The 70,609-nt window shown below is 41.8% G+C and overlaps 3 protein-coding genes and 1 long non-coding RNA gene across 4 annotated transcripts; 3 read left to right on the top strand and 1 right to left on the bottom strand.

The window, feature by feature from the left end:
• Positions 1-1,206: 1,206 nt before the first annotated feature.
• CXCL9 (C-X-C motif chemokine ligand 9) lies at positions 1,207-5,801 on the top strand. The gene is made up of 4 exons (XM_045532840.1): positions 1,207-1,340; positions 2,481-2,607; positions 3,437-3,521; positions 4,647-5,801. The coding sequence occupies exons 1-4, from the start codon at positions 1,277-1,279 to the stop codon at positions 4,749-4,751; spliced, it is 381 nt and encodes a 126-aa protein (XP_045388796.1). The 5' UTR covers positions 1,207-1,276; the 3' UTR covers positions 4,752-5,801.
• A 6,337-nt stretch (positions 5,802-12,138) lies between these two features.
• Positions 12,139-36,077, top strand: SDAD1 (SDA1 domain containing 1). Its single transcript, XM_045532839.1, has 22 exons — positions 12,139-12,340; positions 13,680-13,784; positions 14,273-14,371; positions 14,924-15,034; positions 16,521-16,592; positions 16,679-16,779; positions 17,754-17,811; positions 18,363-18,437; positions 20,393-20,494; positions 21,150-21,219; positions 22,136-22,239; positions 24,245-24,302; positions 25,436-25,494; positions 26,079-26,155; positions 27,308-27,405; positions 27,514-27,590; positions 28,540-28,666; positions 30,083-30,180; positions 30,335-30,525; positions 30,625-30,709; positions 31,570-31,731; positions 35,257-36,077. Exons 1-22 carry the CDS (start codon positions 12,251-12,253, stop codon positions 35,302-35,304), a joined length of 2,067 nt encoding a protein of 688 aa, XP_045388795.1. The 5' UTR covers positions 12,139-12,250; the 3' UTR covers positions 35,305-36,077.
• Positions 36,078-42,841: 6,764 nt separating this feature from the next.
• LOC123624736 lies at positions 42,842-43,852 on the bottom strand. Its single transcript, XR_006730193.1, has 3 exons — positions 43,423-43,852; positions 43,073-43,319; positions 42,842-42,978 (listed from the first exon to the last, which is right to left on the bottom strand). It is a non-coding gene; the product is annotated as an uncharacterized LOC123624736 (long non-coding RNA).
• Positions 43,853-44,023: 171 nt separating this feature from the next.
• NAAA (N-acylethanolamine acid amidase) lies at positions 44,024-67,819 on the top strand. Its single transcript, XM_045532838.1, has 11 exons — positions 44,024-44,281; positions 44,844-45,008; positions 47,414-47,540; positions 51,787-51,877; positions 55,476-55,552; positions 60,579-60,751; positions 60,881-60,943; positions 61,695-61,761; positions 62,160-62,188; positions 66,089-66,166; positions 67,149-67,819. The coding sequence occupies exons 1-10, from the start codon at positions 44,076-44,078 to the stop codon at positions 66,162-66,164; spliced, it is 1,074 nt and encodes a 357-aa protein (XP_045388794.1). The 5' UTR covers positions 44,024-44,075; the 3' UTR covers positions 66,165-66,166; positions 67,149-67,819.
• The last annotated feature ends 2,790 nt before the right edge of the window (positions 67,820-70,609 follow it).

Below are 70,609 nucleotides of genomic sequence, written 5' to 3'. Positions count from 1 at the left end.
CTCTTATTCTACAGTATGCATGCTCAATGGAGGGTCGGGGTGGTATTACTCCCCAAGGGAACAAAAATTGGTTCTTGTACAACGATCTTAGTTCAATGATTAGTGGCCCTCCAAAGTTCAACCCTATCCAACAAAATCTTATTTCTTAGTATTTAATTTATCTCCTTAGGGAGAAATTTAATTTAATTTAGATTTCAGTTAATTTAAATTTTTTTTCAGGGCAGTAAGGGGGGAATCCATAAGAAACATTGTTTTATAGTAATGGACTCTCCAGTCTAGCTGGTCAACCAGAATAAAGATCACACTTCTTAACTTCCCCTGCAGCTAGGTATGGCTGTGTGAATAAAAGATCTGCCCCATGGGAGGTTAGGGAAAATGATGGGTCCACCTTCTGGGATGGGTCTTAAAAGGAGGGACATGCCCTTTTTGTGCCTTCTCACCATCCTATACTTGGAAATTAGACATGGCGGGAAGCCACCTTTGGCCATGTGCATGAGGACAGCAAGCTACACATGGTGGCAAATCAACAAGATAGGAGGAACCTGGAAGACCTCATGGGAAAGAGCTACCCTATGAGTACTGATCCAATTAGCTCTGTCAGGGAGAAATAAGCTTCTGTTTTAGTCAGCTGCTGTTAATTTGGGTCTCTTATTTGCAGCTGAACCCTATTCTAACTAATCTAAACACTTTAAAAACAAAAACAAATGGCAGCAGCAGTGACATAAAATGAGTTTACCACTAGCAGAAAATGACCTGGTCCATGAAGAAATTAAGGTGCTTTAAATTTCTGGGTGGGCAATATAAGATCAATGTAGCCATATATGATACAGAAGGATATGCCTTAAATAGTAAGGGAATTTGAAATGTGTATTGCTTTCCTGGATTTTAATATGTCCCATCTGGAAACCGCATCTCTAACCTTTGTTGAATGGCATTAGTATATTCATTATGTAACCTGTTCTTCAGCAAGGTTAGCACCTGTGAGTGTGCTAAAGGATACCAGTGTTGCTGGTTTCACATCCCTTACTATAAACTACCCATTTATGTGAAATGGAAATAAAACATTCAGAAATTCCCTCAGATTTGAGAGTAGGGTTTCCCCCAGCACAATGAAGTTTGTGGTCAGTTTAGCTAGATCAGCTAAGGATGCCAGCCAATCAGAGTTTAGGAGGGAAATGGATTTCCTAAATAAATATTCCCAAAATCATGTTCTCAAGAATTTCTCAGCCTTGAAATTCAATACAGGCATAACTTAGTAGAACTCCATTCTACCACTATGAAGAAAAGTGGTATTCCTTTCCTCTTGGGCATCGTCTTCCTGGTTCTGATTGGAGTTCAAGGTAAGGGATTCTGAGTTATATTAGGTTAGCAAAGTCAAAGAAGTAATCACTTTCTGTAAAAGCCTCTTTATTCGCCATATAAAGGTGAATGTTCTGCATGCATTGGAAAGTAATGTTGGTCACTCATAAAAGCTTCTCAGTGATAAGGTTGATTATCCAAAGTTTATAACTTGGATCTGCCAAGTCAAACACAAGTCTTTATAGTCTAGGTATGTGAATTCCTAGTAAGAGTTCAATAAATGTTTGTTAAACTTCATGATAATGAGATGAAACACTCTGTCTCCTAAATTATTTTCTTCTCCCTGATATCGTTTCTTGATAAGTATGTCTGTAATTGATAAGTATGTCTGTAATTAACCAATTAAAGATCTCATCAGTAATCGGAAAGGTTGTCCCTAATCTGTTTGCTAACTACCTTGTTACTTTGGGCAAATTACCTAACCTTTCTAGATCCCAATTTCCTCATCTGTAAAATGGAAACTCTGTGGTTATGCTTTTCTACCTACTACACAACGTATGGCATATAGTAAGTACTAAGTAAGTATATGTTGTGTGAATGTTAAAGTTAAGGTTTAAAGATAACATTTTAAAGGGTTTTCAAAAGTTTAAAACACTATTGAAAAGCAAGGCAGTGGGGAAGAGGAGGATGAGAATGGAAATGGTAATTGATTATTACAGTAGTGCTTTCTGTCCAACACCAGCACCAATTCTATTCCCTAAAGGCAGATAATAAATGGCAGCTGCTTAAGAAACTGACCAGCATAGCACACATGAATTAAATATCTGTTTGTCTGACCTGTGACAGGCATTTATTAAATATTGTGAAAGTCTCTTTTTCTCCTAAGGTTATAAAGTACGGTAATTCAGAGCAACACCTTTGGATTCAGAGAGACCTGAGCTGAAAACTTGCCCCTGCCCCCTAAAAGCTGTATGACTTTGTTCTTTACTTTGTGTATCTGAACTTTAGCTTCCTTATCTATAAAATGGAGATAATACCAACTTTAAAAGTTTGTGGTGATGATTTACAGGCACTCAGTAAATGATAGCAATAATCCTGATTAAATCAAATATGTATTTTGATGGATTGCCTAAATTGAGACATTGTCCTATACCGATGTGTTCTCTTTTTCTTTCCACTAGGAACCCCAGTAATGAGGAATAGACGCTGTTCCTGCATCAGCACTAGCCCAGGGACCGTCCGTCTACAATCCTTGAAAGACCTTAAAGAATTTGCCCCAAGCCCATCCTGCGAGAAAACTGAAATCATGTAAGTAAAAATCCATCCAACACACATGTGCCATATTGGCAGGGACATTAAATTTAGTATGAATTTTACCCTTAGAGTGCTTGCCCACACATATACTTAAAATGCAGATAGTTAGCTCCTCCATAAATTTGGGCTGCTCCTTTCCTTTTCTTCTCAAAAAAAAAAAAAAAAGGAACAAACAAGGAATTTTTGGTAGATTAGGAGCCAAGACGGATATGTTAGCAAAATAACATGTTTATTTTAGAAAATGATTAATGCGGGTAACAAAAGAAGAAAATAAAAATCATTTATAATCTTATCATCCAGTGACAAATACTGTTAACCCTTTGGTATCTAGTCTTCCAAGTCCCCTCATTTGCTTTGTGTGTACATATAGATACAAAATATATAAACATTTATTTATATACATAATGTATACACACAAAATCATACACTAAATACTGTTTTGTCATCTGCTTTTTCATTAACACTATATCATGGACATTTTCTCATGTCAGTAAATCTTCTCTAATAATGTCATTTGTTGCTAATGTCATTTTTAATGGCCAAATTGTATTCCCTCATATGGATATACTACAATTTATATGAGCAATGCTTATTGTTGGAAATGTAGGTTATTTCCAAATTTTGTCTTTAATTCTTTCCTGTTAACACATTTCTAGAGATTAGAATTGCTCGGTTAAACAATATGCATATTTTAAGTCTTTTGATACCTAAGTAAGTAGCTTCATTAGAAAAATTCAGTGAAATTCATACTGATTTTCATTATTTTTGAAAAAAAAGCATTTATAAACAAGGGGAAAATACCTTGTTGCTATTTCCTTGGCAGTGCTACAATGAAGAATGGATATCAAACATGTCTAAACCCAGATTCAGCAGATGTGAAGGAATTGGTGAAACAGTGGGAGAAACAGGTAGGTTGGTGAAAAGGAAGAACATAGCACATATGGGAAGTAAAAAAAAAAAAAAGAAAAGGAGGAACAAAATTTTCTTTCTTTTAGAAATTAACATTAGAAGACAAGATTCGGTGTAGTTCTTTTAAAGATACATTTTTCATTGATATTCTTGTGCTTCTATTTTGTTCCTAGAACAAAATTATGTTTCTGCATATAGTATCGGTTGTCTGTCCCCCACTGTGTGTGTTCTGTGAGGGTAGGGAGCTTGTCTTTCTTACTCAGTACAATAAATATGTAATAAATTGAATGGTAGACACTGAGTATACAAAGGTAAAGAGATATAGTCCCTTCCTTCTGTAGTACATATGCTAATAATTATGATACAACGTGAGAAATACAAAGGTATGTACAAGAATCTTGAAGATTATAGAGGAAGGAGTACTTAACTTTGCTGTGGGGAAGGAGAGGAAGAACATGTTAAGGATGATTTCCCCGATCAGGTGATATTTGATTTGGGTCGTGAAGGATAAGTAATTGACCAGGAAGGACAAAACAGTAGAATCCGAGGGAGCTTGCTGTGTTCAGGGAGCCCTCAGGAATGTGGCTGGAGTCTGTGTAAAGGGCATGAAGGGGTGGTATTGAGGTAGAAAAGTGGACCAGGACCAAGTGGGAAGAATCTGGCATGACATGCTAAGTGAGCATCTGGGTTTGAAAAGGGCCACAGCATATGTGGTTGGGAGATTGGGTTCTCGAATCTGACAGGCTAGTGGTTCTTCCACATACTAGTTGTCCGACTTTGGGCAAGGCACCCTCTCCAAGCCTTAGCCTCCTCATAGGTAAAAAGTAGATCATAAGAGTAGCAGCCTCTTAGGGTTGTGGTTGGGGCAGACGGATGGGAAGCAAGGTTGGGGAGGTTAGTGACAAGCCAGGAGAATAGACAAAGGGGCCAGTTAGAGGCTGTCACCTCCTGCTCCAAGTCAGCAACGTAAGGAGAGTCAAGCGGATCCCCTCTGAGCATGAAGCACCTCTATACTGGTTTTGGGGATAAAGATAGACCCCAGGCAAGAGAGTCCAAATATAATAAAGCGAAGTAAAAATGGTAAGATTCAGAAACATTGTCCTTTTCTCCCCATCTCCTCACAGGTCAGCCAAAAGAAAAAGCAAAAGAAAGGGAAAAAATATCAAAAAAACAAGAAAATTCTGAAAGTTAAAAAATCTCAACGTCCCCGTCAAAAGAAGACTACATAAGAGACCATTTTACCAACAAGTATTTTGTGTTAAAAATGTTTTGTTATAATACTGAAATAATTTCAAAAGGGGATGGCATCTAATACAAAGGATTGTTAATTTGATTAGAAAATTTAAAGCATTATTATGAAATTGTAACTAAAGCTAGAAAGTTGATTTTAAAAATCCAAATGTTAAGAATTGTTAGAGGCTATGGTTGTCTTTGTTCTCTACCCCCAATCAGCTGAATTTCACTGTGATTAAGACCACAGTCTCAATAACACCCACATCTGGACAGATGCACACACAACCACATCCCACACACAGCAGCTGTCTGGGAACACAGCCTTAGGCTTGCTGGGCCACAGAACTGCAGCCTCCAGAGAGTATTCCGAGGCAGGTGTCGGTAAGCCCCTGGCCTGTTAGCATGCTGGCCAGCCAAGCAGTGTGGAGTTGAGCTGGACCTCACCAAGCTGCCTTGGCATCAGCATCTACATTCGAATCAGCCTGCCCCCCTCACACACAGTGTGTCTGAGAGATCCGTGCTGGTTGTTTGTGGGTGTCACCACTGGTATCACCATTGTTTGGCTTTCAGAGCCTCCTTCCTGGCATTTGAAGCTGTGTGACTCCATCTTGCCTGCCCGGGATGGCCCCTGTATTTCTTATTGTTCCCCTTGGCTTCATTCAAGCCAGCTCTTCCCCACCCTACCACGATTCAGTGCCTGCCTTCGCTCCAGTGCACACGTCATGTTCTCTCGTCCGCCTCGGTCTACCCCTTTCTCACCTTTTCCCCAACACCCCACAGGAATGCTTGCTTCTCCCCACCCGTCTGCACTCAGTCTAGCCTTCAAGGCTCACTTCAAATCCTGCCTCTTGAATAAAACCTTTCTGGACACTCATATTATCTTAAAACTCTTAATTTCACTTGTGTTCAGTACCACATGGCTGAGCACTTAATAGTTATCTAATTAATTTGGGGGTGTTTATCCTAGCTCTCCACCCAGATTGTCAGCTCCTTGAGAGCAGGGGCCACAGCTGATCTCCCTGGATCTGTCACCGTGCCTAATAATACCGTGGAATGAGGTTTTCAATAAGTTCTTGATGGTAGTTGTTCCAGGTGGGAGGCCCTGGCGGTTTCCTGCCCATGATGGGCAAACCCATAACCTCTTTCACTCATTGTCCTCAGGCCACCAGCACCGCAGGGACCGGGGATGATGCAACATCCTGTATTATTAGGACAGGATGTTAACTTGGCTTCTCCAACAAAGAAGCAGCACATGTTTAAAACACTTGTGAGTGTCCTGGGCTGTATATTTATACAGGACACCTAGAATCACCAGAATCTTACAATAAAAAGGGCTTTGGAGATAAGCCAGTGACCAGCCTTTCCCCACCCAATACAAAACTTTCTTCAGTACCACTCCTGACAAGTCTCAATTTTCTATGATCTAACAAGATAGCCACCAAGATCCTTTGAAAACTCATTTTAGGCAAGTATGAATTTTGGTTTAACTTGTTTCGGGGTTTGTATTGTGATTATAAATTACCACACCAGCTCTCATGCAGAAAAGGAGCAGTGAGCTCCCAAGAGCCAGAGGGAGCAGCAATTTCTATCAGTAGAGGGATGATGGGTGTCAAGTTAGCCTCTGCAGGACTTGGAAACCTCCTTAGAGAGGAAGTTCAGTGAATTGTGTAGGAGATCTTTGGCCAGAAATGTAAACCTATACTCACTTTCCTAAATTTTGTCACCCCTCCTACTATTGATGATTTTGAGTGCCGCCCAGTAGTGATCCCACCCAAAAGTCAAATTCTACGTGTTCCATAATTTGAAAGTCTGTAACCCAGCTACCTTGCATCTCACAGTGACAGTGTAGAACTAATAACCAAAGACCACGTTTTCACTAAGTATCTATGGGTAAATATACACACACACACTATAATCATTTATCATTTATATATACATGTATACTCTAAAAGCAAATAATTTTTAAGTTCAAACCAGTATTGGCATATATACCTTGTACTTTGAAATATTTTCTTTTTTAAGAGATAATGGTATCAATAAATAGACCATTGATCAGAAAAAAATTTTGATTTTTTTTGTCTTGAACATGCCCTTCAACTATTGCATGTTTGATAGTCTCACGTGTCCTTATTTACTTTTTAGCTTTCATCTCAAATAGGTGTAACATAAATTGAGATAAACACATGAAAGCCTTTTAAAGGGCTTGTTGGGGACAGGAAAAACCTTCTATGGAAAATGACAACATTGCCTTATAAGAGGTGGAATTCAATGTATTTCCCAGTCCTCAAAGGTAACACTATTCCAATGAGACATACATCCAGGAAACCCAAAATGTCCTAATTCTTTTCTATCGCCTAAAATTGTATATGTTCAAATATTAGAAAGCCTTGCTGGGTGTGGTGGCACAGGCCTGTAATCCCAGCTAAGGCAGGAGGATCGCTTGAGCCCGGGAGTTCAAGGCTGCAGTGAGCTATGATGCACTTCAGCCTGGGCAACAGAACAAGACCCCATCTCTGAAAAAAAATATAAAGCCTCAGGTAGTTATGGTGGTGACTTAAACATAGGATAAGTTATTAAGAGACTAGGAAACTTGGGCTGGAGGCATTATGCAGTGTGGAGTCTCTTAAGAAAGGTTGAGAGTGGACTGAGAATATCGGCGTGTACACTTGAAGTACACTTGAGAGGTCAGACAGCTGTGATGTTTGGACAGGTAACAGCAGCTAATGGTAAACATGAATTCTCACAAATTAACCTGAGAGGCAGCAGGATACTGCAGAAAGAACTAAGATTCTGGATTCTGAGATAGCTGGATTGGGATCAGGGGCCTGCTACTTACTAGCTGAAAGTTGTGGTGAGATGTCCTTAAGAATCCACAACTTCTTTCAAGGAATAAGTGAAAGTGGTCAGAACACCTCTCTCCCCTCCCCCGTAATGTTCTCCTGATTATATCATCAGACTCAGTTACAAATGAAATAGCATTCTCTTTATTGTCTGCACTCTAGTCCTAACTACAAAGCAAGACCAAGTCAAAAAAAAAAAAAAAAAACCAACCCAAACTTGCCTGTGGTGGTTTTAAGATTAAAAAAGATCAAAGAAAGGTGGTAGGACTAGTTCCTGGTAAGCATGAGGTTGATAGATTTGTACATAGGCAGGGTCAAAAGTTCTCACTGTCCACAAGGAGGAAAGAAATACATGGGCTTGGGAGCAAAACTCACAAAAAAGCTGGAAAAAAGGTGGTGGGGGGAGTGGATGGAGAAAGAACAATGAAAAATTAAATTAGCATTGAAAAGGGCTGAAATTTCTCCTGTGTCAGTTTCTTGAGTTTGCATATAGTCATTTTGTCAAAAACCATGATAATTTTCTTATTAAAAGGAAAGGCATGAGCACCCTCTAGTGGCAAATCTAACAATTTTTAAAAACAACATTTTAATTTGAAAAGGACAGACACCCGCCTGGCTTTTCCAACATAGTCGATATCATTGGTTTCTAATGAGAGAGACAACAACAGGAATTCACGTTAGCCACTTATTTTGAGGTAAGTTTTGTCCGTGTATGTCCAAGGTATTTTAAGTTCTTGCTTCAATAAATCATACAGTTGAAGAATTGGAAGAGATATTAGAGATTATTCATCCATCCATCCATTCATTGATGGGCTCGGTGTATTTAAAGCAGTTGGGGGTCTTCTGGGGGAGGTGCCTTAAGGGAAGGGGCAGAGTGGGCAAAGGGGAGGGTGATGGGAGAGGTAGTGTGGGGTCAGATCACATCAGGCCTTTGTCTCAAACAGTTTGAGTTGTTATAACGAATTACCACAGACTTGGTGACTTAAAACAGTGGTCCCTAACCTTTCTGGTACCAAGCAAGGACCGGTTTAATGGAAGACAATTTTTCCACGGACCGTAGGTGGGGTGGCAGGTGAGATGGTTTCGGGATGATTCAAGTGCATTGCATTTATTGCTCAGTCAAACCTCTCTGCGAATGACAATCTGTATTTGCAGCCACTCCCCAGCACTAGCATCACTGCCTGAGCTCCACTTCAGATCATCAGGCATTAGATTCCCTTAAGGAACAGGCAACCTAGATCCCTCGCATGCGCGTGCAGATTCTAGTGCCACCGCTGATCTGACAGGAGGCAGAGCTTATGCGGTGACACGAGTGACACGAAGCAGCTGTAAATGCAGATGAAGCCTCACTCGCCTAGCTTCCTCCTTCATACTACTTGTAATAAAGTCTTAATGGCTAGTACTCAAGTTGCCATCTGGACTATCCTACCCTGTGCCTCAAAAGGTACCCCAAATACATATAAAATTTAAATATCCTTATGCAAATTGAAATTTTAAATAGGCCTCTTATTTAGGCCTCCTCAATAAAAAATTTCTGAAACCATGTGAATCCAGATACTATGATCCATTTTTTATAATTACAACAAGGTCTCTTTTGCTAAAGTATAAATGAGATTTTCTTTCTCTAGAACTTCGGTCCCCAATCCCTGGGCGAGGACCAGCGGTCCACATCCTGTTAGCGACAGGGCTGCAGAACTCCGCCGCCCCGCCTCCCCACCCCTGTCCATGGAAAAATTGTCTTCCATGAAACTCAGGAGCAGTGAGCAAGCAAAGTGTCATCTGTATTTACAGCTGCTCCCCTCGTCATCGCTGGCATCACCGCCTGAGCTTCCCCCCTCCCATCTGCAGAAAAATTGTTTTCCATGAAACGGTCCCTGGTGCCAAAAAGGTTGGGGATTGCTGCTCTAGAACAATTCAATTCTGGCTAAAAATCATTTGGGAATTAGAAAAAGAAGAAAAACTAATTTTCCAATCCAAGAATAAATATAGAAATGGATATGGAATTTTATGATCCAATTTTTTTTATTTTGAAGTTCAGAACCCACTGCTCCAAAATATGCCACTTTAGCATATTGATTATTTTTAATTAAAGACATTTGTAAGACAGAAGATGCAAGAAGGGCACTCAGTCTTTCCATCTTTCCTGAAAGCAGGAATAAAACTCCCATGTAAAAGGGAAACAGTCTTATCACTAGAGATGGGGAACTGAGGCAGAAAAATGTGTACAAACAAACCTTGTTAAACTAAACCTTATCTTCCTAGTCACATCTCCATGATTCACTGCCCTAGCCCAAGCCCCTTCATCTTACCACGGTTTCATAATTTTGTGCAATAAAATTAATAAAAGCACCCAGCTCAAACTGCTTCTTTGGGTCTTCATTTCCTTACGAGGGCTCCCATGTCACATAAAACTTACATTAAATAAATATGTGTACTTTTATTAATCTATCATTTATTGTAGAGCCTCAGCCAAAAACCTAAGATGGGCAGAGGAAAACATTTTCCCCCTCTACCATGTTGATCTGGCTAATACATACATATTACATGTATTATGCATACATACATCATGTGTACACAATGAACATCACATTACATGTAATATAGTCAAATTAACATTTTAAAAATACATATTTAGTTAGCCACTCTCAGCCTTAGTTTTCTCATCTATCAAAAAATCAAATCCTGCCTTTAGGACTGTTGGGGGTAAAATGAATAGTTTATAAGCCCTGCTTAGAGCAGCAGTTAAAGTATTTAATAGTCAGAACTACACAGCCTCCCTGAGCTCATTTTCCTCAGCTCCTATCCCAACCTTTATCACACCAAACTGCTGGCCATTGCTTAAAAGTACCAGACTTTTTCAAGCCTTACTGCCTGTATAAGGGCTATTTTCTTTATGTAAAAAGGCTTCCTTTTTCTCCTCCAGAAAAACTCCTCATCTTTCAGGATTTCAATCAACTGGTACCATAACTGTGAAACTTTCTGACTTCCCCAGGCATTCCATTCTATTACTTCCACTGCTGTATTATAAAAACATTTGTATTCATTTTATATGTGTTTATTAGTCTCCCTTATTCCTCTGTGAGTTTCCTGAGGGTAAATGCTCATGCCTTATTTTTATATTCCTAGCACCTAGCCTAGTGCCTGGCACATAGATTGTGCTGAATAAAAAGCTTGTGACATGGCTGGAATGTTTTACTCACAAATGACATTTTGGTGACTTAAGATAAATATTCAGAGTACATAAGCTTATGATTTTGACAGGAATTATATTAAATAATTTCAATATATTTTGTTTTGAAAATGTTTTTCCCTCGCTAAAACACCTAACCAAAAAAAATTTTAAATTTAAATCCATGAAATTTTTAAAAAGATGTATTGCTTACATTTATTTCTTAATAACTTCATAAGTACTTGATTCAATAATTAATAAATAAAATGCTCATTCTCCAAATGCAGCTGAATAACTAATGGTGGCTTGCGGTATTATTTATTTAGCTTGTGTTCAAATGTGATTACAGAGTTGTCCTGTTTATGGATCCTTCTGTCATGGTCACAGATGACCTCTCCTGAGGTTGGTGTTCTGTTAAATTGGTTTCATTAAGCAGAACACCACTGCCAGCTGTTATGCCAGACCAGCCACCAGCTACCAGCTACCAGCTGTCAGGCTACTTTTTTTTTTTCTCATGTAGTTACAATCAAGACTGCCTGGATTGAAATCCCAGCTTCTTTACCAGCTATGAATTTAGGCAGTCAGTTTCCCTGAGCTTGTTTCCTCTCCTGTAAAAGAGACATAAAAATAGGACCTATTTTAGAGGGCTGTTCTGAGGATTAAATGAACTAATACAAGTGAAGCGCTTGGAATAGTGCCCGGCACAGGGCGGTTGATTAATAGTGTATTTTTGTATTAACACCCTACCTCATTCATTCATTCAACCTTTCCTTATTTTTGTACACCTTCAGATTGTAGAAATGTATTCTCTTCTTCGGATTATCAGGATCCGAATTAAAAACTCTGGTTTAGGAGTGCTTACAAAGGTTATAACAATGTTTCGATTTTCAGTACAGATTCATTTGCAATTTTTAACCGGTCAACGCGATCATATTTTATCCAGTACACACCCTTTCCCCTTGTCTGGGTCACGCTGAGTTGAAACAACCAAAAACAAAATTAAAACAGATATTTAAAATCCTACAGAAAACTAACGCCCCTTGTAAAATGGGATAGTGCTATCTAGCCTCCATTTTTTTCTTTTTAATTTCTAACTTTGGGCTGCAGGGTTAAAAACAATTAATCTTCATTTTCTGCTCCATATGAATGTCTGGATGATGAAATACGCTAATATATGCGAAAAAATACATTTCAGATCGTTTCAGAAACGCTAGGCAGCAGCAGCAGCGGCAGATGCGAGGACAGGGCGGGTGCTAGTAAACCACCGCAGTGCGTTTCGGCAGTGAGAGGAAGTTTGACACTCTGAGGCTCCCGTAGCATAGGTTGCTGTTGCTGCCAATGTAGTGCCATCTGCGCGGCGTCCCCTGTGCTATTTCCGGTCGCACTCGGAAGCACGAGTCTGTGCTGCAGCTGCGACTGGTTCGGTGTCTGTCGGCCGTGTGAGTTTTGTTGGAACTGCTCGCCGGGAAGTGAGTCTGCAGCCAGTATGTCCAGCAGGAACAACAACAAGCTGCCCAACAACCTGCCGCAGTTACAGAATCTGATCAAGCGGGACCCGCCGGCCTACATCGAGGAGGTGGGAGTGCGGCGCGGCACACGTGCGGGGCCCGGGCGGGGATGGCTGACGCCGGCGGGGGGAGAGGTGGCGTGGAGATGGGATCCAGGCTCGCCGTGTGTTCTCACGTTAGGTCCAAGGGTCCTTCTGAAGGAGCAAAGGTGTTGGGGAAGGGATATGCCTTCCAAGAGGGTCCCCCACCTCTTGGAAATGTACTGTCCCTCTGGATTTTCTACCTGCTCTGTAGACTCCGTTGCCACAGAAACACCCTTAGAAACCTCATTTTATTTTAGGGTTTATTAATATCTCCGACCTCACGGAGGTAGAGAGAGTGAGACACATTGTCTGCCCCCAACCTCCAGCTCCATGCACGATTTTCAACCTGTTTTCAAAAATCCGTAACTTCATTTAGTCGATAACACATGGTGAATCATATGTTAGAATGCTTCGATCGAAGTTCGTTCCCGAGAGCCCGCTCTGTGCCCGGGGCTCTGCCGGGAAGGAGTGGGGGATTCTCAAGTGCAAGGGGCAGACTCAGGAGCTTAGCGTATCTAGTTAAGCCTGTATTCAACTTCATTGGAAGCTGGCGTGACCTGAATGTCAGAATTTGTTTTGGGAAAGAGGTTAGAAAGATTAGGCCCTGATTGTGATGGACTTTATATGCTGACCTCATATAAATTGTGAGCATGATGGGTGTCTGAACCAAGAATTGACAAAGTGAAAGTGGTAGTTTTGATATATTCATCTGGCAGGTGCTGCCTACGGACAGGCATTTGACTGGACTAAACAGCTATCTCTGCTAGGCATTTGCTGCATTTACTCGTTTGTGCTTCCTCCTACTAGATTGTGATTTGTTCAGTGGCTGACACAGCTATTCATCCTTTGCCCTTCTCACTTCACTCCTCCCCCAGATTTTCACTTATAAATATTTATGTGAGTGCTTTTTAACACGTGGTGGTCTCAGTGGCTTAGGTCACTAAGTGGAAAGCCTTTCCAAGGATCAAGGCAATGGAAATATAAAGAAAGAATAAGAAACAAGTACAGGCAATTAAAGCAACATAGGCAAGGATTTGAGATGCTTAAAGCACTATATAGCCATTGGCAAATAAAGTGATAAGTTGAGAGTCCATGTAGTTTGTGTATTTAAGAACATTGGTTTCAAAACTAACTCTTGATCCTGGCTCTGTTGACCAATTGGGTTAACCAGAGCAGATTAATCACTGAGCCTATGTGTGTTTTTATATACGTTTGCCATATCTTTTTCTCCATGCACTATCAAAGATTTCTATTAAGCAGTTTTTCATTCTGTATTGAGAAAGTTTTAATAGAATGTGATAAACTTAAATTTTATTTTCCACAGTTTCTACAGCAATATAATCACTACAAATCCAATGTGGAGATTTTCAAATTACAACCAAATAAACCCAGCAAAGAACTAGCAGAGCTGGTGATGTTTATGGCACAGGTAAGAAGATAATTTCTTAATAAAATAAAGAACAGTGTTACACACAATTGGTAGGATATTTTTTCACTAATACTCAACCTTATTCCACTCTGGAGTGGAAACTTAATTAAAATTTTTTTAACTTTCTCTTTGCAAATTCTATTTTCTCCCTATTGCAAGTTAGAGGATTTTGCTAGATCTTTTCGCAGAACAAAACTGTCAAACTTATTTTTTTTCGGAGATAGACTTTGTTTTAAAAAAAAAGCTGCTTATTTTTTTCTTCAGATCATCATAAAAGCGGGTTCTAAATCATGTCACAAATATTTTACTAAGACTAGAGGAAATGTAAGGGTTGGAGAAATTATGTAGAAGAAAAAGAGGTGATTTGGAACGTCTACTTCTATGAAACGTAGCCTTTTACTCTCCTTTTGCAGAACATCCTAAATCTGTGCATCTGAATTATAGGAGAGAAAGGGAGAAACTTCAGAAGAGCCTTTGCTTTGTTACAGATTGGCCACTGCTATCCCGAACATCTGAGTAACTTTCCTCAAGAGCTGAAAGATCTTCTCTCCTATAATCACACTGTCCTGGATCCAGATCTTCGAATGGTAGGACCAGTATTATTTGGAATAATAAATTGTGCTGTGTTCATGTGTGCATGTCATATGTGTTTAAATGAGAACACCCTTTCAGCTAAATATCTTTGAAAAATGTAAATCAGAATGTCACCCCTTCCTTCAAATTCTTCTGTGGCTTCTTATTTATGCTTAGAATAAAACTCAGTAACATGGCCTGTAAGTCCCACCATGATCTGTTCCTGCCTGTGTTTCTGATCTCAGCCTTTTCTGCTACACTCAGATCTTTCTGTCCTTCCTGCATACTAGCCCTGCAGGATGCCCCTTAACCTCTTGAGTAGGTGATTCCTTCTAGTCATTCAAATCTTATTCATGAATAATCCTAATTACAACTTGTAGTGTTTATACTGCCTAGTTTAATAAACTTATCCATTAAATAGCCACAAGGTCAGAGACTGTCCTGAATTCTACAGTAGTAACTAGTTAGTAAAAGACATTAAGCTCTTTGGGATATATATATATTCCATTTTCTCATTTTCTTAACTTTACCATTATCTTATAGTATGCTTTCTTTTCCTTCCTGAGACATTTTGCAAAGCTTTGATGTTGCTGAGAAATAAGAATCTCATCAATCCGTCAAGTTTACTAGAGCTCTTCTTTGAACTTCTGCGTTGCCATGATAAGCTTCTGCGAAAGGTAAAGAGCAAAAACTTTTTTTTCTACAATCTCTTTCTTCCTTGAGATTACATAAACTTGTAGAGTTTGGAGTCCCTTGAATTCCTGATGCTTTACATTATTGGATACAGTTAAGAATGATTTTAACAGGAAAAAATAATTGATTCTATACATGCAGTGTGGTATTAATAGCTAATATTTATTGAGTGCATACTTTGTGCCAGGCATTGCTCTCAGAGCTTTTGTGTATTTACTCATAAAGCCCTATGAAATAGGGATTATTACTATTATTGCTTTATAGATGAAAAAGCTAGGGCACAGAGAGAGAGAGAAACTTGCCCGGGGTCACACTACTTCTGAGTGATGGGGCTGGAGTATAAATCCAGACCACCTGACTCCAAAACCCAAGCCTTTTACTCCTGCACTAAACTGGCTAAGTGAGGGCATTGGTCGTCATAGCTGTAACTGACTCATCCCCCCCAATAACACTAACTTTTTTTTGTTTTTATTAACATTTTCTCATGACATTGTATTTGTTTATATAAGACCAGAAGCTGAAGGTTTATGAAAAAAATTTAAGAAAGAAAAACTTAAGTTTACATTCATTAACTGCCACTATTTTATTTTAGCACTTGCATTTCTTGGTCTAATTTGTGGAATAAAAGTGGTCCATGGGAGCATATTTTGAGTACCAGTGAGATTTGTATTCCCAGTATTATCTCGCATGCAGTTAGGTGCTCAATAAATGAAGCAACTTTCCTTTAAAAAAAAAAAAAACTTTATTGAGATATAATCCACATACAGTTAATTCAGTGGTTTTTAGTGTATTCACAGAGTTGTACAACCAGTACCACAATCAATTTTAGAACATTTTTTATCACTCCCAAAAGAAACTCCATTCCCATTAGCAGTCAGTCCTGTTCCCCCCATCTCTTCCAGCACTGGGCAATCACCAGTCTACTTTTGGTCTCTATAGACTTGCCTATCCTGGATATTTTATATAAGTGAAGTCATACCATATGTGGTCTTTAGTGGCTAGATTCTTTCACTCAGCTTAATATTTTCATGATTGATTCGTGTTGTAGCATGTATTGGTACTGTATTCCTTTTTGTTGCCAAATAATACTTTGTTGTATGGATAGACGATATGTTGTTTATCCATTCATCAATTAATGGACATTTGGGTTATTTCCACTTTTTTGCTATTATGAGTAATGCTGCTATGAATGTTTGTGTGGACATTGATATGGGAATATGTTTTCATTTCTCTTGGGTATATACCTAGTAGAATCATTGGGTCATATGGTAACTCCATGTTTAACCTTTTGAAGGCAACTTTCTTTTGCTTTTTAGCTGCCTTTTTTTGCTTGTTTTTGGTCTCTTTTGTGATAGAAGAAAAATAGATAAAATTAAGTCATTTTACACATTGATACTTTTCTCCAAATTTAGCAAGGTTAGAAATGTTGGGTAGACTTAATCTGTATGTATTTTTATTTCTTTTCCTCAGACTTTATATACACATATTGTGACTGATATCAAGAATATAAATGCAAAACATAAGAACAATAAAGTGAATATAGTAAGTACCCTTTTGTTTTCCATGTTTGCAGCATTGTATAATTGTACCATCAGTGTGTTAAGTTTCTTTCTCTTTCTTTTCTTCAGGTATTGCAGAATTTCATGTATACCATGTTAAGGGATAGCAATGCAACTGCAGCCAAGATATCTTTGGATGTGATGATTGAACTCTATAGGAGGAACATCTGGTAATATATATGTTTGTCTCTTGAGAAGTGGGACCTTTTTTTCATTTGTAATTAATACAGAGCACATACACAACCTTTTTTTATCTTGAGCTCTTTAGTATACCTCTGTTATATAGATTAAGTTGGAAGTGAAAATTGAGGCTTAAGTCTAAATGACTAAATAACATTGGCTACCATTTCTTGAGCATCTACTAAAGTAAGGCACTTTGCATTATCTTGTTTAACCTGAAGAACAACTTGAGAACAAATGCAGCTTATCTGGAATTATCCCCATTTTATAGGTAATGAAATGGAAGTTCAGAGAGTTAGTAAGAGTTTAGCTATTAAGAGGCAGAGCTGAATTTCAAACCCAGGTCTATCTGACTCCAAAATCTGTGCTCTCTGCTCTGCCATTGTGAAAATTTTCAAGTCAGTTCACCCTACATATGTAAAATATGCTTCCTATACTTTGGTTTGTTGGTATAGTGCCCCCAACTCATGTCTTTTGCTTTTCTTAGTAACTAGAAAAGTAACATTCATTGCACCAGAAAATTTGGAGAAACTAGAAAAGATTTTTTAAAGCTTATGTGTAAGTCCCACCATGTAGAGACAGTCACTGTTAGTATTTTATAGTATCTCCTGATGTTTTCTTTAGTGTACATTTTTAAATATGGTTGGGATTTTTCTGTATTACGTTTTTTTTATTCTGGGGTTCCCCCGCTACTTACCTTGAGTAGGTTCCTATGCCATTAAAAATTCTTCAAATGCTCCATCTTAATGGCTGCAAATTTTCTGTCATAAGACTGGGCTAAGATTTAATTGAATGTTCTGCCTGTGGTTAACTAATTTAGCAACCCATGACTTTTTAAAATATTGCAGTTGGGAATTCTGATGTCTCAGAAATATTTATTATATTGTTTATTTTATGCCACTGTCTGTGTATTAAATACAGTAGAATGAAAATTTATTTCAAAGCACTCATTGTCTTCCCCCAGGAATGATGCCAAAACTGTCAACGTTATCACAACTGCATGTTTCTCTAAGGTGACTAAGGTAAGCACCTGTAGGGCTGTGTGAAAACTGTCTGCGGGTGATCTGCTTCTGCGATAGAAGGTGAAGATAGGGTGTGTGAGGAGCAAGTGGTGTGAGGACATGCACCTTATGTTTAGTGATGCTTTCTTTCTTCCTAGAAATGATAGCCATGGTGTTTATTTCATGTTTTCCCCTGTGATTCTTGACTTTTCTTCTATTTGACATACACATGGCTGAAAGAAATTTAAGGGCCAACCTTGGCTTTCTGTTAGAAAGCCCCAAAAGAAGGGCTGTAATGTCACTTTTCATGGGTGAGAATGTAGAAATTCTTGGTAGTCTACTTGAAGGATAACTATGTAGAGCCTAGCAGTTTTAATCTCGTTAAAGGCTTTTAAAAATTACCTACTTATGAGAGAGATAACATAAAACCATTTTTTAAATTAAGAAATCTCACCACCTTTTGAATTTTTTTCTTCAGATCCTAGTTCATATGTATGTATAAAGTTTAGTCAAGACTAGTTAGTCTTTGTTGTAGCTGAGTTAAGTAAATAACTTTTCTGATTGATCTCTAGATATTAGTTGCTGCTTTGACATTCTTCCTTGGAAAGGATGAAGATGAAAAACAGGACAGTGACTCAGAATCTGAGGTTAGTTTAATCATAGCTGGTTCTGAATTTTACATTTCATTATTGCTCTCAGTACAAATTGTAAAATCCATAATTGCCTGAGTTAGAAATTTATGTCACCTTTCTCCTTTATTGAGTTCTGCCATGCTGAGATCTTATTCCACTTAGAATTTGTCACTTGTGGCTGGGTGCAGTGGTCCATGCCTGTACTCTTAGCACTCTGGGAGGCCAAGGTGGGTGTATTGCTTGAGCTCAGGAGTTCGAGACCAGCCTGAGCAAGAGCGAGACTCCAACTCTACTAAAAATAGAAAAAATTAGCCAGGCATGGTGATGCATGCTTCACCATGCTATTTGGGAGGCTGAGGCAGGTGGATCACTTGAGCTCAGGAGTTTGAGGTTGCATTGAGCTATGATGATGCCACTGCTCTCTAGCCCGGGCAACAGAGCAAGACTCTGTCTCAAAAAAGAATTTGTCACTTGTATTCAGTAAGATTGGTTAAATAATTAATAAAACAGATTCATTCAACCTTTGTTTTAATTCTAAAGCTGTATCTGTATCTCACTGTAAATTTAGAATGAAAATTGTCACCAATATACTTGTTGAGGTAATATCAACATCGCAGAAGTTTAGAGTGGAGGAGGGAAGGAGGGAGTAATGGGGCATTTATTTGTTGATTCATTTATTTTTTGGGAGACAGGGTTTTGCTCTGTTTCTGTTAGAGGCTGTCTAACAGAAAATGATATTTATTCAGGAATAAGGCGTTGCAGTGGGAATATGCTTGCCATAGTAAGGTATGTGTGTATTCAGGGAGGTAAAGAAAGGTTTTTAAAGGAAAAATGAAGAGGATCACATAACTGTTTTGAGATAATTATTGGCTAATCCAAGGGTCAGTGGCAAGAAAGGTGCCAGTCCGAGGTTGGACAAGCAGCTGCTGGGAAAATGTCCTTGCAGAAATATTTTTTCTGTAAGGTTGCAATGGTGTTTGTGCAAGGTTGTGGTTATTGCCGTCTTTTGTGGTTGTTTTTAATATCAGGCATTCGTGTATCAAACCCTTTCTTCGTGGGCTTCCCCAGCATTATTTGTCAGGGTATTTTTAACACAAGTAACTCCTTTTTGATTCTTACAACTTTCACGTAAAAATTTCTAGCTACCACAGATAAAAGTTTTCTTGACCCTGTCTTCTACTTCCCAGTTCCTCCTTCACAGATAATCATTTTATTTTCCATGTATTTGTATATGGATATGTGCACATGTAGTCTCATGTGAATAATAGGTTTTTAAAAACTATATGAATAACATATATTATTCTGCAACTTGCTTTCTTTGTGTCAATATATATAGATCTACTAGTGCATTTAGATCTTCTAAGTTATTAATACATACAGATCTACCTTATTCTTTGAACCGCCACATACTTCAGAATATGAATGCATTATAGTTTCTTTAGGCATTTCCTTTTTGATAAATATTTGCTTTCAATTTCTTTTTTTAAATAAAAACAAAGTTGCATTCTATTTATAAAAAGCAAAAACAGGCCAGGCACAGTGGCTCACAGCTACTCAGGAGGCAGGGCAGGGAGGGTCACTAGAGCTCGGAAGTTCGAAGTTGCAGTGAGCTGTGATCCCCCTACTGCACTTCAGCCTGGGTGATAGAGCAAGACCCACCCCCCAAAATATATATAAAAATATATATACACACACACACACACACACACACACACACACATACACAAACATGCACACATATATATGTAGTGAGACAGAGATCAATGCTGTAAGTGAAAATCTTTGTATGTGCCTGATTGTGCACTTGTACACATGTGTATGCCTATTTTTTACTTGATTTTAAAAGTTGTATTCATTTTTAATAGTTGCGTGCAAAGAGCATAAAAACCAAGAAGTGCATCAAAGGACTGCTTTTTGCTTCTATGCAGATTTTCCTTGTTTACAATTTTACAAAGTAGTCTCTTCTTCAGGATGAAGGACCAACAGCAAGAGACCTGCTAGTGCAGTATGCTACAGGGAAAAAAAGTTCCAAAAACAAGAAAAAGTTGGAAAAGGCAATGAAAGTCCTCAAGGTGAGACTTGTATTTGAGAAATGAGATAGGAGTCATTGGAATGCAGAATACGTAGTTTTTAGCCAGAGCTCTTTAAGAATTTAAAATCAAGGAATAGCATTTGCAAAAGACTTAGAAATATGTGATGAATTTTTAAGCACTAGATGAATTTTAAGCACTAGAATTTTTAAACATTAGATGAATAAATGTAATCAGCTCTAGCAAAATCTATGACTTGGATAAATTAATTTGATTAAATTCACTTTTTACTTCTTCTGATTACAGTGGCTTAAATGAGGATGTCTTTGCTAGACATGTCTTCTCAGAAGAGTGCCTGAGTAAAGTACATTGATAATTTGTAATGATTATTCTGAAAATCATTAATTTGGCCCATGTGTGTTTTTTAATGTTTGTATTTCCAAATTCCTCTAAGTCTCACAGGTGCTAATGGCTGGAACATTCCCAAGGTTTAATCTTGGGATTAGCTTTAAAAGGCAAAAACCAGGTTTTGTTCTTCCAGTTGAAAGGAAGGTTTTTGGAACAAGGATTTTTTTTTTTTCTTTTTAAATAGTCTAAAAGACTTTATAAAAGCCTTTAACACATTAGCACTCTGAATGAATTCTAAGGGCATGATCACTGTAATTCAGATTGGAAATGTTTTTCCTCTCCCTTTCAGAAACAAAAGAAGAAAAAAAAGCCAGAAGTGTTTAATTTTTCAGCTATTCACTTGATTCATGACCCCCAAGGTACTGTATTTATGACTTCCCAAGTTCCTTGTTGGCCTTATCCCTGCCTGTTTTGTTCCTGCTTTCAGGGTTGTCAGGGAATATATTAATAAGATCTCTAGCACTTAATAGACAGTTAATAAATGCTTAAGTATTACTAGTTAGTTGTAACCTAGAGAATTATGTTCCAAAGCAATGACTCCCAGTTTACAATAAAATAAGAAAAATGTGGAACAGCAAGCCTTTCTGAGATTCATGTCTTTAACAACATAATATTAGCACATTGTACTTGACCAAATAGAAAATTGATATTCTTTTGTTGTTCCTTTTTTTTAAAAAAGACTAGTCTGTGGAAACCAAAAGTCTGGGAAACCCTATTCTAGAACGCTAATTCTCAAAGTAAGCTTACATTGGCATCACCTGGGGAGTTGGGTCCTATTATCCCCTGAGATTTTTATTTAGCTGATTACAGGATGTGGCTGGGTGTTTAGAACTATTAAGTGCTCTCTGTACTGGAGTATAGGGCAACATTTGGTGACTTCTGCTGTAGATTAGTGTTTGTCAGACTTTAACATGCATACAGATCACCTGGGCAACTTGTTAAAGTGCAGATTCTGATTTCAGTAGGGCTCGGGTGGGGCCTCAGATTCTGCTTTTCTGAGGAGCTCCCAGCTGCTGCTGATCTGTGGACCACCCTTTGAGAAGTAAGGCCCTGGAGAACTATTAACTAGAGCACTTATCAAATACTCTAGTTGTTGATGCTGAAAATCTTGAGACTCCTTAAGACTTTACTTTGGGCATCATTAAAAGTATATTCACCCGTGTATGAATCTTTTCACTGATTTAACTACTCCCTTTTCCTACGCCTGTTATTAATATATAAATTTTATATAGATCGTGGCCTTACAGTATACTTCTTCGATCGTCTCCTTTCCAGATTTTGCAGAAAAACTACTAAAGCAGCTCGAGAACTCTAAGGAGAGGTTTGAAGTGAAGATGATGCTCATGAACCTCATCTCCAGATTAGTAGGAATTCATGAGGTTTGGATTACATTATGCTTCTCTTGGTGACTATTAGAAGTAGAATTAATCTTGGTAAAAAGAAAGCCGTTAGATAGAACAGTAGCATAATTTTATTCCTTAAACATTTAAACACGTACCATTTATAGAAGAATAAAATCTCTGAAAATAGCAGCTTATATTACTTTGTTTTCCTTGAAATAAGTATGTCAGTTTGTACGTATATTCAGTTTATGGACAGACTATTTTGTGTTCTGCTTTTCTGCTTTCTTTTTATTGATTTTGTTTCACATAGACATTTTCCTGAGCCAACATAAGGTACATATTTTTATTGACCGTTATTACGTCTTTCTGTTTCTTTAACCCTTCTTGGCTTTCCTGACTTCCAAATCCCTCCAGTAGGAAATTGTCATGTTTGCAAAGCTGAATTTTCTGGTTCTTTATTTTATATTAACCTATTGACTGCCACACCAGAGAAAAATTTTTTTTCTTGGGGCCATGGTGTTTACTATGAAAACAGAATAAAAACTTCGAAAACAAAACGATCCTTTCTAATTTAATGAAACATTTGTTACTTTTTATTGTTTTTTGTGCATGAGTTATATGCAGCTTGAAAAATAGTTCTCTCGGCTCCCAAGTGAAGAGATATGTGAGTTACATATGCTTCAGGAGGCCCAGGGCTCAAAACTAGCATGAGTTAAATACAACTCACGTGGCAGTTAATGTGTTAACTTAGATTGCAAGAGCTCCTCGATGGCATATATGTGTATACGTATGGGAACTTCACATATACTCTTAGACTAGATGCCATTGTAGAAAAAGAGATGCCCCCAAATTTAGGCCATTAAGAAATAACCACTGAGGTTTTTCTCTTATCATCTTGATCTTATAATGTGCTGCTGTGGACATCAGTGAATATGTTGTTTTCCTTAAAGAATTTTTTCAAATAAAAAGGTAAAACAAGAGGCTGGGCACTGTGACTAATGCCGATAATCCCAGCACTTTGGGAGGCTGAGACAGGAGGGTTGCTTGAGGCCAGGAGTTTGAGACCAGTTTGGGTAACATAGGGAGAGCCCGTCTCTACAGAAAATAAGAAAAATTAGCCAAGCATGGTGACACGTGCTCGCCATACCCTACTCTGGAAGCTAAAGCAGGAGGATCGCTTGAGCCTAGGAGTCCAAGAGGCAGTGAGCCATGATTGCACCATGCACTCCAGCCTGGGCAACAGAGTGAGACCCTGTCTCTGTCAAAAATGACAGCACACACGAATGAAAGTACTTGTTGCCTTTCTCTAAGAAAAACCTGTTAACATTTTACTGACTACATTTCAATTTATTCCCACTTGATGAAAATTGAAAAAAAAAAAAAAACAACAAAACAGTCCATCTCCAAAATTTCTCTTCTTTGAGTTAAAACATTACCTGTTTCTTTAATAACTGGGTCCTGGTCAACTTTATCTAGGTAGTCTCCAGAGTATTAGTGTTTTCTCTTTAAAATATGGAGCACGCACACACAAAAAAATATGGTGCACAGAGTAATTCCTTTATGTGGTTGGACTGGTGTACAATAATAAAACCAGAAGTGGGTTTTTTAGTGAATAAATTGTAGTATGTAGTATGGAGATTTGATTTACTGTTTTGTCCCTTGCTTTGGAGCCTGGATATCAGTGCCATTCCTTCCTATAATCCTGTCTCTCTCTTAGAACACTAAGAAATCAGTTCTGCAGCCACACCAATTTTTAGAGTAGAAGAATGTTATATTTTGTTTACCTCTTCTTCCCTTAGTTAATTCTGCGTACACTTTCTTCCTCCTTAAGGATGGCAGCACAGCCTCATTTGAGAAAGAGTACCTTTCCTTGCTTAATATAGCATATTGAGTCATCCTAGGACATGATTGGTTACTGAGAAAAAACAAAAGTGAAAAATGATTCTCAATTAGTTGATCTGAGTGATACAGTTGCATCGTGGAGCAGTGAAACTCCACAGCGTCGGTTGTGTCAGTATTAAAGTCGGTGTTCTCTCTACAGCTTTTCCTCTTCAACTTCTATCCCTTTGTGCAGAGGTTTCTGCAGCCCCACCAAAGAGGTGAGCCACCCACTTGCCATGATTCTTTGTTGGCTTTCGCAATAGGATAAACATTCAGAGTCTTTTGTTCTGGAATCATCAAAGGCAGAGTTAGGAGTGCAAGTATTCTATATCACAGAAGGGGAGAGAAGCCCTTACGTTTTCTTTCTAGGGTCTGCCGTGGCCATGCCTTAGTTGTTCTGCTCCTCAGCCTTAAGAAACCATTGTTTTTGAAAAAAACAACAACAGATTGGTTTCTCACAGCAAATTTTTTTGTAATACCATAAATACTCATGGAAAATTCTAAAAAAGAAATTTGACCTTTTACTCTATCTTTGTAATAGATAGCAGGATTTTATCATACTGTTCTCATTGACCTCATGTGTATTCTCAATTAAAAACAGCAAAAAAGCCGGTAAGAAGAGATGGTTGTTACTGCCTTTGAACTTGAACCAGAGTAGAAAGGAAACCAGCATTTATTGAGCATCTAACATGAGCCAAGCACTATGCTAAGCGCTTTACATACATCATCCAATCTAGTCCTCACATCGGTCCTGTGAGGCGTAGAAAGAAACGGAAAAAAACCCCACCAGGGTCCCTCAGCAAATAAATGGCAAATCAGGATTCACCTCACTTCTTTCTTTTGCCAAGGACCTGTTCCTTACACTATGCTGCCCCTTTGAAGGGAGAGTGTGTGTCTATGTCTATATTTGTATTTATTCATCTATTCATTCAACAAGTATTTATTTAATTACTTTTATGCCAGGCACAGCATTAGACACTAAGAATTGAACAGTGAACATAAAAGCAAAGTCCTTCCCCTCGTAGAGCTTACATTCTAGAGGGAGACACAATTCTCTCTGTAACATATCCAGGTAAAGATAAGTGTTTTGAAGAAAAAGGATGCAAGGTAAGGATAATAGGGAGTGTTAGGGGGGTTCTCTTGTAGATTGTGTGACCTGTTGATAAGACAGCAATTGAGCAGGGACCTGAAGAAAACAAGGGGGTGAGCCATGCAGATATCTGGGGGTTGGGGGTGCCAGACGGAATAGACAGCAATAGCGTTAAGGGCAGAACGTGCTTGCCATGTTTGCTGTGGTCCTGAGAGGCAGGGCAATAAACTGACTGTGACTTTTCTGCTCTCATGTTTTCAGAAGTAACAAAGATTCTTCTGTTTGCTGCACAAGCATCTCATCACCTAGTACCCCCAGAGGTGAGAACTCTTATCCTGACTTCTGGATCTAGTGCATGGGTAGTAGTGTTACTGTTCGGTGGGTCGGAGTCACTTTTCCCACAGGAGTTTCTTGCCCCCCAACCCCACCTTTAAGTGAGTGGAAGAAACACTAAGTCTTAAGGATATATACACAGAACTTCAGTCGTACGGCTCACTGAAAGTGAAGTTTCTTTTGGACAGGTTGTTGAGAATTCTGATTTTGTTTAATAACCAAATTTTATGATTAGGGGAAGTCAAGAATATTAGTAAGTTTGTAGTGATTATTTTTCAAAGCTTGTAGTTCCTTTCCTTAATTAAAACACCGTTGGACTGTCCTGTGTCAAAGCAGTTTTTTTCATCTATATTTTAAAATAATGTTAAAGGAGAGTAAAATTGAGTCTGAGGATAGCCAAGAACACAAACTCCTAAGTGGAGTATTTTCACCCTTGATTCCTTCCAACTCCCAAACTGCAGGTAGAGGGCTGTTTTTCCACTGTGAATAATCTATTGTCCTTGCATCCTCAGGTGTTTAGCAGGTACAGACATTTTACTAGCACTCATCTCTTCTTTTGCTCCCAATTCAGATCATTCAATCATTGCTCATGACTGTGGCCAACAATTTTGTTACCGACAAGAACTCTGGGGAAGTCATGACAGTAGGGTATGTAGAACACGGTTGGAGGCAGATGTCTTTAACGGATCAGGTTTGCTCTGCGTTACCAAGATATAAGATTTTTAGCTGGCACTATCTCCTCTAGAAAAGCAGTTTTAAATATTCTTCAATCTTCTCAGGAGGCTTGGTAATTTTTTTATTGGTCAGAATTTTGAGGAGGGAGCGAGAGAAAAGACACCTGTCCTTCTAATCAGCATTTTTTTTTTTTTACTAGTTTCACTTTTTCTAGAAATGAATGACTGTATAGCAGTCTAAGTGTTTTTCTTGCATCTCTTGTCTTACCCTGTGTCTTAGTCCACCTTGTGCTGCCATAACAGAATAGCACACTGGGCAATTGATAAAGAAAAGAGATTTATTTGGCTCATAGTTCTGGAGGCTGGGAAATTCAAGGGCATCTGCTTGGCATCTGCTGAGGGCTTCCTTGCTGCAGAAGGCAGAAGGGCAAGAGAGCTTGAGAGCAAGAGAGGGCCAGACTCGTTTTTATAACAACCCACTCTCGAGATAACGAACCCGTTCCTGCAACAATCACCTGCCTAATTGCCTTTTAACAGACTTGCTTCTTAATGCTATTACAGAGTATTACAGTGGCAGTTCAATTTCAAGATGAGTCGTGGAGGGGACATTCAAATTGTATAGCTCCCTGGAACAAATGATTTATTATTGGATCACTCTTGTATTCTAGGGCAGTTCATTTGGCCATTTTAATTAATTCAAAAACACTTAATAAGTGTTAAGTGCAGGTTTAAAGATTGTCTAATCTGTCCTGATAAGTAAGTGATAAGCTGAACAGTTGCTTTTTATATCCTTTGGAAAATATTGCTGGGATAACAGCCTTAAAGACCTTTAACCTTTCTTATTTGACTTAGTCCCTTCTCTCCTTAGAGTTGGCAGGTAAATGCTGTCATGATTAACTGTGCCAGACACTGTTCCGTGTTCCACTAGTAGAGGAAGTGACAGTAACTGTCTGGCATAAAAGCCCTCAAAGGCTGCCCACCCTTACATTTTCTACCATGCCAGACCTAAGCCAAATAAAACTCAATTTATATTCCTTTTGATTTAACTTTTTTAGGAAACTTTCTTAAGATGAACCACACAAAATAGCTGTTTTGGCTTTTTTTTAATTTATTTTTCCTTCTCTAGAATCAATGCTATAAAAGAGATAACAGCTCGATGTCCTCTAGCCATGACTGAAGAACTTCTTCAAGACCTGGCTCAGTATAAAACACACAAAGATAAGAGTAAGTCACATGTCACTCTCTATAGATCAAAGAGTACGATATGACTCATTTTTACCTCCCTATGTACTCTTTGCTCTAGAATATCTAATTAAAGGTATTATTTTACAGATGTACTGATGTCTGCTAGAACTTTGATTCAGCTCTTCAGGACACTGAATCCTCAGATGCTGCAGAAGAAATTCCGGGTAGGTTAAGCATGCGAATTTTGGTCTGAAGGTTATGGTCTCAAAAGGTGAGAGTAATTGCCTACAATTTAAATTTTAGTATTTGTGATGCTTCCGTCATGAGTACTAATGATGTATGTGGTTGTATTGTTTAAGCTTAGAATACAATTCATTGAATACCATGTCCCTAAATATTTTGTAGTTGGCACAATTTCTTTAATGGTGACTTGAGTCTTAAAAGCCTATCAGACTATTTCAATTGAAAGCCTTTGACATTGTTAAAAGATTGGAATCTGAAAGATCAGTTAGTACCTGATGCCAGTATTGTGGACAGGCTACTCCCAAGCCAGATACTACCTCTTTCAAGTTGGTAGGGAGGAAGATGCATGCATGTAACAGAGATTGTATTTTTGAAACTTTAAAAAATTGGAGCAGGCCCTGCATGATGGCTCACGTTTGTAATCCTAGCACTCTGGGATGCTGAAGCGGGAGGATTGCTTGAGGTCAGGAGTTGGAGACCAGCCTAAGAAAGAGCAAGACCCTGCCTCTACAAAAAATACAAAAATTAGGCAAGTGTGCTGGCACATGGCTGTAATCCCATCTAGTTGGGGGGCTGAGGCAGGAGGATCACTTGAGTCCAGGAGTTTGAGGTTGCAGTGAGCTTTGGTGATACCATTACACTCTAGCCTGGGCAACAGTGAAACCCTGTCTCAAAAAAAAAAAAAATTGGAGCAGTTATTCTCTAATAATTGTAAGTTTCTTGATCTGGCTCAAAAGTGAGAAAATATTGGACAGATTACTGGCTGGTGGATTTCACTCTGATCTGAAACGTAAGCAGACTATTTTTGTCTCTTGATCACCTCTGTTTTTTAAGGTGTTCCTTTCTGAATTCAAAATCCTAGAAGATAACTTTCAGGATTAATATTCTGCAATCCAAGCACTTTATTATAAGCCATTTCTTGTCCTTTAGGGTAAGCCTACAGAGGCCTCCATAGAAGCAAGAGTACAAGAATATGGAGAATTGGATGCTAAAGATTATATTCCAGGAGCAGAAGTTCTGGAAGTTGAGAAAGAAGAGAATACTGAAAACGATGAAGGTTCATTTTATTTCACTGTTACTCATGGCACAATCACTCCTGCTATATCTTTGTTGACCTTTAAATCTTTATACTGTTTGAACATTTATTCAGCAGGTATTTACAGAGCAATGGCTAGGTGCTACTAAGCATTGGGGATCAGTTAAGCATGATGCCTGTTCCTATGGAGCTTACGTTCTAGTATGGCAGACGCCTTTTCGAGTCCCCAGGGCATGCTGTTTGGCACTCGAGAAAGATAATCGTTTTGTATTTTTTGCCTAGAAAAAATGATGATGGTTAGTCCTTGGAGCAATCCTTCAAAACTCTCCTTGTTGAAGGAGAATGCTTGCTGAACTGGCTGGAGAATACTTAAGGAAATGCATTCTAGTTTCTCAAGTCCTGTCTTCCTCTGGGGTCATTCATTATTTCAGCACAGCTTTCTCAAGCATTAGCTGTGAGACAGCCACTGTCAGTGCAAGTGTGAATGATACTGTTCCTGCTCTTGAGGGCCTTCCATAAAGAGCTGAGCAATAAAGTATGAACGGGATCTGTGACTGGAGTGGGGCACACGGGCAGGAGAGCAGTCAGGTCCATCACACAAGTTTAAAAAAAAAAAAAAAAGGCTTCCTCAAGCTGGTGACCGATGAGACAGAAGTTTGGCAGGGAATGCTAGAATAATGGACAGTTTCCAGGCAGAGTGTGAGCAACGTCCTGAAGGATTTGGGGGATTATTAGATTATAGGGCATAAGGTGGGACATAGCGAGATGGGAGACCAGAGGTAGAGGTGGAGCCCTTATCGTGAACGGTTGTGTATATGCCAGACCAAAGAGCTGAGACATTGTCTTACACACCATAGGGAGCCACCTAAAGACCACCAGTGTCTGTGATTTAGAAAGCTCACTGTTGTGGCTCCATTAGGAAGCCTAATACCTCATTGAGATGTCTACAAGGTTCTTTCACATCCAAAATCTTCTACCTCAGTTCTCTGAATGACTGTAACTAGTTCGAGGAGTTAGTCAGATGCTTACTGCGTGACCAAGATAAATGTCCAAGTGCAGTTTTGACCGACACGGTTTATTGGAAAGAAAATGGACTGTGGTGTCAGATGTGAGTCTCATGATTTCAGCGTAGGCTTTATTATGTAGCAGCGTGGCTTGGGGCACATCACTTAACTCTGAGAGTCTATTCCTCTTCTGTGTAGTCATGAGGGTTAGAGTGATCATAAGGTTTTGGCTCATGGTGGATACTTAGTGCTTATTCCCCATTCCTTAAATAAACTACATTGATATGGGTTGTTTAACAATAAATGTTGCTCAATTCTTGGTCAGTAGAGTATTCGAGGTTCGTTACCTTTTCTGTTGCTTGATTTATCTCAACCTTTGTATGTACTCACCTTGAAGGAAGTGGCAGTAATAGCAATATGCTCTTCCACACAGATGGATGGGAAAGCACCAGTCTCAGCGAGGAAGAGGAGGATGCCGATGGGGAATGGGTTGATGTGCACCACTCTTCAGATGAAGAACAGCAAGAAATTGTAGGTCTTAAAATTTCCTCTTACACAAGTGTGTCACTCTGATGCTTATTAAGATGTGATTTATGCTGGGCCTTGCTGGGAAACTAAAACTTGAATGGCTCAGCTTTCACCTGAACTGTTAGCCATTTAAGCCTTTGTTTGTGTGCCTTCCAAGTCCAAGAAGCTGAACAGCATGCCCATGGAGGAGCGGAAAGCCAAAGCTGCAGCTGTCAGCACTAGCCGAGTTTTAACTCAGGAAGACTTCCAGAAAATCCGCATGGCCCAGATGAGGAAAGAACTTGACGCTGCCCCTGGGAAATCCCAAAAGAGGAAATATATTGAAATCGACAGTGATGAGGAGCCCAGGTGAAGCAGCACCTCCGCCCAGACAGCTCACAGGGTAATGAAAGCATCAGGGAAAGGAATTCCACTTTTATTTCATCTTGTATTTTTCCCTCACCCCAGGGGCGAGTTACTTTCTCTTCGGGACATTGAACGCCTTCATAAAAAGCCCAAGTCTGACAAGGAGACGAGACTGGCAACTGCTATGGTGAGTGAGGTGTATTGTTCCCAGTTCTTTAAACAGAAAGCACCGAGAATGAAATGTATTCCAGAACATGTATGGCCACAGAATGGCAATATTTTTTTAATGTTTTAAATAAAGGTGTCATTAACATAGAGTAAAATGCAGAGATATTAGGTGTTCATTTAGATGAGTTTTGACGACTCCATATAGCCGTGTGACAAGACACAGAGCATAGAAAGGCAGTGTGGCATGTTCCTGGCGTGGGGAGGCTTAGCACATTCATCAAAGCGAAGAGAGAGGCAGGGGAGTGTTCACAGTCATCAGTGAAAGGCCAGGGAAGTCTGTCTCTGGCTGGTGCTGTGGTTATTCATGATTGTGGTCTGTCTACATTGCCAATTTCATTTTCTGTACCTGCCCTTAGACACCATCCCTTACCGGCCCCACCTCACCCTCTCTGCCTTCTATCCGTACCGAAACCTGTTCAGATAAGTTTAAGAACCCGTATGCTTTCTCCTCCACACCTTTGTGTATAGCATCCTTAGTTCTTGCAACACTCTGCCCTTCCCTTCCTTCCCCTCACCGTGAATGCTTCATCCTGCCAAAAAAACCAGCTTACTTATCTCCCTTTCTGGAAAGCTCCTCCGGCTTCGGCAGGCTGAATTATGACCTTTTCTTCCACTGAGCTCCCCGTGCTCCATTATAATACTTCAGCACCATTTCTTGGCCCCTTTGGACAGAGTCCCAGGGAGCAAGGACAGCGTTCTGTCCGTTTTGTGTCCTCGGCATCCAGTAGAGCACCTGGCACAGAGGAGACGTGTGTGTTGATTAGATGGCCCCTGAAGTGTGTTGTTTAAGAAGAAATGTCAAACTTTTTGTGCTGATAGGCTGGAAAGACAGACCGAAAAGAATTTGTGAGGAAGAAAACAAAAATGAATCCATTTTCCAGTTCCACAAATAAAGAGAAGAAAAAACAGAAGAACTTTATGATGATGCGGTATAGCCAGAATGTCCGGTCAAAAACCAAGCGTTCCTTCCGAGAGAAGCAGGTGAGTTCTCCTTGAAGCTTGGGTGGCAAGAACAGTGCTGTAAAGACTGCTTCACGTTTAAAACAGAACTGTGCTTTCTGAAGACCGGGCACTGTGTGAGTCTCGGGGTTAATGGGAGCATTGTTGGTGAGCAGGGAAACGTGGGAAGTAGGCAGGGCCTGTAATTCCACACCTGACTTGGGTGAGACTCAGCTGAGGGGCCAGAAGGGAGTCCATTTTTCTCTATAAAAGTAGAGGGGTGCAAGCTGGATCATCTCTGAGGTCCCTTCCCGTGTTAAAATTCTCTGATATTTGGCCAGACGTGCTGGCTTACACCTGTAATCCTAGCACTCTGGGAGGTTGAGGCAGGAGGATCACTTGAGGTCAGGAGTTCAAGACCAGCTGAGCAAGAGCTAGATGCCATCTTTACCAGAAATAGGAAAAATTAGCCAGGCATGGTGGCGAGTACCTGTAGTCCCAGCTGCTCAGGAGGCTGAGGCAGGAAGGAAGATTGCTTGAGCCCAGGAGTTTGAGGTTGCACTGAGCTATGATGACGCCACTGCACTCTACCCAGAGTGACAGAGTGAGACTGTCTCAAAGAAAAAATTAAATCCTCTGACATTTAATCTGTGAAATATTCTATCAAAATTAATTGAATAATTTTTTAGTGCCTATTTTGTGGCTGGTACTTTTCAGAAAGCTAATAACAGTTCTGTTGTTATTATCTTTCCTATATATGCCCTTTTACAAAGCCTTATGTTTATAGGCCTTTGGGATTTCATTTTATCCATTTGTGGCCTTTAAATGGTAATCCCGTGCTGCACTGGGAGCTTGATTATTTCAGTAGTTCATTGTATTAAGACAAATTTATGCTTTTGTATCTTCCTCTGTTGGGAGTGTACCAGAGTGTATCTAAATGTCGTTCTGAAGAATCTCCAGGAAATCAGCTTCAGGCAAAGTAGTCCCACATTCTGAACTAGTTGTTTCTAAATAGCTAGCCAAGGACAAGCCCGCCAGGACCGAATGTACGGCCTTCCAGGGCAGTGCTGTGTTTGTGTGTGGGTACCACAACAGTCAGTATTAACTGAATTGAGGTGCCCTTTAAACTCTACCTATCTATTTAGTCTTTCTGGTTCTAAACTATGTTCAACAACATCATGCAAATAATAAAGTGACAGCATTTTTAGATAGAAGTTATTGAAATTGGGGTGACAGGAAAGGTGCCATTTAAGTTCTTTTCTTCTTTTTTTTTTTCTTTTTGTTTTTTAAAGAGACTGGGTCTTGCTCTGTCACCTAGACTGGTCTGCAGTGGGGTGATCATAGCTCACTGTAGCCTTGAACTCCTGGGCTCAAGCGATCCTCCTCCCTCAGCCTCTAGAGTAGCTGGAACTACAGGCGCCACCACTACACCCAGCTAATTTTTTTTTAAGCGATGGGGTCTTGCTGTAATTGTCGAGGCTTATCTCAAACTCCTGGCCTCGAGCGATGCTCCTACCTCAGCCTCCCCAGTGGCTGTGATTACAGGTACAAGCCACCTCGCCTGGCTCCCATTTAAGATTTTAAGTACTCTAAATTTTGCTACATTCACCTAAATTTCTAGTTTAATTGACTTTAAATCCATTTGTCTATCCTTTACTGGTCCTTAATAACATTTCAGGGTTAAGGAAATAGTAATCACCCAGTTGGGGGGCTGTGCTTCATTATGAGATTTAGGCAACTTTTAGTTAATGGCATTCCCCCTCCCCCACTTCCTGTTTTGGCACGATGGAGAAGCCCAGCTTTGTTCCTTGTCTGGTGCCTCTGAGTCAAAATATCTCTCTTAAAGATTGAAGAGTTTTTTATTTAAGAGTGAATGAAGGGCCAGGCGTGGTGGCTCACGCCTGTAATCCTAGGCCCCTGGGAGGCCGAGGTGGGTGGATCGCTCGAGGTTCGAGACCAGGCTGAGCGAGACCCCGTTTCTACTAAAAATAGAAAGAAATTATCTGGACAACTAAAAATATATATAGAAAAAAAATTAGCTGGGCATGGTGGCGCATGCCTGTAGTCCCAGCTACTCGGGAGGCTGAGGCAGTAGCATCGCTTCAGCCCAGGAGTTTGAGGTTGCTGTGAGCTAGGCTGACACCACGGCACTCACACTAGCCCGGGCAACAAAGTGAGACTCTGTCTCAAAAAAAAAAAAAAAGAGTGAATGAAGAGTTCATTGGGCATTGCACTCCTTGGTTCAAGAATGCTTTTTTCTTGTTCCCCAGTTTTCTCACCTTTTGGAACCTGAAATTAATTAGAAATTCTGTGTCTCTTTCCTTGCCGTGTATTTTCTTCAAGATCTCTCCATTATAAAATGTAACCTTAGGTTCCTGATTTTCTCTATTCTCTCCTTCTAGACCATTGCTGTTCAATAGAAATATAATATGAACCACATATTTTTAAAATACGAAATTTTTCTTTTTTTTTTTTTGAGACAGAGTCTCACTCTGTTGCCTGGGCTAGAGTGAGTGCCGTGGTGTCAGCCTAGCTCACAGCAACCTCAAACTCCTGGGCTCAAGCAATCCTACTGCCTCAGCCTCCCGAGTAGCTGGGACTACAGGCATGCGCTACCATGCCCGGCTAATTTTTTCTATATATATTTTAGTTGGCCAGATAATTTCTATTTTTAGTAGAGACAGGGTCTCACTCTTGCTCAGGCTGGTCTCGAACTCCTGACCTCGAGCAATCCACCCGCCTTGGCCTCCCAGAGTGCTAGGATTACAGGCGTGAGCCACCACGCCTGGCCCACAATTCTGCTTTCATTCTTCATTTTCTCCTTATGTACTTCTAACACAAAATAAATAAGTTAAAAATTAGAGCTCATATTAACTAGAACATTTTGTTTTAACTACAGTTGTCAGGGTTTTGGTTTCTGAGTTAATGTCTTTGTGTTTGAGCCATTGTAAACAGTAAGTGTTTAACATTTATTTATTGCTAAATTTTCTTAGTTCATTTACTGCATTAAACTCATTTGAAAATCAATGGAACATTTTTCTTTGTTTCAGATTTGTATATTTATAGTTATTGTGTATCTGCACAAATGCTGAATGCCATTGAAAAATCTTTAAATGATCTGTATGTGCCATATTTAGTGGAATTTATGTGATTTTGGAAAAGATGATTGTGAAGAAAAATCTGTTTTCCAGTTGGTTTTAATTTAGACAATGTATCCCACCCATAACTACAAAATCTTAAGAGCCTTAGAGACTAGAGAAGTCCTATGCATTGTCCTTGCAGACGGGTGATGCTCTAGTCTTTGCATTCTGTGGCTTTTCCTGTTTTGAGCCTTTGTCCCCATGAGGTGGGAACAGCAGTCAAGAGCTTTGCGTATTTCTTAGCAGTATTGGCAGCCTTCACCCTGGATATACAGATTTGATCTGTTATGGAATATTTTACCATTTGTGGTTTTTCAGAATGATTTATTGACTTACTGATTTCTTTTTAGTAAACTTTCAGATAACCAAATTAGTATAATGGGGTACCCAAGAGTTATGTTTAAATACTTTTTTCTTATCTTTATAGCTGGCACTACGAGATGCACTTTTGAAAAAGAGAAAAAGAATGAAGTAACTTCCAAGCAAGTTTTCCATTCCAAGGAGAATGCCGAGTTTGTGTCATTACTCTGAGAATTAGTAAATCAAGCATGTTTGTTTACATTTAAAAGTCCAGAAGCACTATGTTGTGAAAACCACAGGAAATGAGGCAGCAATTTGATGTTTTTTATTTTGGAAATGGGTAGTGGTGGGAGTGTTAGAGATGTAAATAGCAATGGTGTTGTAAAATAATTTTATTTAACATTCATGCAAAAAAAAAATTGAGTGTCAATGTAGATACAAAATGAATGAGTCATAACCCCTTCACTCGAGGCATTCACAGCTTAGTGGGGGCCAGGTGTATATATGTGTGTTTATGATGCAGTATAAATAGTTTAGTAGAGGTAGATCCATATTTCTATGGAGTCACTGAGGCCTTATGGACTAACTGCGGGGATAGGAATTACATATTCTCTTAAAACAAAACAGGACAATGTTACAAGAGTAAGAAGTTCTTACTTGTAAATAGGCTTACCTGCTGAAAACAGGTCCCTGCTGTACAGATTTTGGGTAGACAATTTAGCTGTTTTAGTAATCTAACAGATTAAAAATTTTTTTGATTGCCCTGTAAAATGCTTTTTGGTTAAGACCTCACTTTTAAAATTGCCTTAAGTATAACTAACTGGTAACTTTGGAATATGTTTAGTTCATCATTTGATATTGGTTCCCACAGCCTTCTTTCACCCTGTGATATTTTTAGTCCCCTGTTTGCCTTGTCTGAATAAAAGGTTTCTAATGTCAAATAGGTAATCAGTCTTGTGTGTCTGGCGTGGTGTGTGTGGTTCCCGCTTTCCCAGGCATGCTTGAGTCGATTTCAGGGGACAACGTCTTTGCATGCAAGTTGTTGCATTTGGAAATAGTTTGGTGCCTTTTGCCTTAGATTTCTTAGATAATATTGTAGTAGATCAGGAAATTGTGTGTTACTTCTCATTAGTGTTGAGGTCAGTTGCCCACTCAGAATTAGAAGCAGCTTCTAAAATCACTTTTCTTGCTCCCTTTTCAGTTTCTTATGTTCACTTTCTGAGTTCAACTTCAGTTTGATTTGAATGAAACTTTATGACTTTCCCTAAGATGCCCCAGATCACTGTTAGAGTATTAGTCAAGCTGCCAGAGTCAACCCCCAGATAGCTTCAATATAGCTTCACAGGAGGCCGGGCGCGGTGGCTCACACCTGTAATCCTAGCACTCTGGGAGGCTGAGGCGGGTGGATTGTTTGAGCTCAGGAGTTTGAGACCAGCCTGACCAAGAGCGAGACCCTGTCTCTACTAAAAATAGAAAGAAATTAGCTGGACAACTTAAAATATGTAGAAGAAATTAGCTGGGCATGGTGGTGCATGCCTGTAGTCCCAGCTACTCGGGAGGCTGAGGCAGAAGGATCGCTTAAGCCCAGGAGTTTGAGGTTGCTGTGAGCTAGGCTAATGCCATGGCACTCTAGCCTGGGCAACAGAGTGAGACTCTGTCTCAAAAAAAAAAAAAGTTTCACAGGAAGTATCCAGTGCAAATTTGTGTATTTCAGACCTGAAACTGCTCCCTTTGCTTTTTGCATTTTTGAACTGGGTGTCTCCTTTTGTGTCAGCGTCCAAAAAATGAATAAAATTCAAAATGGCATAGGAGTTAGGGTCCACAGCTTTGCTGGTGAATTGTGATGGTACCTGGAATTTTCATCCTTTCCCCTAGATTTCTCCACCCAACTAAGATGCCGAGAGACCAAAGTCCATTCTGTGTTCTGACACCTGTTCTATTGTGGCCTCACCTGGTTTTTAACTACCCTTTTTAAAAGGTTATGGTTAATATAAATTTGTTTTTATTTCTTCATAGTCTAATTCTTTGAAAATTAATAGTCTATAGAGAGTATTATATTGTAACTCCATTTTAACTAGAATGTTTAGAGTATTCTGTTCTTCAAGCTATTTAGCTAATAGATTTTTAAACTGTATATAGATAATACAGTTCTACCAAGTGATATTCTTTCATTTATTGTTTACATACCTTTGGAATGTACTTTATGAGATTTAAGAAAGATCTTGAATATTAATAAGAAGGTTGGGTAGTGACTTGGAGCCTTTTCTCTTACAAGGTCAAGGCTCTGGAAATAAGTTCCTTTTCTAGTGTAGAGTCTTTGGTCTGCGCTTGTTTGAAAACAGAAACAAAAGGAGAGAGTGCAGCTAATTCTGTACTACTTAAATAGCATAAGCTTATATTTGTGTAGAACATCCTTTATGTAGAATCTTACTTCCTTCTGCAGATTCTCCTCTCATTTTTGTCAGTCTAATCTTGGTATGGAAGTGGTTGAATAAACTGATTTGTCCACATGATGGAATATTATGCAGCCATTAAAATGTTTACAATGGGAAATGCTTATTATAAATAAAAACAAACTACAAAAGCACTTTTAGTATAATCCAATAACACACGTAAGAAAATGGGGACTAGGCTGGGTGTGGTGGCCCACACTGTAATCCCAGCACTTTGGGAGGCTGAGGCAGAGGATCACTTGAGGCTGGGAGTTTGAGACCAGCCTGAACAACATAGCGAGACCCCATCTAAAGAAAGAAAGAGTGTGGGGACTAATAAAAGCCCAAGAGGAAATATGCCAAATAATAGACATGTGTAGGGTTTTTGTATAAGAAACAAAGTGAGTTTGCGGTAGGGAAGAAAGGTACATTGAGACTCACCCTTGTGAAATTTTTTTATAATTAGAAGGCAAATGCACCTTAAACCAAGGCAAGGATTGCTTGTCTTGCCTTCTTAATTACTGTCTTCCCCCAGTTTACAGACTGGGTGCTAGAGTCATCCTTGATTTGGGACCCTCTTTGACTCTTGCCAACAATACCTGATGTTAGCAAAAGTGCTCTTTAGTACAATTCTTTGGGAAAATAATTTGTAGTATAACTTTTGACTCAAACCCACTTCTGAGAGTCTAGTCAAAATGATCCAAAATGTGGCAAGAGCAGTGTTTGCAGCTGTGTTTTGCTGCAAGTAACAATATGCATCTAAAAATAGTCTAGCCAAATTGGAGTTTATCTCGCATAAGTCTGGAGGTGGCGAGTTGACGGCCTGGGTTCAGCTGCTCAGTTATGCCATCGGGATTGTGGGCTCCTGTTCTGTTTTGTCACTCTTAGCATGCAGAAGCCAGACTCTAAATTAAAATGCTGACTCTGACACGGCTATATGACCACACGCAAGGCACTTCACGTTTCTATGCCTCCATTTCTTCCTCTGTAAAATGGGGATAATGATGATACCTTGCCTTCATAGAGATCTCTTCTGTGTTTAAGGTGGCAGAAGGGGCAAGAGTGGCATTGCCACATCTAACCCTTTTACTAAGAAAGCAAAACCTTTCTCAGAATGCCTCACCAGCCTTCCCATAGATTTCAGTAGCCAAAACTGGGTTCCATAGGCACTCCACCAACAAGGGAAGCCAAGAAAGCAAGAAAGGGTTGTTGACTTCTCAGCTTAGATGCACCCTAACCATCGCAGCAGAACTGGGCTTGTGTCAGCAGGAAGAGGGGGAAATGGTGTTTGGAGAGACAACTAGCAATGTCTGCCACAAGCTATCTATGGGGAAATACTCACTGCACCATAATTTACAATGGCAAGAATGGTTATAAGAAAATGTCTAGGCCAGACGCAGTGGCTCACGCCTGTAATCCTAGCACTCTGGGAGGCCGAGGCGGGTGGATCGCTCAAGGTCAGGAGTTCGAGACCAGCCTGAACAAGAGCGAGACCCCGTCTCTACTAAAAATAGAAAGAAATTATCTGGCCAACTAAAATATATATAGAAAAAAATTAGCCGGGCATGGTGGCACATGCCTGTAGTCCCAGCTACCTGGGAGGCTGAGGCAGTAGGATCGTTGAAGCCCAGGAGTTTGAGGTTGCTGTGAGCTAGGCTGACACCACGGCACTCTAGCCAGGGCAACAAAGCGAGACTCTGTCTCAAAAAAAAAAAAGAAAAAGAAAATGTCTAAAGGATAGGAATACTTGTGCAACTTGAGATACAGTTAGTGGGGGGAAATAATCAACCATTATACCATTGCTTTGATTAAAGTTATTTTAAAGATTAATGTGAAAAGATGTTATGCTATTATTTTCAAAAGCAGAGTATAAAATGATTTAAAGGGATTTTAAAACATAATTTTTAATCTCTGAAACTGGGATATATAAAAAAATTTTTGCAGCCAGGCAGCAGCCTTGTAGTTGTCGCTGCCTGCACATTCATGCACTTGGTCTGAAATTTAACTTATATCCATAAAGGAAAGCATAGGTACCATTAAGTATACTTAAGCCGAGTGAATTTCCACAAGCTGCATACAGTCCTGTAACCAGCACCCAGATCAAGAAACGTTACCAGGACTTTGGAAGCCCCGTCTATGAGTGAACTCTTGAGAAATGCAACATCACCGAGGTTCTTAATGGCACAGAAGAGTGGTGTGGTGTGGTGTGGTGTGGAAAAACATGGCCCTCTACGATGCCAAGTCAAACAAACAGTGATTCGGAAGAGTCCAACTTTGAATGCAAAGAAGCATAAGCAATACTTTAATTCACTTTTTAAAAAACGTGTAAGAGTAAAGAGGTGATTTTTAAATATCTTTGACAAAAACCTTAAGAGAGCTCTTTCAGTACATATATATTTTAAAACTCTAGTAAGCATTGTTTCACAGTTTAAATGGCAGTAAGTTTTTCTCTGAGGTACATAAAATGATGCTTATAACTACAATTTTATAAATTAATTATGCAAATGAAAATGGTTGCTGGGTTTGGATAGTGCTAATGTAGCTGATTGGCTTTTCTTTTTCTCTCTGTTTTGAACATTTTGTAATGTTGCTTCTAAGACATTTATACTAAACTTTTTTTAAAATCTAAAACACTTGTAGTTGTTAGCAAGATCCAGTTTTGGTGTACCTGCTATTCCTAAAACATCAAAACCTAATGTAACAGCAGAGGTGCTTTAAAAAGAAATTTGGCCGAGGAGAAAAACTTAAGGACGAAATGAGTACCCTGATGCTGGGAAATGTTACAAAAGGGGAAGTTTAAAAGAATTACATGGAAACTAAGAACAAAAGATATTTGACACAACTTCTTGTTTTAAGGATACTTGAATCTTCCTCTTTTTAAGTATTTTAATTGCAATTTTTAAAAAACATACAGAAAATGTAGAAAATAATGAAACAAATATCCATCTTCCAATTTGATTCAATGTTAATATTTTGCCTTTTTTTTTTTTTTTTTTAAACTAGAACATTAAGACTACAACTAATGCCCCACTCAGCCATTTCTTCTTCTTAGGGGTAACCGTTATCTTCAAGTTTATGGCCTGTCATTCCTGTGTTTTTTTTTTCTTTAACTACATGTGTACATGGATATGTCTGTGTGTGTATATATAGTACACAGTATTTAATATCTTTAAATTTTTTACATAAACAGTATCATTGTATGTATTCTTTTGCTAACTGTGTAATTCAACATTACATTCTTTATAAATGAAGATTCTTTCATTTTAATTATATAGATTCTATTTTTTATTCATACATCCATAACTTATTTATCATTTCCCTACCAAAGAGCAGTTAGGTTGTTTTTTACTCTTTTACTATTTAAAAACCTTCCTGCAGTAAACATGTTTGAACATGGGGTGCATCGTCTTAGAGTTTTTTCTTTAAGCAAAGTTTAGACAGAAACCTAGAAATGGAATTGCTGAGTTGTAGGGTCTATGATTCTTCAACTTTACTAGGCAATACTGAATTGCACTATATTCCTACCAACAACTCATATGAGTTTGTATTTTACCACATCCATGTCAACACATATTATTAGACTTAAAAACTTCAGACAATCTTTTGTTTATGAAATGGTATCACTGTTTTAATTTGCATTTCAGTGATTACTAGTGAGGTTGAGATCACATTTTTTGTTGTTCATTTGGGTTTCCTCTTTTTATAGCCTTTTGATTCTTATTGATTTGTAGGTCTTCATATATATATATTCTGGATATATTTTTTGTCAGCGACTTATGTTGCAAATGTCTCCACATACAGGTAATGCCATCTCTGTGATAAGCCAAGTTCCTATGTGTACTTCGGGTCTGGGATTTTCGAAACCATTCTCTCACATTTACTATAAGCAGCAAGAAGTAGCCAGATGGCAACTTCAGCATTTTGCCTGGAAATCTAGAGTACCTAGTTCCTTAGCTACACTTTCCACATTACTGTAGGCCAACCTCTTGCCTCCAGTTTCCAATAACATTCTCGTTTCTGAAACTGCTACTACTGACAGTCTCCTTCAAGACCAGCAGACTTGTGCTAATAGTCTGCTCCAGGAACTTTAGGCTCTCACTAACACTGTTCAAAAGTCTTCCAGATTCCACCCACTACCTGTACCAAAGCATTACCATCTTTGCTGTTTCTTACAGTACGATACCACTTGTGTTCCCCAAATCTGTATGTTATCTGCTGCTGCATAACAAGTTACCTCAAAACTTAGGGGCTTACAATGAACGTTATTTCAGTTTCTATGGGTCAACAATTTGGGGGTGGCTTAGCTGGGGCAGGAGGATCCACTTCCAAGATGTCTCGCTCACATGGCTATTGGCAAGAAGCCTAGTTCCTCTCTGGCTCTTGGTAGAAGTTTTCAGTTCCTCGACACAGGGACATTTTCATAGGGCTTTTGAAGTGTCCTCAGGACATGGCAACTGGCTTCCAATAGAGTGGACAATCCAAGAACGAGCAAGGAGGAACCCACAATGTCTTTTGTGAACTAGTCTTATAAGTCAGACACCATCACTTCTATTTTTCTTTTCTTTTTGATTGACACTGAAGGCGACACCTTTTGAAGGGAGGAATATTAAGAATATGTGGACATATTTTAAAACTACTACACTGCCTTTAAACAGAACAAAATGAGATACCAGTCTTTTTTTATTTTTGAGACAGTCTCGCTCAGTCGCCCAGACTAGAGTGCCATGGTGTCAGCCTAGCTCACAGCAACCTCAAACTCCTGGGCTCAAGTGATCTTCCTGCCTCAGTCTCCCAAGTAGCTGGGACTACAAGGCTCGACCACCATGCCCGGCTAATTTTTTTCTATATATCTTTAGTTGTTTTTTTAGTAGAGACGGGATCTCGCTCTTGCTCAGGCTGATCTCAAACTCCTGATCTCAAGCGATCCTCCCACCTCGGCCTGCAGAGTGCTAGGATTACAGGTGTGAGCCACCAAGCCTGCCTTGAAAGTTACTAGAAATCCCTTTTTTTAAATGCAAATGTCCTTTTAACTCAGCTAATCTGCTGCTGGTGATTCTCTCAATACACCTGTAGCCTGAGCAGGCAACTGCTGTCAGTTAAGCTTTGCAAATGAAAATTAAGGTGAGGGTCTTAACTTAGATTTTATGGAAAGACCAGGAAGAAGCTGGAACAGAGGCTTGAAACTTTAGCCCAATGACATGCAGGCCATAAAAATGGGAAAAATCAGAGGTAGTGACAGTGTATTCTTTTTTTTTTTAAAGTTATTTCATACTAGTTTATTTAGGGGTTCCATTTTCACACAGTAGATTTTACCCGTTTCTCATACGCTTCCCTCATTTGTCCATCTAGTTCTGAAGGGTAACTCAGTGTCATCTTGATCAGCCAACCATCTTCATCACAAGATTTGTCCACAAGTCCTGGATTTTGTGTAAGAGCTTCATTAATTTTAGTTGCTTCTCCCGATATAGGAGAATAGAGTTCGCCAACAGCTTTCACATTTTCCAAACTCACCTTGTTTCATTCTGGCCTAACTTAAGGCAGACGGCAGGAAACGTCTCCCAAAACTTCCCGTGCAAACTTGCAGCAGCCCACCGTTCCGAGACCGTTTTCTGCTGTGAGCCGGTCACGTTTCTCCGCGAATTTACGCGCTGAGAGCAGAGCGGCCCCGCGCGCAGCACCCGGACGGCGCCCGCTCCCAGTCGCCCGGCCACGTCCCCCGCGACATCGGCGTATTCTATCTGATAGGCGGGAAAAAGCCCTGAAAAAAAAAATGAATTGTCCATGTATTTTACCCGCAGACGACCGTGCTAACCATTAAGAATGTCCCAGTCTCACTAAAGTGGCTTTCCTAAGATTCGTACGTCTGTCTCCCAGGTGGTGGGGACGCAAAGAGGAGGCGAGGAGCTCAGGTGAGTGGCTACGGAGGTGGATTTCGGATTCAGACAGCCCGACTTGGAGGCGGGCTCAGAGGCTCTTGCCGGCACTGTGACCGCGGGGCAAGTGACTTCACCCCTCCAGGGCTGACATTCCTCATCGGTGAAACGGGGTGTTTCAGTGGAACCGATCTCTGGCTTGTTTTGACGGCTAAATGCGACAGTGTCCGCAAAAATACTGGGCACATAAATGTTAGCTACGGTTTTAGCTTTTTTAAAGCTAATTTTTAACTGATAAGAAGTGGGAGTGTTGAAAAGGAAAAGCTCTTCTGCCCTTCGTAAAATCCGAATGAACCTTTGAAGAATTTAAAAGTGGAATGAGCCGGGGGTGGGGACACCACAGCAGGGCTTTGGTGCCGGCCCCTCCGGCCGCAGCCCGCAGCGCCCGCGCCCGGCCTTGGGGTCCCTCCCCCGGTCCCCCCGGCGACAGGGCCCGGCGGGCGCGCGCAGGCCCCGCCTCCAGCCCTCCAGGCCCCGCCCCTCCCCCGCTGGCCCCGGCGTCTGCTGATGCTGCTGCTGCTGCTGCTGCTGCCGCCGCGGTCCGAGTTGCGGCCGCCAGAGCCCCGGCCCGACCGCGAGCCATGACAGCCGCGGGCCGAGGGGCGCTCCCGGCGCTGCTGCCGCTGCTGCTGCTGCTGGCCGGGGCCGGGCTGTGCCCCGCCGCCCCGCCCGCCGCCCCGCCGCGCTTCAACGTGAGCCTGGACGCGGCCCCCGAGCTGCGCTGGCTGCCGGTGCTGCGGCACTACGACCTGGACTCGGTACGCGCCGCGGTGGCGCAAATCATCGGGTGAGCGGGGACAGCGGAGGGGTCTGCGGGGACCCGGGCGGCCGGGGCCGGAGTGCGGAAAGCCCAGACACGCGCTGCCCCAGGTGTTTTAAACCGAGACTCCTCACTTCCCAGCTCCGTCTCGAGGACGGGCGTTTGCTGCTGTTCTGAGCAGCGCCGGGGTTGGGCATAACCCCGCGCAGCGGGTTCGCTGTTCAAGTTCAGTGTCACCAGCGGCACGCCCGTCCTTGAGCCATTCCAACTCAGGGCGGCGCGCGGGTTGTCGCCCGGGCTGCTCAGCTGCTGAGCAGGGGACACACCCCACGCCTTCCCTGCAGGCCTCGCGGGCCCCCTAAGCCTGCGCCTTTGGGGACCAGCCTCACTCGCCCTTCCTCCCTGGGAGTGTTCTGTTTCCCTCCTGGATGCTAAGGGTTGCGTGGCGCAGCGCCCGGCCTGTCAGCTCTCTGGGGGACAGTGGCACTCAGCACTCTGCCCCTAAGGATGTAGCCCTCGCTCCCAGTATGCACACACGCGCCTGCGACCTCCGAGCGGGTCAGACACCCGGGTGCTTTTCCGTTTGCAGGGATAGAGTCCCCAGGTGGGTTCACGCATTGATCGGAAAGGCGGCCCTGGTGCTGGAGCACCTCCTGCCCCAGCCCTTCACCGGCGAGATCCGCGGGATGTGCGACGTCCTCAGCCTCAGCCTGGCCGACTGCCTGCTTGTCAACCTGGCCTACGAGTCCTCCGCGTGAGTGGTAACAACCGGGTGGTGACCGGCTGCCCGAAAGCGCCGCGCTTCCTCTTTGCCCGTCTGCGCAACTCTGAGCAGCAGATCGTGGGCTTCGAAAGGGAAACAGCAGCTTCTCTGACTCAACACCGATATTTTCCTCTACCCGAAGCCCCTTTTCTCTCTCCACCAATCCAGGGAGCATCGTACTTTCAAAACTCTGCTCAAAATGTACTTTTCCAGGAAGTTTTGGCAGCTAACCCTGTGGCCCTCCTGCTCGGTACCTGCAAGTGGGTCATTCCTGCGCTCACTCGTCCGCTGCATTTACCCCTCCGTGTGTCGTGGCTGGTGACGCTGACTGCTCTTTCAGTCGGTTTCCTCCAGGGCTGGGGGCGCAGGGAACACTGTTCTGTCTTATCAGCCAGCCAGTGTTTGGACGGGCCAAGGGGTGTGATAAAATGTGGCACCCAGCAGTGGAGGCGGTATGGATGTGGTTGATCCCAGGCAAAGTGCAGGGGACCCTTAAGCGTTTATGGACTTAGTAACAGGCCCTGGAATTGAGAGAGGTTTGACTTGGTTTCTCCCTTTAAGACGTATTCTTTTACCAACACCAGCCTAGTAATAGATCCAGCAACATCTTGTAACTACTTAGAGCTTCTTGATGCCTAAAGAGGATGAGAGTAAAAAAAAAGATCTTGGGGCCGGGCGCGGTGGCTCACGCCTGTAATGCTCGCATTCTGGGAGGCCGAGGCCGGAGGATCGCTTGAGGTCAGGAGTTCAAGACCACCAGCCTGAGCAAAAGCGAGACCCCATCTCTACAAAAAAATAGAAAAATTAGCCAGGTGCAGTGGTGTGCGCCTGTAGTCCCAGCTACTCAGGAGGCTGAGGCAGGAGGATCACTTGAGCCCGAGAGTTTTTTTTTTTTTGAGACAGAGTCTCACTCTCTTGCCCGGGCTAGAGTGCTGTGGTGTCACCCTAGCTTGCAAGTTGTCCCTCTGAGGCTTGATTTCCACAAAACAGAGAGTACACGGGCTGTGTTCATGAAGTGCCTGGCACCCAGTGGGCTCAATAAAGGGTAGCTAGTATAATACTCTGATTCAAGAAGCCTTACTTACGCAATGAGAACAAAACATTGCCTTTGTTAATGCTCATGGAATCGGATGGTGCTTTCTATTGCTAAGCAATTCAATAAATACCTTAATATCTAATCTGAAAGTTACAATGTTTTTTACTAGAATTTTTGCTGTAATCTGTTTGAATATGGTTGGCTCCAACAAATGAGGGTAAAAATGATTGATCATTTTTCATTGAGAAAGCCACATGTCAAAATAGTAAAAAGTTGGAGGCAGAAAGGAATATGGTAAAATTAACTTAGTTCAGTTGAAAAAACACTTTGATTTAGCAGCCCTGTGTCTTATCTGTGTCTGAAGGCATTTCCCTGAAGAGGAAGGCAGTCTCCAAGCTTCTTAACTTACCCTGCCTAGGTGTTCAGGCACGATGCCTGAGCCACTGAAGTTTCATTATCCCAAGATTTTTTTTTTTTTTTTTTGAGACAGGGTCTCTGTTGCCCGGGCTAGAGTGCAGTGGCATCACCCTAGCTCACAGCAAACCCCTGGGCTCAAGCGATCCTTCTGCCTCAGCCTCCCTAGTAGCTAGAACTAGAGGCATGTGCCACCATGCCTGGCTTATTTTATATATATATACATTTTTTAGTTGTCCAGCTAATTTCTTTCTATTTTGTTAGTAGAGATGGGGTCTCGCTCTTGCTCAGGCTGGTCTCGAACTCCTGAGCTCAAACGATCCTCTTGCCTCGGCCTCCCAGAGTGCTGGGATTACAGGTGTGAGCCACCACACCCGGCCAAGAATCCTTTTCTTTTATTAGCTCTGTGCAGCGACCTCTAAGAAAGACAGGAAGAGTGCCAAGCTGGTTAAAAAGACCTGACCATTTTCCCAAGGGGACAAAATGAAACATTTGGGGAACAGAATGGTTTAGTGCCATTGTACTTGCTCTGAGAAATTCATAATATGGAGAGGTGAGCTTGAGCTAGCTTAAATAATGTGTGAAGTAGAATACGTACTGCCAAGCAGAGGAAGGAGCAGAGTTCAGAAGTCCAGCAGAGCCCAGGATGAGTCAGTTTCACTTGGGATTTAGACTGAGGGTAAAATTCTCATTCAGGAGGCTTGCTGTGCCAGCCACACATGCCAAGGGCAAAGGTGTAGTAACACTGAATGAACACAATGAGTTGTGTCCATTTGTGTTTTTCATCTTGAATTGTGAATCCATATTCTTGTACAAGGATTATAGCGTTTATGTCAGTTATAATGAAGACAAATTATTTTACTTTGAGGACTTGTTTTAAAAATGAAAACTCGTTTACCTTTTTTATTTGTCTTGTTCATTCAATTGGACTTTTCCCTTTTCTCAGATTCTGCACCAGCATTGTGGCTCAAGACTCCAGAGGTGGCATTTACCATGGTCGGAATCTGGATTATCCTTTTGGAAATATCTTACGCAAGTTGACTTTGGATGTACAGTTCTTAAAGAATGGACAGGTATAGTCTGCACAGTATAAGATACAGAAATTGGAAAGACTTGTTAACCCAAGTTAGCAATCATTTGGATGGCCTGCTAACGTGTGTTATTAGCATAAGATACAAAAAACATCAAACCCCTGTAATAACAAAACCAGGAGAGAGGTTTACATCAATTATGCTTGTAAAAAGAGAGTAAAAAGATCTTGGGGCCAGGCACCGTGGCTCACGCCTGTAATCCGAGCACTCTGGGAGGCCAAGGTGGGAGGATCACTTGAGCTCAGGAGTTCGAGACTAGCCTGAGCGAGAGTGAGACCCCATCTCTACAAAAAATGGAAAAATTAGCCAGGTGCGTCAGGGCATAACTGTAGTCCCAGCTACTGGGAGACTGAGATAGGAGGATTGCATGAGCCCAGGTGTTTGAGGTTGCAGTGAGCTATGATGATGCCACTGCACTCTAGCCAGGGCGACAGAGCAAGACCCTGTCTCAAAAAAAAGAAAAAAATAGTAGCCAAATAATAAATGTTAAATAAATAATATTTAACAAGTATGATTTACCCATACCACTTGCTTGGGTGTGTATGATCTTAAAAAAAATCATACTTATTTTGTTTTAAGCATGGTCCCTTTAAAACTCTAATGTAATATGTAGATTAGATTACATTACTGTGTAAAGTTTTAGAGAGAGCATTAATCAGTATTCTTTGAGTACACAAAGCATGTTATTGCTCTAAGGCAAAATAGAGCGTGCAAAAGCCAGGTTTTAGCTTTAAGGACAAGGACTATTATCTCCTTTGTTTTTTGCATTTAGGGGTTGATTTACAAATACTAAAAATTCATTTACTATGTAGTCATTTAGTCATCTCTTACAAACACTTTTTCTCATAAAAAATTTAAATGATACAGGATTAAAGTAAATTAAAGTAAAAGTTTCTCCTTTCCAATTTCTTTACTTCACTGCTTTTAACAATTTGATTTCAAAACTGTTTCAAAAATTGGTGTAAGTGGTAATAATAGAATATAAATGCATAATAAATTCTTAAAGGAAATCTGCTAAGATATTCAATTAGTGCTGAATGATAGAATAATAATTATTTTAATGTATCATTTTATGCTTTTCTCCATTATTCTATAATGAGCAAATATTCTTATAAATAGACAAAGGAATAAATGCAATAAAGATAAATCATTTCAACTGTTCTCTCTAAAACTCACGCTAACTAATAGTTTTTGCTTCGTTTGTTTCTGTTTTTCCTGGAGCTCTCATGAGAAGTATTCTATTGAGGTGGCTTTATTCTCAGCGCTCATGTTGTTATTACTGGATTCGAGATTCAAGACAGTTTTCACTTGGGTATTGCCTTTCTGCAGAGAACTCATGGCTGAGAAATCGTTTTGCTAAATTAAGAACAGGTTACCCACAGAATAATTTGTCTCTCATTTTTGTCCAGTCTTCATAATTTTCAAAGTATTTTCACATGCAGGACCTCGTTTGATCCTCCCTGTGAGGCAAGCCCAAATCAACATCCTCATTTTCTAGATGAGGGGCCAGGCCTTACAGAGACGGACTTGCCCCAAGTCACATGGCAGAGATGTGGCAGAGACGGGTCCAGAACCCAGGCCTTCTGCCTCCTAATAGTTTTCTTTCCCAAAACTCAGCCTTATTTGGTAAATTAGTCCCCCACTAGGGTTTTGTTTATATTAACTGACTTGGCAGAAACAATTGGAAAGTACAAACATTTAGAAATAAGGACAGATATTCAGAGCTGCAAGGTAAAATATCTTACAGATCATAGCTTATAATTATTTATAATTATGTATAATTGGAGACTACAATGTGATTTTGATCTTCACAATTTTAGTTTTCTCAGCCCTTCAAGAGTGACACTAACGGCCGGGCACAGTGGCTCACGCCTGTAATCCTAGCACTCTGGGAGGCCGAGGCAGGCGGATCGTTTGAGCTCAGGAGTTCGAGACCAGCCTGAGCAAGAGTGAGACCCTGGCTCTACTAAAAATAGAAAGAAATTAGCTGGACAACTAAAAAATATATATATAAAATTAGCCTGGCATGGTGGCGCATGCCTGTAGTCCCAGCTACTCGGGAGGCTGAGGCAGGAGGATCGCTTGAGCCCAGGAGTTTGAGGTTGCTGTGAGCTAGGGTGATGCCACAGCACTCTAGCCTGGGCAACAGAGTGCGACTCTGTCTCAAAAAAAAAAAGAGTTACACTAACATGAGGGTCAGTGTGTCATGCGAATGAGATGGCCATAAAATTATTATTTTTTCTATGTAACTACATTTTGTAAGGGCTTTAGCAGTGAGGTAGACTTCTGCCCACTTTTCTGCCATGGATGGAGATGAGGAGCATTCATGGAAGGGGCTCCGTAAGTCTAGGGGAAAAAGATCATTGATGAAACAAAGGCCACTGCATTCTCCCTTGTAATTTAACCACCTTAAATTATTTTTACACCCAGGTGAGCTAAAAATAATTAAATGAAAAAGGTTACTGACATAAGATTAAGTTTTCTAAGGAAAAATATTAATCTAGGCCTATTCATTTCTCAAAATATAACAATATTAGTTAACTTTTATTAAACAGTGTGAGTCAGGCACTCTTCTAAGGCCCTCTAATTTGGTATCAGAAATAACTGATAGAGTTCGATTTTTCTCCTACAGGAAATATAGTGGTGTCTTGCAATCACTGGAGCTCATTACCTTAATTTGAAGTGGGGGTGATCCCTGTAACTCATGGGATAATTGTGAGAATTAAATGAAAGATGTATATACAAGGATTTGTAAAATACTTAAAATTTAAATGTGATTATTATTAGTAAACAGTTCTTGTTTCCCCTAATTTCATAGAGCTTATAAAATGTGTGATATTTTATCCCTTATAATCACATCAAAACAGTTTTCTAATTTAATTGATTAATTTTTTGTTCAGGAGAAGGAAAGAGGAGTTTTTTAATTTTCTGGAAAATGAGAAGGTTGGCAGACTCAGATCTCAAAGTACAAACGTCCTCTATTTTTTTTTGAGACAGGGTCTCCCTCTGTTGCCCAGGCTGGAGTACAATGGCATTTTCATGGTTCACTGTAACCTGAAACTTCTGGGTTCAAGTGATCTTCCTGCCTCAGCTTCCCAAGTAGCTGGGACCACAGGTGTGCACCACCATATCTGGCTAATTTTTTTTTTTTTAAATTGAGACAGGGTCTTGCTTTGTTGCCCAGGCTAGAGTGCAGCAGCAGCATCGTAGCTCATCAAAACCTCCAACTCGTGGGCTCAAGCAATCCTCCTGTCTCAGTCTCCTGAGTAGCTGGGACTATAGGCGCACACCACAATGCCTGGCTAATTTTTCTATTTTTTATGGAGACAGTGTCTCCGTCTTCCTCAGCCTGGTCTCAAACTCCTGGCTTCAAGCAATCCTCTAGCCTCGGCTTCCCAAAATGCTAGGATTACAGGTGTGAGCCACTGCACCCAGTGCTAATTTTTTTTTCTTATTTTTTGCAGAGATAGGGTCTCACTATGTTGCTCAGGCTGGTCTCAAACTTCTGGGCTCAAGTGGTCCTCCTGCCTCAGCCTCCCAACGTGCTAGGATTACAGGTGTGAGCCACCATGCCTGGCCAAAACAAGTTTTTAAATCAGACTCCATTTGCTACTTCTAGGATGGGCTTCTTAACCCTTTTTGAGCATGGACCCCTTTGGTGAATAATATTTTATAAATACATTAAATAAAATACATGAGATTACAAAGAATATCAAGTATGTTAAAAAACAGCCATTTTGATATTACAATTTTTCTTAACACATTAAATAGTAAGATTTAGCAGTTAGTCTAACAACTGCCATGATTTCAGAGTAGTGATGACTATGGATGGTATTTCAAGATATCTGCAGCCACCATTATGTATCTGAAAATACCTATGGTTTCTACTGGTGACAAAATCACAGGCACAACCATTAATATTACTGCATGATTTGTTGCATGCATTCATTATAGAAGGAGTTAAATTTCAGTTAGAGATTATTAAAAATAAATATGTGCCATTTGGCCAGGTGTCGCCTTTTTTCCCCACACAAGGCCACAAATCCAATGAGTTCTATCCGTGGATCCCCAAGATGAGAACCCCTGTTCTAGAAGGCTGTTTCAGAGTTTTATTCTATTATGTTAGAACTTATAAGAAAAAAGAATCCAGGAAATTATCAGGCAAAACGGGTGATTTCAACGTGTATTCGGTTGGTGTGGTAAAATGGTGCCTGTCTCTTGGTTTCAGGTTGTATTCACCGGCACCACTTTCATCGGCTACGTAGGATTGTGGACGGGTCAGAGGCCACACAAGTTCACGATTTCTGGCAATGAACGAGGTAATCAAAACGAACTCCTACACATTGGAAGCTGTATCCCTGTTCAGTTCTGTCCAAGTGCTTCACTCACCAAACTGAGCATCCAAGTTCCACTCGAGTAGGGGGAGGGACAGTGTGCATGGAAGCACTGAAGGTGATTTCGGGTAGTGATGGCGCCACAACAAAAGCAGGACAGGAAGATGTGCTGGAGAGTGAGGGGGTGGGGGCTAGGAGGGGTAGAGGGTCAGAGAAGGCCTGACCCACCTAATCCAGGAGCCGATTCTGCAGAGGCTGGGGGAAGACCGTTTCTGGTGGACTTAACAGCCAGGCAAAGGCCATAGGTAGGAACAAGCTTGGCGGATTCCAGAAACAGAAGGTCAGTGTGGTTACAGCGTGGAGTAAGAGATGGTGACGTTAGAGGTAGAGAGGACTGGGGCCATGCCACAGCGTCATGATGAGGGGGTTGCAAGTGTAATGGAAGCCATAGGAGGGCTGCAGGCCAGGGAGTGAACAGATCCGATGCATATTTTTAACTATCACTTTGGCTGCTCTGTAGAGATTGGGTTGTGTTGGGTTAAGACGGAAGCAGAAGGCGGTTAGGAAGCTGCTGCAGTAATCTAGGGCGTGTGTGATGATGTTATACAAGCAACGTCTGTAAAGTGCCTTCTGGTTTACCGTGCATTGTCACACGTGTTCTCGGTCAACCTCACAACAGGCCTGTTAGGCAGACAGGGCTGGTATTATCAACTGCATTCCCTAGGCAGAGGAGGAAGCTGGCTATGAGATGAAATGACAGCTAGTAGTTGGGAGATGTAGCTCTCAAACTGACCTCCTGGGTCCTGGCCCAATTCCTCCGTTTCTTAACATCCCCACTGCCATTCCCCAGATCTCAGGGGAACACCATTCAGTTCCACAATATGCGGGAAACTCAGAAATGAGCAAGCTCTTGCCTCTGCCCTTAGCTTGCAGCTGAATGAAGGAGAAATACACAGGCAAGCAGTATCCTGAAGTTTAAGGTTGCTCACCTGATGCACTCGGCTTGGCTTCGTATTGTTGTTTATCCTCATCTTTTTACATAAGCCTTTCCAGGAAGGTGGTTGGTTGAGTATATATCATTGTCCACAGTGATCAGTTCTTTATCCTAATGTATTGGTTCTCAGCCAGAGGTCCCCAAACCACAGCATGACAATGCCTAAGGTTTTTAATAGAATGCCCATAAACACATGTATAGTTATTTGAAATGATGGGCTTTCTTTTCATCATTTTGCAACTCAAATTGTTTGCCAAGCTGATTAGTAGAACCTAAAGTATGAGCCGTTTAAAAATAACTGAGTTAGTCTGTAATATACCCATTTAATGAAATACTGTCCAACAGCTTTTTAAAGACTTTTAAAACTTTTTTAAAAATCTTATTTTAGTGAAAACTAGTTATATTTGAGTCTGCTAAGATGAGGATGTCTGAACAACAAGGCAACATCTCTTGGCAAATAGAAATAATTAAGTTATTAAGCTAGACTTTATGGAGTTTGCCAACAGTGCCTCAACCTCCCCGGGAAAGGATAGGATGGGAGGAAAATATTGGGGGGGAGGCTTCCAGAAACGCCTGGTGGGTAAGACTCAGACTCCAGAGCCAGCCTGCCTGGGTTTGTACCCTGGTGCTGGGGGACCACCACCAAGGTCCTGCGCCTGTGTGTGCTCCATTTGCCTGGTCTCCAGAGCAGGCATGACAGTAGCTGCCTCGAGGATGAAATGAGTTACTGAATGTGAAGGTCAGTCAGACAGAAGAAAAAAGTTCTGGAGATCTGTTGCACGGCCAGGTGATTATAGTTCGTGTATTGTACGTTTCGACACCTCCCATGCCTCATTTGACACCCTTCTCCTCCCGCTCTCCACCTGCGCTTTGCTGGCATGCTCCCTTCCTGATGTCTGCCAGCCTGTTCCCGCCCCAGGCACCTGTGCCTTTTATCTGGAAGGTTCTGTCCATCCTAGCTCATCAGAGGTCGACTCCTCTCGGAAGGCGCCCTCCCCCTCCTCACTCACAATTACGTTATTCTGTTTTATTTTCTTCATTACAGTCATCAAAACCCTGTTTATTTGATGGTACACTCGTTTCTTTTGTTCACTTTTAAATTCCAGGGGTCTGGGCCAAGGCAGCATATAGCGCATCAGTGCTTCTTTCTTTCTTTCTCTCTCTCTTTTTCTTTCTCTCTCTCTCTCTTTTTCTCTCTCTCACTTTCTTTTCTGTGTTTCTCTTTCTCTCTCTGTCTCTCTCCTTTTCTCTCTCTCTCTTTTCTTTTTCTTTCTTTCTCTCTTTTTTTCTCTCTCTCCTTCTCTCTCTCTCTCTCTCTTTCTCTCTCTCTCCTTCCTTGCTTCCTCCCTCCTCCCTCCCTTCTTTCCTTCCCTCATTTTTCCCAAATTCTTTGTGGTAAGATACACATACCATAAGATTTACCATCTTAATTATTTTCATTGTACAGTTCAATGGTATTAAATACATTTACATTTCACATGTGTTGTCACCATCTGTCTCCACAGCAGTTGGATATGTGCCCAGAAGTGGGACTGCTGCACGATGTCACTCATAGGTGGATCGAAACATTCAAACTCGTAGAAGTGGAGCGTAGAACGGTGGTTCCCAGAGGCTGGGGGTGGAGGGTGGGTGGGGAAAGGGAGATGTGGGTCAGAGGGGACAAAGTTTCAGTTAGACAGGAGGAAGACGTTCTGGTGATCTTTAATTTTTTGAGGAACCACCATACCGTTTTCTGTAGCAGCGACACCATTTTATATTCCCACCACCCATGCCTCAGGGTTCCACTTTCTCCACATCCTGCCAACACTTCTTATTTTCTGGTTTTTTGGTAGTAGCCATCCTTATGAATATGAGGTGGTATCTCATTGTAATTTTGATTTGCATTTCTAATGATTAATGATGCTGAACGCCGTTTCAGGTGTTATTGGCCATTTGTATATCTTCTTTAGAGAAATGTCTATTCAAGTCCCTTTGCCCATTTTTGAATTGAGTTGTTTGTTTTATTGCTGTTGAGTTTTAAGAGTACTCCATATACTCTGGATATTAATCCTTTATCAAATATATGACTTCCAAATATTTTCTCCCATTCTGTGGGCTGCCTTTTTACTCTGTTGGTTTTGTCTTTTAATGCATGAAATTTAAAAATTTTTTATGAAATCTAATTTGTGTATTTTTTTCTTTTGTTGCCATTGCTTATTTCTTGACTGAAAACTTGTCTTTGCCAATAAATCTCCTACAGAGACTTTTAAAAGTTTTTGAGGAGTAATTTGGTGGGAATGACTGTAAATTTGTATTTTTTAAATAATGTGAGCTCAAATCAAACTGAGAGTTCTGGAAGATATACATTTCTTACATTCTTCCTAATATTTATTGAGACACTTCCCTTGACAGCTACATAATTTTATTTTGCCTGCAGTAATTAATAGAATGAGTTCCTTTAGCATAATTATCATTGTATCCAGGTACAAAAGATTCTGCTTTTGAAACTTGAGTGAACATTTGCATATTTTTCTTGCCAGAAGAAAATATCTATTTGTCGTATGTATGTATATACACACACACATGTAACGTATATACTCCCCTTGGCAGATAAAGGCTGGTGGTGGGAGAATGTGATCGCCGCCCTTTTTCAGAGACACTCTCTGATCAGCTGGCTTCTCCGCACTGTGAGTATGTCTGCTGTTGAGCCCAGCTCACCCCAACTTCATCCTCTATACCAGCGTGTTCATGTTGTGATGCTCTGTGTCATTTAACAATGTTGTTTTGGCCAGGCGCGGTGCTCACGCCTGTAATCCTAGCACTCTGGGAGGCTGAGGTGGGAAGATCGCTCAAGGTCAGGAGTTCGAGACCAGCCTGAGCAAGAGCAAGACCCCGTCTCTACTAAAAATAGAAAGAAATTATCTGAACAACTAAAAATATATAGAGAAAAAATTAGCCGGGCATGGTGGTGCATGCCTGTAGTCCCAGCTACTCGGGAGGCTGAGGCAGGAGGATGGCTTGAGCCCAGGAGTCTGAGGTTACTGTGAGCTAGGCTGACGCCACGGCGCTCACTCTAGTCCGGGCAACAGAATAAGACTCTGTCTCAGAAAAACAAAAAAAAACAAAAAAAAAACCAGTGTTGTTTTTACTGTAAGAAGCTCCTGAAAAGAATAAGCATCTAAAGGTTTGCAAAGTGCATATAAACCTTTTTGATAATAAATGTCAAAAATAAAGCCAGACACTCGGTAAGGTGGTAAGGACAGTTTTTAATCAGTGGTGTGTGACTGCAGTAGGGAAGAGGCCACTGGGAACCAAACTCAGCTTGGATTTGTGCAGCTTGGATTTGTGACTGGGTGTTTTAAAGGGAGGAGGAGGAAGTGTGAAGGGGAGTGAGCAGGGATGTGAAAAGCAGAGAGAAGAGGGGTTGGTTCATGGGAAACCCATCTCGGTTTGCTAACTGGAGCTTAGAAGTCAGCCTCCTGCCCTCCCAGAGACTGGGCCACAGACCGATCTGCAGGTGCCGGCTGACACAAACAGCAAATTCTGTTGACAGCCTTGAGTTTTCTCAACTTTAAGGGGGACTTGGGTCTTCGGAGGGATGTGGCCTCGAGCTGTTAGAAACGTGTTAGTGGTTTGTTCAAGACTTTATAGGCCAAGGTTAAGGCCCGGTAGAGAAGAGGGCTCAGAGGAGCCTGGCTAGAGTTTGGTCAGGAGAGAACATTTGTTGTAGGCTAGCTTTTCCCGTGACAGCTGATTGAGATAAGAGAGAATACTCTGTTCTTGTACAGATATAGATGTGTCCTCCTTTGAGAATCTCTATCTGCAAATATCTGAATTAGCAAATCAGATACATTAGAAGGTAGCTCCACACACAGCAAAAGGAGCATCTGCCTTACATGAACCTATGAAAGCCACCAGAGTTCCAGGCCACATATATCATCCCAGTGCCCCCTTTATCCACAGTTTTGGTCTCTGTTTGGTTTCAGTTACCTGCAGTCAATTGCGTTTGCAAAATAGGAAATGGAAAATTCCAGAAATAAACAATACATACGTTTTAAATCGCACGCCCTTCTGAGTAGTAGGATGAAATCTTGAACCCTCCCACTCCTTACCACCTGGGTGGTGAAACATTGTAAATCATTCCTTTGTCTAGCCACCTGGCCATTAGTCACTCAGCAGACGTGTCCATTATCTGATGACTGTCATGGTGTGACAGTGCTTGTTTTCAACGAACTTTTATATTACTTAATAATGGCCCCAAAAGTAGTGATGCTGGCAATTCAGACGTGCCAAAGATAAACCATAAAGTACTTCCTTTAAGTGAAAAGGTGAAATAAGGAAAGATAAAAAAAAAAATCTACATGTTGAGGTTGCTAAGATCGAATCTTAGGCTGGGCGTGGTGCTGCGCGCCTATAGTCCCAGCTACTCAGGAGGCTGAGGCAGGAGGATCCCTTGAGCCCAGAAGTTCGAATCCAGCCTGGACAACATAGTGAGAGCCCCTGTCTAAAAACATATGTTAAAAAAAAAATAGAATGAATCTTCTATCTGTGACATTGTGAAGAAGGAAAAGGAAATTCCTCCATAATGTATGTCAGGTCGGGTACTATCTGCAGACATCAACGGGGGTCTTGGAACATGTCCTCCATGCTAAGAGGGGGCTGTTACAACTTGTAATTTGACCAGAGAAAGCCCCTTTCCTGGAGCGCAGCTCTGGTGCCAGGACCAGGCCTGCCCAGCGGTAGCCTCTCTGGCTTTTCCTCGCCTTGTTCTGAATCCTCCAGCCCCACTGGACTTACCGCGGTTCTCAACTTTTTCCTCGGGTGCTCCCTAAAGATGTTGACAAACTATGCACCCGTCACACATTTTTAAGGTGACTTCTAAAATTTTTCATCATAAGATTTAAAAAAATGCAAAAAATCCAGTGTATTACAAATGTTGACGTTTAAAAATAAAATATTAATTTAAACCTAGCCATTGGAATCTACATACCGTACTGTCATGATTTTTAAAAATTTTTACATATAATTTACAAACATGAAATGCACAGATTAGTTGTACATACTCATTTATTCATGTAATCACCAACAAAACGGTACATTTCTAAGTCCTCAGAAATTTCCCCAGTGCTTGTTTTTGTTTTTTTTTTTTTTGAGACAGAGTCTCACTCTGTCGCCCAGGCTAGAGTACCGTGGCATCAACCTAGCTCATAGCAACCTCAAACTCCTGGGCTCAAGCCATCCTCCTGCTTCAGCCTCCCAAGTAGCTGGGACTACAAGCATGCACCACCATGCCTGGCTAATTTTTCCATATGTATTTTAGCTGTCCATATAATTTCTTTCTATTTTTAGTAGAGACGGGGTCTCGCTCTTGCTCAGGCTGGTCTCGAACTCCTGAGCTCAAGCGATCCTCCTGCCTCGGCCTCCCAGAGTGCTAGGATTACAGGCGTGAGCCACCGTGCCCGGCCTCCAGTGCTTCTTTATAGTCAGTTCTGACACCCTCGTCCCACCCCACTCCCCACCCCTTCCCCACCCCGGAACTACTCATTGATGTTTATCACCAGAGACAAGTTTTGCCTGTTCTAGAATTCATATACATAAAATAGTAGAGTACAGACTCTTTCTCCAGCATAATGTTTTTCAGATTCATCCATGTGTTTGTATCGCTGGCTCATTCCTTTCATCACTGAGGAATGTTCAGTGGTGTGAACATGTTCCTGGTGATAGGCACTGGGTTCTTTCCAATTTTTGGCTATTAGGAATAAGGCTGCTATGGAAATTCTTGTACAAGTCTTTCTGTGAACATATGTGTCCATTTCACTTGGGTAAGTACCTAAGAGTAGAATTGCTGGGTCATAAGGTGGATACATACTTAATTGAGGTATAATTCACGTCATGCTATTCCCCTTTATACTTTAAACAAAGTATACAGCTCGCTGGTTTCTAGTATATTCACAGGGTTTTGCAACCATTCCTACAGTCAATTTGAGAACATTTTCATTCTCCTAAACGAAAGGAGCATGCGCATTAGTGGTCACTCCCCATGTTCTCCAGTTACTGAGACAGAACAGGCTCCTGCCTTCCCTGCCTTTGTCACCGGGGTGCAATGAGTCACCACTGCCTTCTGTATTTCTTATTGATACTCCCTTGCTTTGTTCTCACGGAACTCTTGTTACAGGCAATGAATTCTGACAGCAGTTGGGGGTAATACAGGCAACATAATCAAACACGTGTTCCATCTCTCCTGTTTACCTCACTGTATAACTTTGCTGAGTTCAGAACAAACCAACTCAAGTCAAAATACGTCACCCCTAACTAACAGTGAGAAGTAGAGGGCAGGAAAGAGTCCACCAAGCCCTGCCACGGGTTCATGGTTTATGGTGCCGAATGAAGGAGCCTTTGCAGATACTGATATTTTGAATTGTTCCTTTGTTTGACCCTATCTCCATCCCACCCTTGACAATGTGCCCAGGCCGTGTTCAGGATGGGTGAGATACAATGTGCTTCTTTCGAAACGTGGTAGAAGAGTGATCATGAAGGTGGCAGGCGTCCAGTGCAGGGCATCCTGGAGCAGATGGGCTCAGGGAGGAAGCCCACGTGGGAGGGAAGCTTTGGGAAGTGATTCCCGTAAGCACCCGTGCCGCAGCTTTGGACGTCTTCGTGGGCCTTCTGCGGTGTCAGACACCGGCCTAAGCTCACAGCTCTGGTTCAGCACACTCTCTCATCCTCAAGCCTTTGCCAATCCAGTCCCCCCCTTTTTTTTTTTGAGACAGAGTCTCACTCTGTTGCCTGGACTAGAGTGCCATGGCGTCAGCCTAGCTCACAGCAACCTCAAACTCCTGGGCTCAAGTGATCCTCCCTCTTCAGCCTCCCGAGTAGCTGGGACTACAGGCATGTGCCACCATGCCTGGCTAATTTTTTCTATATATTTTTACTTGTCCAGATCATTTCTTTCTATTTTTTTAGTAGAGACGGGGTCTCGCTTTTGCTCAGGCTGGTCTCGAACTCCTGACCTCGAGCGATCCTCCCGCCTTGGCCTCCCAGAGTGCTGGGATTACAGGTGTGAGCCACCGCGCCCGGCCGATCTAGTCCCTTGAACCAGACTCTCATCCTGCTCCCACGCCTCACCCTGCAGCCCCTGCTTTCTCCAGCCTAACTTCTCATTGTCTCTTTGGCCTCAGCTCATGTGATGCTTCCCTGGGAGCCTCGTCTGCTGCCCTAGCATCTCCTGCTCCTCTGTTAACACCCGTCACACCATGTCACCACTGCCTGTTGACCTTTCTGTCTTCCTTGGAGGTCGGGGGAGAGCAAAGACTGGGTCAGTCCTGTGTGCTGCTCTGTCCCCACACCAGCACAGGGCTTAGCACACAGTAGGTATTCTAGAAATCCCTGTGGAAAGAACAAATGGATGGAGGAACGTGGGGATTCCTTTGGGAGGGTGTTCTGCCTAGAAAGCACACAGCCCGTGTTGGGTGGGCCGGGCCTAGGACTTGTCAACAGCTCTTTCCTTTTGTCCGAAATTCCTGCTGCTGTTGGCTCCCCACGGAAGCTGAGGTTTCTTCCATCGCAGGAGCCCTGGTGACAAGAGGGTAAGGTTGGGGCAGTTCAAGGTTATAGCCGTGGCTTAACGTATCAGGAGAATGTGCTTCGGACACTTCAAGAGAGGTCCGTCGCTGGTGTGGACCACAACCGTGGGTGCTGTTGCTTTTTGTGCAGACCCTGAGTGAGTCGGAAAACTTTGAAGCAGCTGTTTACAAACTGGCCAAGACTCCCCTGATTGCTGATGTCTATTACATTGTTGGTGGCACGTCCTCCCGGGAGGGAGTGGTGATCACAAGAAAGAGAGGTGGCCCGGTAGACATTTGGCCTCTAGATCCTTTGAATGGAGCGTGAGTAGAATTGGTCTGGTCATTTTGTATCAAATAATCATTTTTTTAATTGGTGAAACTAGGGGTATTTTACATTTTTTTAACTAATTCTTCTTTAGCTATGTCCTAAATGACCCTGCTCTGTCCTAGGTGGTTCCGAGTTGAGACAAATTATGACCACTGGAAGCCAGCACCTAAGCGCGACGACCGAAGGTAGGATTCTGCATGCTTTCCGGTTTACAGTGTTCTCCCATGGTCAGGAGAACATGCCCCTGCTATCACGGGACCTGGAGAGACCCATGGGTGCTATCTTCTCCCAGAAAACATACCTGGGCCCCCCCGGCCAGTGCCTTGGGGTCACCAGGGGGTGTGCGGAGGACAGCCATGGGCAGAGCCTCTTGGCAGCTGGTTGGGCATTGGGAGGGTTGACTTGCCTGGTGTCACTGTCCCCCACCGGCCCCAAAAATGACTCACTGGGTGGCTCGCTGGGCCTCTGTTCACCCACCTGTAAAATAAAAGGATAGGACCAGATTCGTGGTCTTCTATGGAAGACTTTTTTAGAAGGACATCATTTCCCATAAATACTAAATAAACCAGTTGAGGGCTTTCATTGTCCTAATTGTGGAAATTCTATAATTAGAATTATAGAATCAGCGTGGCCCCGAAGAGCTATATGCCTCGCCTTGGCTTTACCGCCCTACATGTTTGGTGGCCACTGTTCGATTCTACAGCAACATGTTTTCACCATCCTGAGTTCTTGAGTGGAGGGGTCAGTGGGCCCAGCTGCTGGATGAATTCCACCATGGCGGTCTGGGCCTGGGCAGAAAACCTGCTTGGGACCAGATCTGTTTTGAGGAGAGGCGGGTAGTGAGATTAGCCCTTGCATTGCACCTCCTACAATGACAGCTGATGGCCTTCAGGGCTTCCTGAAGGTGCCAAGTGACTTTGACTGTTGTCCTTACAGAACAGCTGCGATCAAAGCCCTTAATGCCACGGGGCAGGCAAACCTCACCCTGGAGACGCTTTTCCAGGTAACTTGTGCCCGGCTTATTCAGGATGTTTCGGTGTGTTTGTTAATAGTGATTAAAAAAAAAAATTCTCCTCTCACAGTGGATGAAAATGTTAGACTAAAAGTTTTATCTGGTTGAAAACACTTTTTCAAAAGTCAGATAACGTTTTCTGAACTTGTTTCCATATAAGTTAAAGTATCCATCTTCACCTAAGTTTTTCTTCATATTAAAAAGAAAAAGGCACAGTTGTAACATACGTTCATTGTTTAAAAGAAAAAAAGAGAAAGGATTAAAAAGTCTCTAACAATTACCCCAAGATACACTAAAGTGTGACGTGGTTATACTCTTCCTGTAGATATTTTATGTGTATTTCTGTTATGTTTAATATTCTCTGTCATATGATTTTTTTTCCTATGCAGGTTTTGTCAGTGGTTCCGGTTTGTAACAAGTAAGTGATGTGTTAAATGTCAACCCAGCACGGTGAGCTCTCGCAGGCACCCTGGCCCAGGAGGGATCTGAGGGCTCCTCTGACCCGGCTGTGGGTACAATCCTGCGGGTGCCACAGCAAACGGAACAGTCTCTGCTCTCCTGGGCCTGGCCTGGCATTCTGGCGGGGGGTGGTCAGGGCAGGTAAACAAATATAAGTCAGATGAGAAGTTCATGATGAAAACCAAAGGTATGGAGGATGGCGTGACCCAGCAGGGAGAGGACAGTGACGTGTTCTGGCAGCTGTGAACAACCGTCACTGGTTATGAGATCCTTCGTTTCACTCTGTTAGAACTAAAGTTTGAGGCCGGGCGAGGTGGCTCACGCCTGTAATCCTAGCACTCTGGGAGGCCGAGGCAGGAGGATCATTTGACTCAGGAGTTCGAGACCAGCCTGAGCAAGAGCAAGACCCCCGTCTCTACTAAAAAAATAGAAAGAAATTAGCCTGACAACTAACAATATATAGAAAAAAACATCCAGGCATGGTGGCGCATGCCTGTAGTCCCAGTTACTCGGGAGGCTGAGGCAGGAGGATGGCTTAAGCCCAGGAGGTTGAGGTTGCTGTGAGCCAGGCTGACGCCACAGCGCTCTAGCCCAGGCAACAGAGTGAGACTATGTTTCAAAAAAAAAAAAAAAATTAAAAGAAAAGAAAGAACTAAAGTTTGAACACCCCCTGGTTTTCCTTTATCTTCCTGAAACATTTCCACTATGCCCAGTGCTGTTCCTTGTTCCACAGACAACTCACTAAGTTAATGTTCCTTTTTTTAGCCTGTCCTTAATAGTAGTGTTCTGTGAACGGTGGTTTCTCTGGTCTGTAGCCTGGGATTTTACCACACACTTTTCTGAGTTGAAGCTCTGGGCCAAGGCTGCAACCACCACAGGAAGCTCTTAGTTAAACTTGAGAGGCAGCAGCCACCAAGCTTGGGCAGGAAATTCTGAAGGTCCTCAGTCACCATCAGAGCAAATCTGAATGGGCCATTGGCGCCTCTAGGTGTTGCCTCAAGAACGGGACTCACTCCTGACTGCCTTAATGCTCACCTAAGACTAGCTCGTTAGGAGGGAGGGCAGACACCTTCTTTTGCTTAATGAAGAGGATTTAATTTACTAAAATTGGAAGCATCTGCAAGTAAAGACAGTTTTATCTCCTTCCGTTACTTCAGTAAATTCCAGAACCCGGCATTTCCTACTTTCTCATCCTCACTTCTGCTTTCTCCAAGACAAGAATATCGAAATGGTATTCTTTAAGAAGTAGCCTAACACAGATAAAACCTATAAAGTGATTTTTCAGTTTCAAATACCCAGTCGATTTTTTTCTTGGAAATGGCCCTAACTTATGCAAACACAAAAGGCTAGTTTTCCCGATGGCATCTAGAATAACGTTTGTACTCAGGTGCTTTAAGATTTCTTAGGTATAATGACATTTTCAAAATTGTCATTCTTCTTTTCACTTTGCACCGTAATATCTCTTTGCACCACAATATCTCTGTGCAAGTTTTTTTCTTTAAGTATGACCTGATCCAAAGAGTAATACTTAAAAACTCATTCCACAAACAATATTCTAGTAGCCAAACACAGAAAACAAATAAGTCAGTATTCTACCACTCTAACAAATCAGCTATTTGGGTAACAAATCATACCCGGTGGTCTGCCAGTAAACCAGCTTTTTCTTGGGGTGAGAGACAAACAAACAAAAAAATCCTAATTTATAGCATCCGTTGACTTCCATGGTTGATTTCAAGCTTACAATTGACTCATAAACTTCCTGTGTACTTAGTAATCAGCTCTCAGCAGCCTGTAGGAGCCAGGTCCAATGCACCATTGACTGTACCCATCCATCCCAGTGGGACACAAATTTGCCCTTGTAGTATTCATGTTTAAAAATAAGAGCTAAAAAATATTTTTATATTCTTATAGTTTTTAAAGTAATTATAGAATTGATTAATGTATCTTTTAAAAACTAGTATAACAAAAGTTACTATATTTATTTTATTAAAGCATTTTTTCTATGCTTTGAACAGCCCTTATCATTGTAAATGGCAGCATAATGGTCAATTGGATATACTATAATTGAGTTAAGCACTCTGCAGTTAGTTTTCTATTAAAACTTTGAAATATACATATTTGTACATTCTCCTCCACTCCTCCCCTTTTTGGATTATTTCCCTTGGCTGAATTTCCAGAGGTAGGGTTACTGAGTTAAAGGCTATCAATGTTTAAATGGCTTTTGTCAAAATAAAATTGTTGGAAGTTATAAACAGTTTACCAAGTAGCATTTTTCTCTATTGTATAATTGAACTCATGCAAAACATTTAACTAACAATCACCACAGAGCCAGAGTTAACACAGATCCCTGACTGTGAGGCCCTTTACACGTAATGATTAACCTCAACTAAGGCTGTCCAGTGTGAGGTTAATAGTCTACAAATGTCTGAACGTAGGCAGTTAGCTCTATGCTGCCCCCTTGTGCTGTGCTGCAAAATCACACCCCCCCTGCGCTAGAACTCCACCCTCTGCTGTGGCGATCAGCAAGGAAAATATTAAAACAGTGAAGAGAATAGTACTATGACCAGGGAAAACATGTTTTTATTTTTGAGAGAGTCTCACTCCGTTGCTCAGGCTAGAGTGCCATGGCCTCATCGTAGTTCACTGCAACCTCCAACTCCTGGGCTCAAGCGATCCTCCTGCCTCAGCCTCCTGAGTAGCTGGGACTACAAGGTGCGCACCACCACGCCTTGCTAATTTTCTGTTTTTTGTAGAGATGGACGGGGTCTCGCTCTTGCTCAGGCTGGTCTTCAACTCCTTACCTCAAGTGATCCTCCTGCCTTTACCTCCCAGAGTGCTAGGATTGCTGGCATGAGCCACTGCGCCCAGCCCAGAAAAAATATTAAAACAGTGATGAAGAGTAGAATGTGACTAAAGTTAACAAGCAGCTGAGGTCCTGTTCAGGGAGCCCCTGTTACCCTTGGACGAGCTCTGCACTCGCTCACAGTCCTGTCTTCAGCCAGGTGTGCTATTTGGCTGTGGGGTCTAGCACCACTAATTCTGCCTGAACAATCCAGCTCCAGATGCTTTGAGCGTGCACCTCAGCTGGTTTCCAAGACAAGTGGTAGCAGAGTGGAGCGAAGGGGACGGGCCCTAGCGTGTGTGCATTCGTGTGTGCACATGTGCTCCAGTTGTGTGGGTCTCCTGCTACGCAGAGTGTGGAGTCAATGCCATTTCACCTTTCATCCCTAGATCTGGGCAAGGGGTGGGGGGCTGCCTTGATCCTTGAGCTGTAGAGGCCCCCCTCTGGCCTTCCTCTAGCTGTGACCCTCCCTTGGTACAGGGAATCTGCTGGGCCAGGGACATGTGCCCACCCAGAGTCTGGCCCACGTACCCAGGACCCTGGAATTCTTAGCCGGAACAGCCCCAAACCCATTTCCGGGGCCCGTGTCATCCCCTTTCTTGGGTGCTGTTCTCGTGATGGTGGCATGCAGCCGCTGGGGGCACCCTGTCCTGAGGGGTCCAATGGGTGGCTGCTTGCTGGGGCATGGGAAGGCTGAGGTGCCACATGCAAGCAAGGCCCTTGTGGGGTAGGACAGAGCCAGGGGTGAGGACGAAGGGTGGGCTCTCTCTCACTGCCACAGCGTGGAGCTCTGAGAATGTTAAATTCTAGCTTGACCTTCCACAGTGCTGTCAGAATAGGAGGAAAGAACACTTTGGCCTCTTCATTCAAACATTTTAAATATTCTGGCATAAATGGGCCTCTATTTGTATTCTTGTCCTAGATCCCAAGTGTTGGGGAAGCTCTTGATATTTTTTCCCCTTTTTGGACTAATAGGGAAAATGACATGTACATAAAAATTCCTCTCGTTATTTTCAGCTTCACAATTTATACCACGGTAATGAGTGCTGCCAACCCGGACAAGTACATGACTAGGATCAGAAACCTGAGTTGAAAGTAAGTAAGCAGAAGAGTAGAGTCACTCGTGCGATGAAAGTTTGCTGAAGTTTTTTGTTATTATTGTTTTGGGGAGAGAGGGTGAGGTGGGTGTGTGTTGAGGTGTGTGTTTTTATTTTTATTTTATTTTCTTAGAGGCAGAGTCTCACTCTGTTGCTCTGGCTGGAGTGCATTGGCACAATCATATCTCATCTCCTGGGCTCAAGCAATCCTCCTGCCTCAGCCTCCCAAGTAGCTAGGACTACAGGTGTGGGCCACCACACCCAGCTAATTTTTTTCTTTTCTTTTTTTTTTTTTTTAGAGATGGGGTCTTGCTGTGTTGCCCAGGCTGATTTCAAACTCTTGGCCTCAAGTAATCCTCTTGTCTCAGCCTCCCAAAGTGCTGGGATTACAGGTGTGAGCCACTATGTCCAGCCATGCACTGGTCTTTCTCACAGAAAGTGGTAGCATCCTTCACATTTATACATATATAATATTTTCTGATAAGCATCTAGCATATGATCATTTGTGTCAGATTAATGGTCATCATTAGCTATTTCATTTTGAATTGTTTGTAGGAAAAGCCATCTTCTAGTACTCAGTAGTGCCTTTTGCCCCTTATGAAAACCTGCTCTCAGGGCAAGGTGTTCACTTCCGTGGACTGGTAAATATCTGGTGACACATGTTCCCAAAGTGATAGTGGGGCCAGCACCTTTGCAGCATCCGAGGGCACATTCTGAAGGCAGAGGACACTTACAGAATTTATTTCAGGCACTGGTGAGCCCACAGGTGAGGGGAAGGACATCAGGAGAAATCAGGAGTCCTAACTGCTGTCCCTAAAATCAAAGCTTCTAGGTAGCCACCTGCCGAGGGGGCGGCCAGCCTATTGCAAGGATCTTCCGGAGTGTGTAAACCTGGCCCCATGTGTGGTCATTTGCTTATCACGGGAAGGTTAACAATCAGTGATTGAATTAAATGCATTTATTTTTTTCTTCCCTTACAGATGATTTTTTAAAAATGAAATTCTTGAGGAGCTGCACTTTAGAAAATAAGACAAAATGAAAATATGGTATTACGAACAACACAGGCTTCTTCCTCATTGAGCTTTTCAATCTTGTGAAGTAGGGGCCAGGGGATCAGTTTGGAACTTGGTGTGGTAAGGTGTAAGGTGGGCATTGTCTTGCATTCCCTTCCCTTCAGGGTTTGCCCTGACATCTCTCAGCTTCTATCCTGGCTGGAATAAACTCCGAGATAATTGGTCTCAGACGTCAAGCCATATCCTCAGGCTTTAGTTCCAGCTTTCTGTTATCACACCTCCAGTTTTCACTAAAGAAACGAGCTGGCAAGACCTCTTTGTTCATTGTGAAGTGCTTCTGAAATAGCCTGAGAAAAAATGTTCTAAAAGAAAAGAAGAACTCTAGTTTGAATAGAGCCTGTTTGAATGTATGTTAGTCTGACTTTTGATCACGTATTTCCATGTAATAGGATCTTTATTTTTTGTAGTTTCTAATGTTTTTTGGAAATCCCAGGGACCTCCTTTTTTCTAAATAGCTACTTTGTTACTGTTTTTTGAAAGTAATAGGAAACCAAATTATTTCTTACTGTAACTTACCTTTACTTAATAGAATGTCAAAAGAGATGTTAGCAAGGAGAATAAAAAGTTTTTCCAAGATATTTAGTGCTGTGTTCTTCCTACTTTCTTACCCCTGAAGTCCTCAGTTTTGAGCAGCTGTTCTGCGGAAGCAGCTCTCTTAGATGTGATGTTAAGTGTCTGGATGCAAGAGAGTGAACAGCTGCTTTGCAGAATTTGATTTTCACACGTGTATGAAAGAAACTTCTTTGAAGGTGAAGTCGGAAGAGGTTGAAAGCAGGAACAAAGGAGGTCTGATTGGATGTTCTTGTTTAGTATTCCAACAGAACAAAGTTTTCACAGGGAAGGGCAGAGGGAAAGTTAGAGTGATATTTTGGGGTTTTATGGCTGGCTTTGGGGAAATGGGGTTCTGGTTTCCATGTCTAGCTTCAGGGGCCGAGACTGAGAGACAGGAGGGCAGGAGAAGGTCAGAGAAAAACTTCTGCTTCTGAGGTCTTCATTTTGGGGGATTGTTTTCTGAGTCTCAGCACCTAATCTTCCTAGTCACTTCTCTACCCAACTAACCCCCCTTGCCCAATCGCCTTTGTCTTTTCCACAATTACTACCCATTGGCCAACTCAGCATATAGGTAAGTGTTTGATTCTTCTCTGGGTTTTCATTTCCGCATGTCACATAAAACTTATATTAAATAAATTTGTATGTCTTTCTCCTATTTATTTGTTTTATGTCAGTTCAATTCTTAAGCCCAGCCGAAAACTCTAGAAGAGCAGAGGTAAAATGTTGCCTTTCCTGTTACAGAAAGCTCAGCCACTTGTCCGCAAGGCGGAATCAGAAAAATGAGGACAATCTTGTGAGGAGGAAGGAAAGAGAGTTTACTTTGCAAAGGAGGAAAAAGGATTGACCTTCTTATCTCAAAATCCCAAATTTCCTGAACAGAGGCAGAAATACAGAGCTTTTAAAGGGAGGGTTCTCAGCTTCAGGCAATTGCTGTGGTTAACTGTCCTAATTGATTAGGTTCTAGGTCGCTTTCTGGCTTTATGGTATCCCTGCTGCTTGGCCTGTGGGCTACAGAGTCCTCTGCATTCTTTTCCAGCTGGTGCGCCAAGTGCTAATTGGCAGATTCGTAGGGTATTCCCTCCTCCCACAGGTTTAGGATTGGGCAGGACCAAGATGGGGGCAACAGCACCCACTTTCGTCCCTGGGAGACTCGGAATCCCTCACTATCTACCTAACATTCCCCACTCTCTGTTCTAGAGGCCCAAATCGTTAGGATGGGGCGCCGACTCATGGGGCTGCTTCGTGCTGAGTAAGGGGCGACAATTTCCTATTAGAGTGGCCTTTCTAGGGGACTTCGGTATATGTTCTCGGCAGGTTGTTGTAGTTGTAGGTGTGAGGAGGAGGGAGGCACCCGTAGCTTGATGGCCTCTAGACGGGATGAAATAAATTTAGTTAGAAAATTTATGAGGATCAGTTGTGATATAAGAATTCCCAGAATGCAGAGTAATAGGGTGACCAACGGAATTATAAAGGACATCCACCTGGGCCTAGAGGTCTCGCCTCGTGTCTGGAGATTGGGGGGCGGACTGTGTAGGATGGCACTGATGTCCCGAACCCATCCTGACTAGCTGACAGAGAAGCAGTGCTGTTCTTTTAACACGCAGGTGCCCCTTCTGCTGCAGTTAGAAGATGGAGGGCCCACCTATTTTGTAAGGTGACCCCTGCCAGAGAATCCGACTGTACCTGTAGGAGGATGAGTGCATGGCTGGTTTTCCCCCCGGGCTCGTGCTGTCCCCGCAGCCAGGACGCTGCAGGCCCAGGGACGAGCCTCCTGTGGCTGTTCCCGCAGTGGCTGTGTTCCCATACAGGCAAACAGTGGCCGTTTGGTTTGCCAGGGCCAAAGCTGTCTTGCCCGTGGATAAACAGGTTGTACTGCTTATCTGAAGGAGCCACAGCAGGAGGAGTCTGCTTGAAAAGGTACGGGCAATCTTCCAGGGGGGGCAATCTTCCAGGGGCGCACACAGTGTCTGTCCCTGGTGTTGGAGTTTTTGTCCGCGGCGGCCAGATGAGTTTCATTTTGGTGGTTCATCGGCTTCACCTGAGAATGATGGATCCAGGTGGGTATCTGTAGGACCTTAATAGCACTTGGGGTAGAAAGTAAGACTGGATAAGGCCCTTTCCACACTAGGGTTAGCTGGGATGTGGGGGACCCATCCTTCCACTGTTTGATGAGCACTGAGTCCCTGCTTGGCTAAGTGGAATAATTTCAGCAGACTCCTGGGTGTAGGGACTGCCCTAGCTGTTCAATACCTGGCCTTGGGATGATTAGGGCTGGGAAATAGTGGCCCCAAGGGTAAAAGCCCAACAAAGAAGGTGTCAGGAGGTAGGGCTCTGGCCTGGTTGGTTTGCATGTGAAAGGCTGCTCCCAAGTAAGTCTTTGCTCTCTCTGGGAATCAGCTAACCTGGAAGGGGTAGTCTTGCCCTGGTCAGCAAGGCCCTAAGCTGTCAAAGCTTCAGTTATAGAAACTAGAAAATGTGGTTAATACAATTAAAAAAATGTTTTAGGTTGTTTTCCAATTTTTCATGATCACAGACAATATGGTAATGAAAATCGTTGTATACTTTTTTTTTTTTTTTTTCCTTAAGACGGAGTCTCACTCTCACACAATCTCAAACTCCTGGGCTCAAGCCATCCTCCTTCCTCAGCCTCCCAAGAAGCTGGGACTACAGGTGTGCACCACCACACCTAGCTAATTTTTTCTATTTTTAGTAGAGACGGGGTCTCACTCTTGCTCAGGCTGGTCTCAAACTCCTGACCTCAAGTGATCGTCCGGCCTCAACCTCCCACAGTGCTAAGATTACAGGCGTGAGCCACC

The sequence above is a fragment of the Lemur catta genome, chromosome 19, assembly GCF_020740605.2.
Source record: "Lemur catta isolate mLemCat1 chromosome 19, mLemCat1.pri, whole genome shotgun sequence".
Lineage (NCBI taxonomy): Eukaryota > Metazoa > Chordata > Mammalia > Primates > Lemuridae > Lemur > Lemur catta.
Note: the sequence above shows the minus strand (reverse complement) of the source record. Positions and strands in the feature narration are given on the sequence as shown.

Excerpts from the sequence above, each read along its gene's own strand:
- SDAD1 (XM_045532839.1), top strand. The coding sequence starts at position 12,251 with ATGTCCAGCAGGAACAACAACAAGCTGCCCAACAACCTGCCGCAGTTA. Across the intron at positions 13,785-14,272 it reads TGGTGATGTTTATGGCACAG|ATTGGCCACTGCTATCCCGA; the intron begins GTAAGAAGATAA and ends GCTTTGTTACAG. Across the intron at positions 30,181-30,334 it reads ATGAAGAACAGCAAGAAATT|TCCAAGAAGCTGAACAGCAT; the intron begins GTAGGTCTTAAA and ends GTGCCTTCCAAG.
- NAAA (XM_045532838.1), top strand. The coding sequence starts at position 44,076 with ATGACAGCCGCGGGCCGAGGGGCGCTCCCGGCGCTGCTGCCGCTGCTG. Across the intron at positions 47,541-51,786 it reads AGTTCTTAAAGAATGGACAG|GTTGTATTCACCGGCACCAC; the intron begins GTATAGTCTGCA and ends TCTTGGTTTCAG. Across the intron at positions 51,878-55,475 it reads GATTTCTGGCAATGAACGAG|ATAAAGGCTGGTGGTGGGAG; the intron begins GTAATCAAAACG and ends TCCCCTTGGCAG.
- CXCL9 (XM_045532840.1), top strand. The coding sequence starts at position 1,277 with ATGAAGAAAAGTGGTATTCCTTTCCTCTTGGGCATCGTCTTCCTGGTT. Across the intron at positions 1,341-2,480 it reads GGTTCTGATTGGAGTTCAAG|GAACCCCAGTAATGAGGAAT; the intron begins GTAAGGGATTCT and ends TCTTTCCACTAG. Across the intron at positions 2,608-3,436 it reads TGCGAGAAAACTGAAATCAT|TGCTACAATGAAGAATGGAT; the intron begins GTAAGTAAAAAT and ends TTTCCTTGGCAG.